The 69854-nt window shown below is 51.8% G+C and overlaps 5 protein-coding genes across 5 annotated transcripts; 2 read left to right on the forward strand and 3 right to left on the reverse strand.

Annotated features, from left to right (window-relative positions):
* Positions 1–19812: 19812 nt before the first annotated feature.
* On the forward strand, positions 19813–22151 carry LOC100901594 (cholinesterase 1). The gene is made up of 2 exons (XM_003744311.3): positions 19813–20216; positions 20403–22151. The coding sequence occupies exons 1-2, from the start codon at positions 19857–19859 to the stop codon at positions 21663–21665; spliced, it is 1623 nt and encodes a 540-aa protein (XP_003744359.1). The 5' UTR covers positions 19813–19856; the 3' UTR covers positions 21666–22151.
* On the reverse strand, positions 21739–23816 carry LOC100898423 (cAMP-dependent protein kinase type II regulatory subunit). The gene is made up of 2 exons (XM_018639943.1): positions 23580–23816; positions 21739–23418 (listed from the first exon to the last, which is right to left on the reverse strand). Exons 1-2 carry the CDS (start codon positions 23581–23583, stop codon positions 22427–22429), a joined length of 996 nt encoding a protein of 331 aa, XP_018495459.1. The 5' UTR covers positions 23584–23816; the 3' UTR covers positions 21739–22426.
* Positions 23817–24623: 807 nt separating this feature from the next.
* LOC100901734 (uncharacterized) lies at positions 24624–26215 on the reverse strand. The gene is made up of 5 exons (XM_003744312.1): positions 26137–26215; positions 25489–25533; positions 25068–25252; positions 24857–24919; positions 24624–24765 (listed from the first exon to the last, which is right to left on the reverse strand). Exons 1-5 carry the CDS (start codon positions 26192–26194, stop codon positions 24742–24744), a joined length of 375 nt encoding a protein of 124 aa, XP_003744360.1. The 5' UTR covers positions 26195–26215; the 3' UTR covers positions 24624–24741.
* Positions 26216–33883: 7668 nt separating this feature from the next.
* On the forward strand, positions 33884–49862 carry LOC108864390 (N-acetylated-alpha-linked acidic dipeptidase 2-like). The gene is made up of 6 exons (XM_029111744.1): positions 33884–34060; positions 46728–46921; positions 47804–48027; positions 48590–48787; positions 48988–49221; positions 49753–49862. Exons 1-6 carry the CDS (start codon positions 33884–33886, stop codon positions 49860–49862), a joined length of 1137 nt encoding a protein of 378 aa, XP_028967577.1.
* A 4431-nt stretch (positions 49863–54293) lies between these two features.
* Positions 54294–62812, reverse strand: LOC100898704 (anoctamin-7-like). The gene is made up of 20 exons (XM_029111745.1): positions 62627–62812; positions 61151–61266; positions 60916–61069; positions 59682–59787; positions 59481–59581; positions 58525–58603; positions 58314–58446; positions 58070–58180; positions 57825–57941; positions 57406–57483; positions 57237–57328; positions 56905–57116; positions 56435–56654; positions 56171–56301; positions 55939–56084; positions 55529–55697; positions 55221–55350; positions 54952–55091; positions 54780–54860; positions 54294–54703 (listed from the first exon to the last, which is right to left on the reverse strand). Exons 1-20 carry the CDS (start codon positions 62810–62812, stop codon positions 54431–54433), a joined length of 2775 nt encoding a protein of 924 aa, XP_028967578.1. The 3' UTR covers positions 54294–54430.
* Between the last annotated feature and the right edge of the window lie 7042 nt (positions 62813–69854).

A 69854-nucleotide genomic window follows, 5' to 3' on the forward strand; every position in this document is an offset into this window, starting at 1 on the left:
GAAATTCCCTCCCGATTCGATGCCACCGCATCCATGTACTATTACAGGAGCAGCCGACGAGCTAATGAGAGCTATTCAATTCTGGTTCCAGTTTCCCGCAGTACTGGCTTGACTGATTGTAATAATGAACAATATGAAGATATCAGATGAGGTTCGCTAGAGCGTGTCGACGAAATGCGACTTCTTGATGCGAAGTCCTGTTGTGAGGAATGGCAGCGTCGGTTTTGGGGGTCCACCTACCTGTGAGAGAGAATTCTCGTCGGGGTCCAAACGATAGACTGGGACGACTATTCAAATGAATCGGATTCTAAATATCTCGTGCTTCCAGACCGGTTCCGATAGATTCCTCCGGCGGGTCGAGACATTGAACGGAACGAAAGCGCAGTCCTCGGATAATAATCAGCCCACGAGACGGATCTTATGCGAAATAGAATTGACGGAAAGCGATCGGTCGGGTATTGCGCGACGAGTGTTGGGGTCGCCCTCTTCCATTCTGTTCTCCCTGCTGGTGTTTTCTTTCTACGGGACCCGAGATTAAGCCTGGAGTTTATCTCTATTTCGAGCTGGCACCGAACCAATCCTGGTTGTATCCTTAGTCAGCATCTATGATTATCGATTCGGAGTGGGTACTTGCAGAATCATGCTTCAAGCTCGCTTCTCTGTACCTCATCGAAGAGCGATAGACATCATAGATAGAGAAGGAAGTAGACGGAGTCAACGACGATGGTGATGCGCCTAACGACCTCTCGCCTCTGAGGTGCCGATCGACCGCTTGGCGGGTTGGATGGCCGCCCGGTCCGCCGACGACAGCTTCACAAATACCAACAGCAACAACAGGCACTTTGTCGACAAGTGACTGACTGACTGACTGGCGAGCTCACTAAACGCCTCCTTGTTCTTCTGTACGCTTTCTTCTACCTCTTGCTCTTATACGTCATCGCATTCTGCTCACAAGAAGGAAACACACTTCAACCTCATAATGTAACGATCACTTCTCAAGTGAACTGATCTTCACGATTCACGACGGTCATTGCTGCTCGTTTTCATGTCGTCGTTCATGCGGTCGTCGTTCTAGCTGCCGTCCGCGTTGTTGTTATTGCTGAATTATTATTGTTGCTGTATGGTTTCTCGTTGAGCGTGAAGAGGTTTTATCTGACGAAAACGATCGCCGATCCTGAAGAGGCGACGAATCCGTCTGCAACAAATCAGTTTTGCTTGCCTCTCAGCCATTCTCCGCGTAAGTTGGGGAGGTCCACAGAAAGGGAAGAACATCAACGGAAAGTCAAAACCAAGCGACGGATGGGCGGTCGTTGTCGTTTTCGGTGTGAGCAAGTGGACGATTCACTGTTTGACCGACGGAGTGACTGATTGCCAGAATCATGCGGGACCTACAGCGACAAGCGTATAGATTCAACCTTCGCCTCCCTTCTCGGTCGAGCTCTTTGAATTCCAGTCGTCGCAATAGAACATCGTTTCATTATTGGCCAACTGCAAGAGCATTGCTGAGAACCTCGTGTAACGGTGTCGAACGCGAGACACCTCACGAGGCGGTTTCTCATGAGAGATTTTATTTGAGTAAATCATTCGGTATATCGCTGGCTCTCGGGTTTGCCCTGCATCACCTACCCATACTCATTCGGGGGTCGTGTCGATTCTTCTTCCCTGGGGGATAGCAACCTTCATGCCCGGCTTGTGGCTCTCTTGTAGGAAGTCCACGTGGAAAATGATTTCGGATTTTTCCCTCTGCTCACTGCCAACGGTTCTGATGAGCTCGTTGCACCGCATATTCTCTGAATCGTGAATATACTGCAAACGTTTTCCTTGGAATTGCTTAAGCTGTGAAGTTTTACGACGAGCCGCAGCCGACAGGAGCCGAAAAGAATACCAACGACTGCAACGAAGCAGGAAAATGAAACAAGATTCAAAAAGGAGAGCGAGGAAAGAACGAGAAGGAGCTCTTAAACTGCAGATGTCTCGACTGAAACCGTCCAACTGGCCCTCAACGTTCACGGATCCAAAACGCAAACTGAAACGCCAACCCTCGATCAAGTCTGATGTAGGCACAGACCCCACCTCGTGGTGCGTGTCCTGCGTTTATTGCTCTTTCCACGCGCAACGATACCCCAGGCGCATGGGCTTGTATGTGGTGGCCTGTGTCGATTTCTATATATCCATTCTCGAGCCAACGTAGCCCGGTGAACTGAGGAGTCCTCCCGGTCAAGGATGACTCGGGAATCCGATATTGGGGTCAGAATCTCCCTCTTGCCGTGAGCCTTCCCCGTGCGCCATTAGACGTACTGACCTCTACTCCGCATCTGGGTGTGTATCTCGAGTCGAAAGCCTCCACGCTAGAACCACACACTCACTCACTGAATCGTTCTGATTCAGGAGCACCAGACTCACAGAACGCCTGACGTGTGAAATGTGCATTGCATCCCGTGGAACAAGTCGGAGACCAGTTTGACAAGCTGAGGGACGCGCTCTCCGAGCTGGGATGGTATACGCGCGAGGATCTTCGTGAGGGTCATCGTGGGACTCTTCGTGAGGGTTATCGAAAGGATCTCCGTGAGCCTTATCGTGAGGATCTCCGTGGGGACGAAGTATAATGCCTGTTGCCGGGAGAATATCGAGGTCCCAGCCCTGATCTACGCGAGCACCCTCCTCATCGGTGGTGCCCCGGCAACTGAGCTCCGGCTCTCGACGGGTATGAATAGTCTGAACCAGGCGGATGGAAAAATTATTATTGGGAAACTCATCCGGGGCAGGCAGCCCAATTCACAAACCTTGGCTATGTGACCATCGAGTCCGAGGAGCTGGGGGACAGTCGAATTGCCCGGGGACTGAGACTCGGAAACCCGTGGATTATTTCAGTTAATTTTTCTCGTGTTCTGATCTGTCATCGAGGGACGCAATTCGGATACCGCGAAACATTCGTCTGGTGCCTTCACTCGAACAATCACAGGCTCACGGCGCGAGCGGTGCCCGAGGGAACGAGCATCGTTGATTGCTTGATTGAGTGACAGCGAATGTTTCTGCTAGGAAAAAGGGTTTGAGTAGTCGTTGATTGAAATCTTCCGCGCGCCATCTGGGCGGTTCCGATCCGCGGTCAACCTGTGCTGCAGGCGATGATGATTTTGTGATTGTCGAAACCACGATTTCTCTCGAGACGTTTTCGACTCGCACAACCTACATTGCGAGCCGAATTTCGAAAACACTCCGAGAGGAAAAAACAATCATGTAGACGAGCCACAAGACCCAGTTTCCCTGATCGTGCGGTCGGAAACCTCAGTCGGGCACCCTGACCGAACATCATTAGCGTAACGAGGGCAAATACCGTTTCCGGACATCGACAATACACCGTTTTCCGAGAGCGCTGCGCAAGCGGTTCGAACTCGGTGCGCGACAGAAAGCGGGTCGATTTTGCTTCTTGTTTCCGAAGTCCACGAGCCGGCTCAAGTTTAAGAAACTCTCGTCTTCGAGGCAACGTCATTAGGTTTTGGCACGTGTTGTGCCTCCGAGAGTATCGTTCGAGCCCAAGGAGGGGACACTCGAGGAAGTGCGATGTCGTGATCTACTCGACTGTGTTGTCCGCCATCTGCGCAGTCAAGGAGAGTGTCGTTCGTTGCTCGTCTGCTGTTCAGTTTGTGCATGACCCGTCGTCATTATCACATGTAGTTATGGTCATATGGTAATAATAACTGGCCGGGACGAGCAGCTAGGCATATCGACACTCGGAACGACCACTCGTCGCTGCTCACTCACGCATCGGCCATTATCACCCTGTTGTGGCATCTTATAATTTCGCGCGCCATAAGACAAGAACGCGAGGGGAGCGTAGTTTGGGATATTCTACCGGATCCTACCAAATCACAACACAACGAGCAGATTGACACCTCATATGATAATTCGATAGCAGATGTCATCCTGGGAGTTTTCGAGCCCATTCTGTTCTTGCTCCTACTAACCGGTGATTACGAAAGTCGCAACCCAGGCTGCTAGACTACTGGACTCTTCCCGCTGTTCCTTGCGAAAGCCGCTCCGCCTGCCGACGATGATTTCACACCACGGCCGTGCTGATAATAGTAATGATAATAATAGTGATCACATCCCCGGATTGACTACTTCGGCGATTTATCGGATTCCCATTCCTCTTACTCCGAGAATTTCGATCTATCTTCGACTCCTAGAGCCGCCAGCGGATGCTACGCGTAAAACCGGCCGCTCGGCGTTGAATTATTAAACCGAGAGGATCGGCGTTCGTATAACTCGTTCATCGAGCGTTGCTGTGTTTCGATTATGTATTCCGGGAGAGGAACAGAACGTCCCTGATTCGATCGCTGGGATGAATCTTGATGGGCCTTGGGCTAGTTAAGGATTCATTTTCATAGGGTCCGCGAGATAGCGTATCGAGGATTGAGAAGACGCTCCGAAAATCCCTCGGACGGAACGCGAGTGGCCATTCTGGTCTTACGACCATACAGGCTAAGTTCGGGCTGCAATCAAGTTCATGTCGCTCAGATGCTCCGAATTTAGTCTCGAGGAACGTTCATCGGTGGTGACAGCCGGACTTTCCTTAAGAGAGTGAATTTCGATACCTAAGTCCGTGGCCCAATCCCATAGGTCTCAGTCAGTCAGTCAGTCGAGTGAGAATGTTACATGTTCTCTATATATACACACGGGCGTTCTCGATATTCTCGAAGTTGTGCGTAGGTTGTTTCTCTATTCACGCTTGACTTCATCCCGGCCGAGATATAAGGCGGTCGCGGCAGGCAGGCAAGGGAGGCAGGGGTTGTTAGGCGTTGTGTCGATCGTTCCATTCTTGAGAGGCTTCCGCTTTTGTACTAGAACCGCGAAGCTCCATCATTCACCTTTAGTAGGATCAGTGTCTCATCTACTTAGCACTCGTTGCTCCGTCTCGGCGGTCGCAGAGCCGCTGACTTTCTGGCTCGTTGCTTACGCGCTCGCTCGGCTGTAGATGACTGTAGTTAGGTCACACACCGGTTTCTTCCTTTGAATCTATCTCCGCTCCCCTCCGCAGCCTCCTCTTCCGAACCTGTGAAACTGGCGTCGCATTGTGTCACTTACACCATGCGTCCATACAGGAAATCGCTCTTTTTTCTCAAAAGACGCCATGCCGCGCTTACCTTCCAGCCACAGACGGCTCTCTTCGTTCGAAACTGGCGAAGGCAGTTCGCTTTAAAGTGACAAGTCTAATATATGTGACCTGCCTGGACAAGCTCGCGGGAAAGCATTTCGTGGGGAGGTAGTCCTTCATGCTGAACTTACATCAAACGACGCTTGTCGGCGCAGACCGGAGCGCGGCGTGCGGAAACGATTTTTTCGCGAACATCGCCAGCTTCGCATCGTTTGAATTAAGTTAGAACTGCCTCAATACCCATCCCTGGCGACTACGGTGCGTCGACTTGAAGGGGATCGTTTCCCGTCATCATTCGACCTCGGTGAACGGTGATTAGGATGGCTAAAGCCGTTCGCTAACGCCGGCCACCTGATGTACACTTACCCATAATCGGCAAGAATCGATTGCGGGCAACAACCTTTCGCGTCATGTGCACACTCGCACGCTGCGTGCACCCATGGGCTAGCCCCGAGTTGCGAATGCACCGAGCTAGCGATACAATATTCGATAACAATGCCAATTGATGTCGGTAGCCACATCATGATCCGACTTCCGATTAGATCGATCAGTGCATGTATTCAGATGTGATTCCGTACGCGGAAAACGATTCCGTTCGACTCCGGCCTGGTCGCCGCAGGGATTCACCTGGGACGGAACGCTTCCTGCTCTGCCGGCGGGCCGAGTCTTCGAGGATAGTCGCGAGCTCGATATTCGAACCTCCGCTCGAACTTCCGAAACCCTCCGCTCGAACTTCCGAAACCCTCCGCTCTGAAGGGAGTCGTCAGATTCTCCATTCAGAACCTTTCCTTCGAGGACACAATAATGATTCAGGGCGGAGAGCGACAGCTCTGCAAGTGAATCGTTTGCGAGCCAAGCTGGCTAGGACTTATGTCTGCAGAGAGCCAGAAAGTCACAAATGACAACGGCGGCCGGCGCGCGGCGGCGGTACCAGCTCGGTCTCCAACAGCAACGATTCCCAAGTGATGGGTGACATTCGACGAATTGGAGCTAATCGGATTTAAACGCCACCACGACAGCGACAAAGATCACCACTCTTGGCTGATCCGCAATCTGCGCAACTAAAACTGTTCATGAGCATCTGAAACGATTGTGCCGCCGTCGCTAGCGAGTCGGCGATCCCGCCTCTCGTAATGGCGGCAAGTCGTACAGATGCCGCCTGCGAGTGAGCGAGTGAGCTAGCTGGCTGCCAAGTCAGAAAATTCATCCGATCAGATCAGATCACTGTCATCAAATCAACAACAGCTCCAAGAGCGTTTCGAAAAGGGATTTGTCGCTCATTGTTAATATTAGAGATTGCGCGTCCCTGCTCCGAATTGGTTTGTTCCTTTTTGCAGTTCGTCTGAACGACGACGACGACGAGAGCGAAGAAGGAACTCTGTCGACCACAGGAAGGAGGTGTCATTGGAGACGCCCCTTGTCTCATCTCATGGAGCGGCGGCGGCTAAGATGACGACAAAGCTCGAGGGAGAGGAAGAACCGGAGTAAGGCGAGAGAAAAATAACGAACAACCTTCCGAACAAACGAACTACTCGTACCGCCACCCGTGGTTGTGCCGGTGCTACTTAGATTGGCAAAAAAAGAGACCATGCCAACGAGTCAAGCGGTTAGTGAAATGATACTCTAGCTCGGCGGCGGAGACCCTTGTTCTCACTTAGAGAGACGGAGAGGGACACAGCAGATGGATAAGCGGCATCCGATGGAGGGTTGACATTCATTAAGTATCCGCCCACCGCAATTTGTCACTGCGACCGAGCCCGAGCACAAAGCAAACGACCGGAGGGATTTGTCCTCCGAAACCACAGTGAGAGAGGCTCTTCACAGTAACTATGAAACCGAAATCAATCATTCTCTTGGATACTGTCGGGATTCCTCCACGATGTAAGGGATATCCACTAATCCATCCGCTCTGCCGATATCAAGAGAGATCGAAGCGGCATCGATCCAGTCCGTTGTTCGTTTGCTGCAATCGTGTCGAGGTCCAGACAGGAGAAGAACCCCAGCCGTGTATTAAACATAGTACGGAGGCTCATTGAGGTCCATGACAGTGCGGGATCTCGGACCCCGGTCGCTGCCTCGTTGCCCTCATGTGTTCTGGGGTTTCGAGGGTCCGGATCCTTCGAGACGCGGACCACTCAATGCGCTTCATGAAATGCAATCGTGCGATAGCGAAGTGCTGGTTCTCATGAGTGTTCCGAGCTAGAATAGATCCCATCGATTGTGTCGTAAACTCGCCGAAGAGCACGTCGGTCGTTGAGTCGGAGGAGGAAACTCCCGTCGTCTTCGTCGCCGCCGCTGCTCTTATTGTTGAAATGAGATTGAAGACCTCGTAACGCCCACGTAAGGGCCCGCCTCCATCGGTACCAGCTGATGCTCGTCTTCTCTGATTCGACATTGAAACCATTCGCGGATGATCTTGCGAGTTTCATTCAGTTTTAGTGTCCAAACGAGAACTCCCGGAGACATGATGATCGTCGAGGGAAGTCTGTGTTGACGGGAATGCTAATGTCGCCGCTGATCGCTCGATATCCGGAATTTATTTTCAAATCTCAACGAACAAACAGCCCCTTCAGGCGGAAAAAGAGATTCGTGATGTTCAGTACGTTAATGAACGCGGAATTTCTCTTGCGACGATTGACGAGCAAAATGCCACGCGAGTCGGGTTCCCGACGACGAATCCCATCGGCGTCGGTGGAATATGAGCGAGCCGGATTCTTCGATTCCTTTTCGGATGATGATGGGAAAATACACGAGCCGGGTCTGATCCATGAGCCAATGGCAGTCTCCTATGTGAATTCGACGGACAGAGCTCGCTCAGCCGGGATTCTTACAGCCAGGTATGCGAGTTCTCGGTAATTCGTCGTTGCACCGTTCAGGTCGAAGGTCCGCGGCGTCGGAGTCATCCCGAATAGGCTAGAGACAGAAACCTGGCGTGCCTCACATGGATGTTCGCACTCGTTCCTGGTCCGCTCTCCAGCGGTGATCCCGTCAGTTCCGATATCAGAGCACAAAGGACTCTGAGCACTAAGTCGTTGAAGAAGGAGCTTATTCCCCGCGTTTTCGATTGCAGGATTCCTCCGATGAGCGCGACTAAAGCCACTATCCTGACATCAGAGACTACGGCATTTACGCCTATTGTTACCAAGGAATGAATCAGAGGTGAGTAGCTTACATCTTCTTCGTCGAATTGAACTCGCTGTGAAGAGCCGGGGTCAGCGATATCTTCTCAACCCGGAAGGATCTCGGGTTGGTGTTATTGTTGATAGGGTGATGCGTTAGCTGATGGATAAGGTCCTGAGCTCATGTACCACGCTATTCTACTCCAGGGAATGGAATTTCATCCGTTGGCACTGTCTGCTGACGTATGCGACAGCTCCGACTGCAGCAAAACTAGTCAAGACGAAATATATGGAATGGGGCAGGGAAACGGCAACTTCCTCATGGAGCTTCGGAAAAATCTCCAGAAAGAAATCAGCTCAGAAGGTCTCATGCATCAAGGCGACTCATCGTTCCACCATCATCCACAAGGGCATCGCTGTTCGAGTTGGAACGAAGCGTCAACTCCAGCTCCGTTCCAGGTTGCATTTAAGATTGAGAGTGTGTATGTGGCGGTGCTAATCGGTTGTTGCCGAGGAACCTGATACGATTCGAAGTCGGGATGATTGATTCGATTTTAGTCAGTCAGAGATCGCCCGCCCTCGAACCTGGACATGGAATGTCTCATGTCATATGCGGATTGTCGATATCTACGCCACCCTCGACGTACCTCAAGTGGCCCGAAGCTTTTTCGATGCCAATTCGTCTGGTTTTCACATTCTCGGTTTTAAATTCTCCAACGACGCCTATCGATCTATCGGTGTTCTCGTGGTCCTAGAATAATAATAATTGCTCATTGACTTATTCTCTTGAGTTGACTGACGGTGAGCAGGCGTCGGGAACAACTGGCTTAGTTTTTCGAAAAACGCTTATTGACAGAACACTATTCATTTAATAATGTAATCATCGGGAGGAACAAGGAGTTCTCGTTTTCAAAGTCCCAAACTCGAGTCAATGCATTAAGAACGAGTACAACTAGTAGGGTGTATGTAGAATGAAGTTTCGGAATAAATGTAAGAATTACATTTGAGAAAAATTCACGCAACTTCACTATGATCTCGTTCTGCATGCAAGTGTCCGAATTCCCGCTTTTATTTCGCGGAACTCCTCGCCCAGGGGTTGTCGATCTGGAGCCGCCCACGGATGACTGTATATTTCGGCTGTTTTTTTTCCCGCCGAACACTCCATACGAGCACGATCGATGCCGAATGCGAATCGGCAGAGTTTCTGCCTACCCTTTCAGCTCGATTCAACGATTTTCGCGATGATTATTAGCGCGGTGTTGATCCTGTTGCCGGCGATTCTGGGTATGCTGGTGTTTGTGCTGGTGGTGTTCTATTTGAAAAACGTGAGAGAAAATGAGCGACGATGGAGGAGGCGATCAAGAGCGGAGAAAATAGTCGAAACGTAAGTAGGATCGAACACGCCTCTGTGATTCGCGCGCGAGAATTTTCGCCCGTCCGAAGTTTCGTCGGTTTGCTAGCATCCGCGAGGTGATGACCGCACCCCACAGTCCGAAGTCATTATCGGCGTAGCCGTCGTTGCTGCTGCTTCTGCCCATGCTCGATGTAAGGGAGTGAAAAAACTCCCGCTCCGTAAGGGTTTCACGCCTTTTCTATCATCGAACGCTTACCTAACGAATGCGTGCACGGTTCAGGTCCAAGTCAGAGCTGGTGAGATCATGGTGTAGTCAACGTCGTCGTCGACGCCACCGCCGCCGCTGCCATTGATGATGATTACTGCTATGAGCGAGAATCTCCACCCATCAACTCATGGGGGCTGTTGAAGCCGCGGCCTCTACAGCACCTCATCGAAGTGTGAATCTATGCTAACGATGATGCCTTGAGCAGCAGCGGCAGCCAACAAGAAGCGGTGTAATTTGATGTAGGCCCCTAAACGCCAGTTCGAGTCGAGAAAAACGAAGAAGAGGAAAAGTGCACAGCGAAAGGAAGAGAAAAGGAATCTTAATGGGCGTTTAATAACAATTTGGCCTCCTCTTATCGACACTTCACGGAGCCATCGAACGGAACAAGCGAGCGAACGGTCGATCGGCCGCCTAAAAAATCAACCAGTCCGCCGACCGGCTGAAGCGTGCAGGAGAGGCATGAAACCAAGTGCGGAACAACATCGTCATCTATAAGGGAGGAGGATAGCTTCGAAGATCTACTCGGTCAAGTAATCCGTCGAGTAGCGCGTCTTATTTCTTATCTAAGATTCCAAAGGAAGAAGTCATTCCCATCCGCTGTCGATGAACTACAAGATCTACTGGGATTATTATTTTCCGTGAAGGATCGGGGGACATCCCGGAAACCCGCTCCCGAATCGTAACAAGAGCGTCGGAGAAATGAAAAGTAATCGAATATTCGTTCCGTTCCCCGTAGATGCTCCGTCCATGCATCCTGTGAGCCCAACTTATACATTGTTTCAATCACGAGGTCGGTGTTGGCGATGGAGTTGAGAGGAATCCCTGCGTGGACTTAGACGTAGTCGACGGGGTTGCCCGCCGGAAACGGAGGCTTCACAACTTCCGTTTAGCTCATCGGGAATACGGCGACGCAGAAGGAGACAGGGCTCTACCCTATTCAGACCCTCCTTGAAAATTGCATTATTCGAATCACGACGATGACCAGGGTACAGGGTCGAGAATTTGGGAGCTTTGAGCGTCAGAGGACAACTCTTCCCATCGCTCATCCCGGGATGACGCGACGTACCCACGGTCTCGCTGCCCGAGCCAGAATCTCTCCCTTCAGGATCGACGGTGACTTTTCTTCCCAGGGGTACGAAGGCCCTTACTAATATGTCCCTAATGGACGTTCTCAAGGATGATTATTGAAAAAATCTATTGTACACATATATGTATATACAAGAATTACCTAATTTGCCAAGTATTCGGGACTTCGGGATTATTTGGATATATGTCTATGTATCTATATATTTATATATATATATATCTGTGTTCGTTCATAGCAGGAGAAAGTCTTCCTTCCTGTTTTCGTGCGGGATGAATCCCAGACTGCACGAATTGAAACTGATTTCGCGGGACGTGCTGGAAATCTCCATTAAGGCGAACCGATCTTGTCTGGTGGGCTATCTTAGGGTCCATGGGGTAGCTCTGTAGACATCCGTGAGCGGTGCTCTGAGCTCTCCATCATCTCTCGACAACACACTTGTCGACCCCAATACCCTGCGGGTGTTTTCAGTCCTAGTGTGGCCTTTCTCGAGGCACAGCAACCGAGACTCGAGCTGTTGGGACGGTCAGCACGTCGGGGGATTTGCCCCAATCCCTAGGACGCTACGAGGCCGACGTCTGGAAGACCGATGACATTCGACAGCCGCCTATTCACGTCGAAAATCGAAGTTGGTACAGTTCCGGCAAGCCCTTGGGCTGCATCCTCTCCGGGTGGGTCCCAGAGTAGATTCCCGGAGCCGAGGCCGACCCAGCTCCAGCACTTGAGTTCCGTATCTCCTGTCTCGGTTCTTCTTGCAGTGGAGCGCTCCTCGAGAGTCAGGTCTTGGATCGTGAAGGATAGAAGAGAGATACTAGAAATCGAGTCTTTATTCGTTTCTCATAACGGGACCTGAATGCAGAACTCACAATCCGGCGTCAGACTCCCGCGTCGAACAGGAAGTCGTGCATTGGGTATGGCGGAGGGAGAAGAACTCGGTTTGAGAAATCGATAGGAATTCAGATGAAGCGTACGACCTACGGGGGGTTATGACGGGTAAGCTCACTGATGATTCCACATTCCAGAGAAGTGTTGGCTGAGACCGTGGGCGGGGGACAACTCATCTCGGAGTCTGAGCTCTGTATATCGACAGTCCATCTGATACTGGGGAGGTTATCCCACGTCCAGATGTGCAGTCCTAGAAATGATGGTAGAACGGAGCATATCTTTCTGAGGCAAACCATCTGTGTATAATTGCCGAATATTCGCCTGAATCGGACGGTGACTGTGACTGCGCTGGTTTTCGAGGGAATGTCATAAACGCCCCCCGAATGGTTGAACGCTCTTTTCTCTGCAATGATGTCTCGATATCGAGCGGACGCTTCCATTCTGAAGGTATCCGGATGGGGCTGAGGATATTCAAAACCTTCTGTCCGGCTCGAGACGAAGACTTTTGATTTCTCGGGGACTCTTCCGATCTTCGTAACAATCTGCGCGAATGTGGCTCTCTTCGCATGAATTAGAAAAAAAGCCGTGACTTCCTCTGCCGCTTCCGGCAAGTCGACTGGGATCTCTACGTCATCGTAAGGCAATACTCCGCCTTTGGTGAATCTCCATCTTGCAAGGAAGTCCAACTCGTATACTGAACATTTCGGCGAAGGAATTGACCGTGCGTACATTCTACAGAAACTTTCCCTCAGGTCTTCGCATCGGAAGTTGCCGACCTGAGCTTGGATCATGACGAAGAGCCAGAGGGAGGCCACTAATACAATTATCAAGGATGCGTGGACGGGATCGAGGGTAGATATCGAGTTTCTGCGTGACCGGACGGTACGCTCCAATACGGAAATATTCGCATGTTCATAAGTTGCTCCGAGCCGACTTTGAACTTCGTCGTTTGACGATCTCATGACGAGTGGTGTCCGCTGATGTATCTCAGTCAGGCTCCGTTCAAGGGAGCGTTCGATTGATTCGAAGGCGAAACACGCCGTATAAACAAAACGATGCTACGCTCCTGAGGAACTTCCCTGGTTCTCCCGCGGACCCGCCGATCTCAAGAGCCCTTGGCTCGCGCTAGAATGCGGCGGGAGAGGCGGAGAAAACCCAATGACAAGCCATGAAATGGCGCTCCGTGGGTCCGCAATTATCTTTCGGACAGGTGGGGAATTTCGAAAGCCAAGCGAATTGTGTGCATCTTCCCTTCAACGCTCGAGGGGTGTATCGGGCTCGATGGAGGAGTATCGAGGCAGAGAGCGGGAGAGGAATGTCTGGCATAGAGGAAACCCGTACATGCATTCGTCTACCTTTGATGATTTTGATTTCGGAACGAGGCATGGCTTAATCCCCGCACTTGGCCGCGTATGACTATACCCAGTAGCGTTTCCAGGATTCTTTCGGGCGGAGGGGGGCGGGCAATTTTCTTCTTCTGGAGACCATCTACAGCTCCTCACCCTTGCGGCGAACTGACGTGAAACGAAGGTTTATGCGATGATTTCATAATCTACGTCTGACTTTACTTGACGGATTTTCACAATGCCTGAAACAATAAACCACTTTCTTCACAGCTATATGCTACGAGTATCGGAAGAGTCACGGTCAGTCAAAGAATCGGTGCATGACTCATAAGACTCAGTCTATCCTCCTCGGATCCGAGGCGACGACGTCAAGTCACTCCTTCTGGAGTGAGAACTCCACCCTCCATGCTCATCGGAGCAAGACCATCCAATCGATCGCTACCAATTGTTGATCTAAAAGACGAGGAGTTGCGCAGCACTGACTAAAGGTGTCAATCGCTTTTTCCGGGCATTTGTCTTGTGGGACTTCGGACCATTCTGCTCCCCAACGCTCGAATTCCCCACTTGTGATGTTCGAGCTACAGTCTAGATTCTAGATCTCCTCCCGACTTGGATTGTATGGAGCAGCAAATCTTGTGGGGTAGGGGGAGGGGCATCGCGTGATGTGAAAATGCATTATTCCGGGGGCATTCTCGATCGAACACTCAACATTTGATCTAGGACATCTGATGAGCGGGAGCACGGAGTTGAGGTGCTCCATGATAGACAAGCGTGAAGTTGAGGAGAACTGCAAGTTCTCTCACTGAGCTCTTGCTCGTGTGCGGCTCTGCGTAACGATTTGCCGTGTCGTGTCGTCCAAGCCGCATGTGAGCTGACGCCTCGCAGAACCTCTCCCGTTCTCCCTGCGCTGAACTCCTGCTTCGAGCTGGTCGGCTCACCGAAGAAATCCGCGATTTTCCGCTGAAGGCTTGTATCATGCGGGAAATCCCCGGAGCGTCGCTCGAAGCTGTCACTTCTCCTGTTCAGAACTCCCCGAGAATCGGACTTCGGATACATTACTTCGACCCTAGCCAGAAGGTTGTTCGTAGTGCTCGTGAGATGAGCCTCATCCGGAGGGGTGTCCGATTGAGTCTGCTCTGAGGGAGCGCGCTTTCACAGCATCGGCAAATAGTTCTGGCAATGATAATTACTACCGCTTACCTCCCTGATCAACATCGAGCATAGAGAACAATTTATTTCTCAAGTGAGACGACAACCAGAAATTCCCCAAATCCATTCCTACGTCAAGCCCTGAGCGCACACGACGGGGAACTTGACGGAGCGTCGTTGATGCCGAAGTCGATGCAGGAGATCGCTTTCTCTTTTCTACCTGTCAAACCGAAGTGGTTAATCCAATGTAATGCTCTCGTCACGACACATCTCACTCAGTCGTCGATCCGTAGTGCTCTACGCAAGGACTCACTGACCTTGAATGCCGGAACCCTTCTCTCTCAGTCGGTTTATCTCGACGTGAAGCGGCAAATCGAAACATCGGTTCCGTGGAGGTCTTCCATTCGAGACGATCTTCGCAATCGGATCAAATGGCGCTTTTTGTGTGGTGTCTCGCAGCACTTCTTGCCACTTGCAGCGGCCTCGTAGATGCCGAAGCGCTGGTCGAGAGTTCCCTCGGGACGATCATCGGCAAGACCGAGGCATACGAGGGTGTCGGTGTCGAGAGCTTCCTGGGTATACCCTACGCGAAACCCCCGGTCGACGAGCTCCGTTTCGCGCATCCCCAAGCTGCCGTTCCCTTCGGGGAGCTGAATGCCACCGAATACTCGCCGACATGCATCCAAACAAAAATCTTTCCCATTCGTCTTCAACCCTCGTCGGAAGATTGTTTGTACTTGAACGTCTTCCGGAAGGCGGGAACTCGACCGCAATCGAAGAGACCGGTGAGTATTAGCTTCGTGCTCCCTGCTGAGACTGGAAAGCTGGGGCCCGGGTTCTCCGAAGATTTTCTGTGTTCATGTCCTCGAATTTTCTTCATCTATGAATCCTTCTCAGGTAATATTCGTGATCCATGGGGGAGCGTTCTGCGTGGGATCCGCCTCGCAGGCTTTCTACAGCGGACTTCCAGTCACGGCGACTGGCGACGTGATCGTGGTAACCATCAACTACCGACTTGGAATCCTCGGTTTCGCTGACATGAAGGATCTGGCGCCCGGAAATCTCGGTTTATTCGATCAGCTGCTTGCGCTCGAGTGGGTTCATGACAACATCGCTTCTTTCGGGGGCGATCCAGAGAGAGTCACGCTGCTGGGCGTCAGCGCCGGTGCGATGTCGGTGAGTGCCCTCGTGAACACGCCTCTGATCCGGGGTAAGAATCTCTTCAAGCAAGCCATTATGGATGCTGGTGTGATGTCGCGGACCACGGTCATGACTCAAGATATATCCTTCCGGAAAGTGAAAGACATCGCAGCGAAAATCGGTTGCGGAACTGCTGAGGGCGAGAGGATGCTCAGCTGTCTGCGTGAGATGAACGCCACACTACTGACAGATGCATCGTCTGATCCGGAGTCAAGTCCGATTCTCACATTTACGCCGACAGTCGACGGGAAATTCATCGCGTTAGAGCCTAGCAAGGATACCCAGGAGAAGTCCGACAAGTTCGCGGACGTCAGAATGATTGTCGGAGTTGCGAAGAATGAGGGTAGTCTGTTCACCGGTTTCTATCCAGCGGTGAAAACGCTGAAGAATGAAACGGATTTCATCGAATTGGCTAAGGAGATTTCCCGAGGGTTTCTGTATCCGCTCACCTTGGAGACCGAGGATGCGAAAGATTCCCTGATTCGAACTTATTTTGGAAAGTCAGCAGATCATTACGAAGACGTTGCTGAGCTCATTGCGGACGGCACCTTCATATGTCCCTCGAATGCATTCGTCAAGAATTATGCGAAGACTCACAAGAACGTTTTTGTGTATAACTTCGAAAAAGTCATGAAGCGGAAATACTTGAAATTCGGCCCGGATAACGTGGGTGCCTACCACGGTTCACCATTCGCGAATTTCTTCGGTTCGTACTTGGTCACCCCAAAAGAAGACATCGATGGACCTCTGGAGCCGGAAGACGTGCAATTTGCCAAGGACTCGGTCGAATTGCTGGTGAACTTTTTGAACTTCGAGAACGCTCCCAAGTTCCGCGGAGTTACCTGGCCGAATTATTCCAAGGGAGAAGGCATTCTCATCATCGACGACAAGCCTACGATAAAGAGAGATCTTGTCCATGAGGACCGATGCGAGAAGATATTCCCGTTCCTCGAAAACGCTTAGCGCTTCCGAGGTCACGAGCTCGAAGATTTCATGGAGGGGCACTCATGGGAAGCCTGGTACATCGGTGTAGGTTCGATCCCTGCTGCCGGAAAATTATGCAGGCCCTGATCCTCCTGGGTACATTTACTCTATGGATCCGTCCTCGGAAGCAATGTGAATAACAGCCCCCGGGACGTTAAACCTTGGCTGTGTGGTACAGCCCGAAAAAGTTTTTTTGGTACATCAGTGTGAAAGCAGGCACCAGATCTGAGTTCGAGAAGGGAGTCCAATAAAAATTGAGTCGTGAATTCCTCCCGTAATGCTCACACGATAGACGGAGTTCTCCCGCTGTCTAAATCTGGAGAGTGAACGAACCTATTCACCGGGAGATTTTTCTTCCAGTGTTTTCACCACTCATTCTCATCTCACGCGCACTTCCGGGTCTAACAGATTCCGGGCTCCTCTGAGGGCAGGCGACATTATCGAGAACTCGATGTTCCAGACGCGCTTGCACTTACATGTGTCGAAGAATGAGTATTCACCATCAATGAAGATTCTCCAGATTGATGCGGACTCCTCTCGCCAGAAGATTGGGAAGAATGCTCGGTGCCCGGATACATCAGTCGTACACAGAAAATATCGGCATTCAGCTCTCAGTTACGTCTTTTACTGAGCGATTCCGCTCCGCCTTGAGCACACCGTCGAATTCACTGCATGAGCATCCGAATCAGGAGGCAGGTGAACGAAGAATAACATTATAGATTCCTCAGGGCTGGGCTTTGCATCCCATGTAGTCCACACGGAAGGGCATCAGATGGTCCCTCAAGCTCTCCAGACATTCGTTCTGGTGCAATCGGGGTTCGATTTCGCATTGGCTTATAACTTACGTTGGGAGTCATTCACGGTATTATTCTGAAAATTCTCGGCATTCCCCGCCCCCAAAGACATTCTTCGGAGGATCGCCCGGAGATATCGTGGAAATTCACGGCTTTTGGTGCGACCGCGCCGAATCCTCTGCCCAACTTATAATGTTACAGTTATTGGTATGGCGAGTAGTAGAATAGCCGAAGTGGAATGGCAGAAAATCAGCAGGATTCCTTCCGCTGTCGTCCTATGCGGAGACGTCATACCGAATGAGCAGCGCGTTGGATCTTTACAACTCGAGGAATGTTCTGCGGCTCTGACCAGCATCCCACGGAGAATGTCGGCGCCCTGACGAAGAAAGGCAATCCATTTTGCATCGCCGAAGATGGTCCCGTGAGCGCGGGGAGAATCCTCCCTGAATCGAGGAGGAGAGGCAATCTGCGAATGAAGCTGATGGACGAAACAGCCTGCCCTCTGAAGAGTGTCTTGCATGAGAACTAGAGGGCAGACGATGAAATCTCGACAGTTTTCTTGCTTACTATCCTCCTCTGATGCGCTCCGAGAGCCCGTCACGATGGTCTTACCAGATGCGGTGGCTCCATACAGGAACCCATCGGGACAAAAACCCCTAGCTCTTGCCGCGATTAGGGAATAGCAAGCTTCCCCTCCGCCAGGTTCCAGACTCCAGGGAGGAGAGTTTTCACGGACTTTGCTCCTCGTGGCGGGCTTCTCAATTATGTAAGAAATTATTATCACAGCTCTTTCCCTCGAGATACGCTGCCCTTCCTCATGACACAGGATCCAGACACTGTATCATCCGACGGGCATTTTAACGGAGGTGTCGACGGGCTTTTGCCATCTTCTCGATGCCTCCGAAAGGAATTCTGTGAACCAGATCTGAGTACCAAGCTCCTTGGTCCGCCGAAGAGCAGCGATGAAGGGAAGGTATCAGCGAACCTCCCAAACTCCGGATCAAGAGTTTTCACGATTGCAGTCTGGGGCTGATGGAAAGAGAGCATCCCTTGCCCTCTTCCTGATGGAGTGATCTTGCGCGAGAACAGTCGCCAGCTGTCTCGTGGATGTCACGCGGAGCCTGACACGAGAAAAGATTACCGCGCCCATCATTAGATCCCGTGAGCAGTTCTACACGCGAAATATTGTAGGTATTCAGCAGCAGCACCGGCGGTCTGATCATCTGTGAAAAAGAGGGAGGATATTAAGAAAGGTGCTGCTCGCTGTAACTCCCGCTCCTCGGCAGCGACATTTCTCCCGGGGCACAATATCGACCGCAAAGGGAACTGTTTACCGTTTGAAGAGACCATTTGAGTCATCGGACCATACTGGTCAGGAAGCTAGTCGATTCCTTCCCAACTTAGCCAACCTCTTCGATTGGAACACCTGAGTTATCGGACCGCTTTTCGGTACACCGCGGCTGGTCCTGTAGGACAGGATCTATCGTAATCGAGCCCGCTCCAATCGGGGGAGGGGGGACCTTCCCCCTGGACCCGGCCATCACGGGCTCTACAGCGGGGCTGCGAATCGGTGAAAGCTCCAGCTCTCTGCCGATTGCCTGAGCGAGAGGGAGATTGCTCCGGAGTTATTCATATATGGGCGTGGACTCCTCCGAGCTCCGAGCTGCTGGTGTGTCTCGGGATCAAATAATACGATGGGAGAGCAACAATGTGACATATCACTTATCCCGAACCGTATAACCCACCGAACTCAGCGTACCGTAGGGCTCGCATCTCTGGTATCGGACTTGTACCCTCAGCCCTTTCCAGACACACGCTCTCAAACTCCACCACCGATAGCGAGAACGAAAATGATATGAAGAGGCAACGTACGCCTCTTCTCTCTGGCCCGATTCATCGTCTGCGCAACGCATGCTCCCATCAATCTCAATCGGTGCAGCCTTTGATGAAGAGATCACTGGAAAACAGCTCGAGAGTCCAATGATGTCTCCTTCCCTTATCGACATTCACGGGGCCACTCGCATACCCCGACAATATTATTACTATAGGCAGTCGCTTCCGGAGAGATGCGGCACATCACTGAGCATCGAGACTCCATATTCCGGCCCGTGGAGATTCAGTCGAATACTTCGAAGTGGGAAGGGAATGTCAAGTCTTCTGGCCCACTTCTGAGGACTTGTCGGGTGAACCACGCCGACGAAATATCGCGATCTGTCAAATGAGTTCGTCACTGCAGAGTGGCGCTTGCAGTACAATCCCAGTGACATCTCTAGCTCGTCTCCACGTCTACAACTCGTTGCAGGCAACATCTGGTCTCTCATCATAGTCTGGCACTTCCTTTTGTCAATCCTATTCAATGAATCTTTCGAGTCGCGACATCATCGCGCAGTGAATAGCTCACCTTGATCGTCGGAGACCTTCTCTCCTAACTACTTCCAATAACAACCAGCGAGTCTGGGAGTTTATTTCACAGTGTTATGCTCATTTGCCTCTGGATCAGCAGCTGAGCCCGGAGCGAATGGCCCCCGTGGTGTGCTTACTGGCGGTAGCTGCCGCCTTTGTCGGATCCGTCGACTGCGAGCCCTTTGTGAATAGCTCCTTTGGAACCATCTCTGGTAGAAGCGATTCTTTCGAAGATGTGGAAGTCGAGTCGTTCCTTGGTATACCCTACGCGAAACCTCCTCTCGGAGATCTTCGTTTCGCTTACCCGCAAGTTTTCGGTCCAGTTGGCGAGTTGAACGCAAGTCAATTCTCGTCGAAATGTCACCAACGTGAAAGTAAGTCCACGTCGCGACCCGCAAGCGCTGTGGAATCTGAAGATTGTCTCTACCTGAACGTTTTCCGCAAAGCGGGAACTCAGGCGGACGCGAAAAAAGCCGTAAGTTCTGTCCGAGCCCGCTAATGTTGACAAACGATGAATTCCTCTGATTTCGTTCGTACGAGAAAATCCTCCTGAAATCACTCCGTTTCTAGCTTCGGAATCTGAAATTCCGCAAGCATCGACCTCACAAAGCGATGAGCGAAACTGGTTGGCATATGTCTAAGCTGTCGACAATCCCATCAGGTCTTGTTCGTGATCCATGGGGGAGCTTTTACTGAGGGGAGCTCTTCCGACGAGAGTTACAACGCGAAACCGATGGTCGCATTAGGTGATGTTATCGTGGTCAGCATCAACTATCGTCTCGGAATCTTCGGTTTCGCCGACATGAAAGATCTCGCTCCTGGGAACCTCGGCTTCTTCGACCAGCTCCTTGCTCTGGAGTGGGTTCACGAGAACATCGCCGCGTTTGGGGGCTGCCCGCATCGGGTCACTCTCGTAGGGGTCAGTGCTGGCTCCATCTCGGTTGCCGCTCTGCTAGCGTCACCTCTCGTCCGTGGCAAGAATCTCTTCAGAGGTGTTTTTATGGACGCTGGAGTCATGTCACGCACAAGCATCATGACCCAGGATTACACTCTGAACCGAATGAAGGAGATCGCTGGCAAAGTTGGATGCGGCACCGAAGGTGGGAAAATGCTTAGCTGTCTGCGCAACGTCAACGCCACTCGATTGATAGATTTATCTTCCGATCTCGAGACTAGCTCGATCTTCACTTTCATTCCCACCGTCGATGGCAAATTCGTCCCGGTCGACCCGACCAAATACGTCCAGGAGAATCCAGACAAGTTCCCAGACGTTCGTATGATCATCGGTGTTACCAAAGATGAGGGAACGATGTTTGCCGCGATGGTACCGGAGGCTCAGAAGGTCGAAACCGAAACTGAGTTTGTCGCTTTGAGCGAGAAAATGTCCAAGAATCTCGTGTATCCGCTCGATTTCGATAAAAAAGAGGTCAAGGCCGCCGTGACTCAGACGTACTTCGGGAAGTCTGTCAACCACTTCCACGACATCTCTGATTTCATAACCGACGGCACCTTCGCGTGTCCCACGGATCATTTTGTGAAGGAATACTCCAGCGTTCACAAGAACGTATTCGTGTACAGATTCGAGAGGACCATGAAAACGAAAGGAATTCTTCCTGGTATGAACGATCCCGAGCTCCTCGGTGCGTTCCACGGTTCGCCATTCATCCACATGTTCGGTTCGTGTTTGGCGTTCTCCGGCGAGACGCCACTGGATGCCGACGACAAGCAATTCAGCATGGATTCAGTGAAAATGCTTGCCGACTTCGCGAAGTCCGATGCCGTCCCTCAGCTTCGCGGAGTGACTTGGCCGAATTATTCGAGTGGGGAAGGAATCCTTGTCATCAATGATAACACCACAGTTTCGAATAGTCTCGGATGTAGAGAAAGATGTCAGAAAGTTTTCCCTTTCCTAGATGCCGTCTGAGAGCCGCACCGAAGCACGAGTCGACCGAATGTAGCACGATGACTCGCGTCTTCAATCAAATCAGGATAGAGAGTTAAGAATCGTTCTTCAAATTTATTTGCTTCTTCACTCTGTTCTCACCACTTTCCATAAGATTCTAGACTCGGTTGTCCCTCGAACACGTTCAATCAATAGATGCTCTCATGCCACAACGCACGTAGCGCTTCCAAAACACTTAAAGGTCAAATCATATCTTCATCGTTCAATCTGCCACGCAGTCATCATGGCTCACGGATTTCCACATGGAAATCTTGAGCGCTCCTCACTATAAATGAATATACAATTACTTCAGCAATGAGCCCAGTAGGACCAATTCATCTCTTGTCTGATGGATGATTACAATGATCCACCGGCTCCTCGGAGAAGACTGTCAGGGTCAGAAATGTCCGCTGTATGGGCTGGGGCATACGAGAAAATCTTGTCAAGTGAAATAAATACAAACTAGAGCGATTGAGCTTTGCACATCGTTCATCATTAAAGGAAAACACGACAAAGATTCCCGGTGTAAGGGTCGGTCGACATGAGAGACTACTAAGGATCTAAGGGATCATGTTGGGGATAAAATATCCGTTTCATCGCCGAATGCGTTGTGACGTCGTCGAATTCTACGAACATGGATGGCACAAAAATTCGTATTCCTAATGATTATGAACCCTGATTTCTGCAAGGAGAGACTATGCGAGGACGTAGTAGAATCGGATAGTCCCGGGGCCATTGGCAATTTATCTGAGTTTATCGGCCGGGATGGTGTCGGATTTGAAAAGCTGCTGGGCTACTCTCTTGCAGATGGCTTTATCTCTCTTCAGCAGGTCGTTCAGCTTTCCGAGCAGGCGATCGAGGGCCTCCGCTTCGAGGAAAGCGCATATGACCTCGTCGGATTTCGCAACGGCGGTTTCTTCTCTCGGAGTCTTCACGAGCAGCGCATGCTCTCCGAAGTAAGTGCCCTTATCAAGAACTTGGGTTTTGTCCTTCCTCTTGAGCTCCACTTCGCCTTCCTCGACGAAATACATTCCGTCGGCGGGGCCGCCCTCTTTCATGATGGTTTCTCCCTTCTTGAAGACTCTGGGTTCGAAGGCGTCGCAAAGACGGACTTTCTCGTAGGGCTCGACCGTGCTCAACATGAAGACACTGTCGAGGTACTTCATGTAGCGTTGCCTTCTCAAATAGGCCATTTTAACAACCACTCGAGTGTAGAGTCTACGAGCGATCTGCCAGATGACACCGGCAGTGACGGCTTTCACGGTAAACTCTCGGGTCTCCATGTAGAGCAGGGCGAGTTCGCCGAAGCAGCCGTCGTCCTTGTAAGTCTTATCGGGGTCCCCGAAACAGATGGGGTCGTCATCCTCGGCCCTGACGTAAGTCTGGAACTCGCCCTTCTCGACCACGTAGAAATGATCGCCTAAATCTCCCTGTCTCATGATGATCTCTCCTGGTTTCACCTCTCTCCTGGTCATGTGTGAAAGGGCTGCCTTCAGACGCGGCTCATCGATTTCCTTCAGGAAGGCGGTTGTCCTAATTCTATTCATCAGCATATCCATTTGCTCTTGAGTCTTAGCCGGAGGCTTGGGGAGCTCTTCGCGATCCTCTGCCGGATCATAGATCTCGCCGTAGACGGTTTCACGACGCGGTCTTTGTCTCGGCAGGGCTCTTGCCATGTTAAAATCTCGACCTCGTTTTATGTGTCGACCGAATCCCTTCCAAAAGGCAGCGCAATCTGCAATGTTCGTTATCGTTTCTGCGATGATTTATATAAGGATGCTCGGAGGTGGAGGTATTTTCGAAATCTCAAGCACCCTGACCCTCTGAGCACTCCTGAATCCGGTCTCGATCCTCGACGGGAGACGTCACGAACGCTGAATACATGCGGATACTCACTCATGTTCCCCGTTTTGAGTTTCTATCGTTCCAACACTTCGATTAAAGAAATGACAATAACGAGGCTTCTCAACTTCGGGAATCGCCGTGCTTTCAAGGTCTCGAACTTTCACCGCGCGAGCACTTCGAGGAGGGCTTTGGGAGAAAAGTACGCGATCTCTTGTTGACCCTATCACCGTGTTTGCGTCGCGACGCAGACGTGCAACCAGAGCGACTGAAGACCTTTCAATCCGACGTGCACGCTCCACGCATAGCGTGCTCAACAACGCATGGGGAAACTACGCGCTTCCCTTGTCTTCAGTTGATCTTCTTGATTCCCCGTTGATCCGAGAACGACAACTGTCCCGGGTGGTCTCTGAGCTGAGACTCTCCTTCGTGATGGGAGACACGCGTTTCAGAGATCAAGGGGATCAGAATGAACATTCTAGCTCCCTGCGCGTTTCCGCTGGGGTTTCTGGCAGTTTTTCCAACCTTCATCAATGCGTCGTGTTCTCTCGCGGATGCCGATCCGGCGGCTCCGGGGAGGTTCCGATACTTCCCATTCATTTCCCGTGTTTATCAATGCGAAACTCGGGATGGAAAAGAGGTTGTCGAGCAAGAAGAACAGAGATCCGTCCGGGAAAGATATTATTGGAACATCGCTTATTTTAGCTCAGCTCAAAATCTCGTTGAGCTTTCATTTTATGGTCAGAGCTCTTTAAATTTCCCTGAAAACGAATATATCTCGATCTTGCAAACACCACGAGAATCTCCTGGACTCCTACTCAACTGGGCATTGATGGGTTGCCGATTGAGAGAGTAGGGATGCAGTCCAAATTCGAGAGATCGGGCAGCGTCGGGAAGATGAAACCCTAGATCGAACGACCGTCGAGAAAGATGGAGAATGTGTCAGCGGCGAAAGGGGCAGTGCGCAGATCCGCGGGACGTTTAGCGAGGGATTAATCCGATCCGACAGACATGAGACATGAGTATCCGTACAAAAAAGAGAACATCGAAAAATGATATCGCTTCCCACCCCTACAGGCAGTGAAGGCGCATGAAATGAGTTGGTTCGCCTCCAAGTACAGTTTATTCTGACCCGCAAAACAAACTCCACTCTGAGGATCATTCTTCAACTTCAAGGAAATAATTCACCAATCCAGAATCCATCAAGTCGCCAGGATCAAGCGGAGCCGTAGATGCAGTTCTGTAGGAACGAGCATTGTTGTTTGAATGGAGCGGCAATCGCGAGCAATCTCTCCTCAATTAGAAGGAAGTCAAACTCATTCGATACAAACTTTGAGGTGTTTGATGAAGGCCTTAATCTGCACTTTATCTTCCGGGGAGAAGGACTTGTTTTCCTGTCAAGGACGAAAATGAGTTACTTGAGATGACTCATCCCCATCATCTTTCCGTCGTATCACTATATTCCCAAGATCGACTTAAGCTCCTCGGCTTCACGGAGTCTTTGAGTCGATTCTGATTTCGACAGCCAACGAGCATTCTCACCATGGCGACGTATTCAGTTCTTTTGAGAACCAAGCTGAAGTGTTTCAAAACCGCTCCCTTCTCCTTCGGGTTGACTCGCTTCTCTTCGGCATCAGAAATATCTCCCATGATCAATCCGAGTTCGCGTTGGGCACCATCCGTGATTCTGCGGCTGAAGTCGAAGTGCACTTTCTCGAAGCAATCTCCTAGGGATCACAGAATGGATGAGAAGAAGTCGTTCGCCCGAATCCGTCACAGGGTCGTTCCGTCGTCGGCCACCAAGCGATGAGATATTCGGAAATATATAATTCATATTCCATTTCTTCGTTCATGCGGTCCATGCTTGAGCAACGACTAATCGGCATCAGTGATCTGACATCTGTCGATCGAATTTCACAAAGTTGCAAACGTCGTAGGACAGGGAAAGCGATTTAGAACGTACTTGACTGCTCGAGCGGATCATCGCGGAAGTCGTCGCTTTGGCCACCTGAAATGTTTGAAACGCTTCGTTGCTATGTAATGTTATGTAACACAAGCTGCAACCGAGCAAAAATACGCACACGCACACAAATACAAGTTCTTGGGGGAAGTGAAAATCCGTCGCCGTCACCCATGGAACTGGACGGCTTTCATGATTCGAGCAGTCCGAGTTCTTCTCTCCGTGATCGGCATCAGAGCTTGCGATTCCGGATTCCGGACTCTACGTCATGGATCTTGTTACAATGGCGCGAATGGGGTAATGGGGGCCACCCGGAAAAGGAGGTAAATGGGGGAATCGGATTTCCTGGCATGCATGCTCGCGGCGAAGAGCATCCGAGTGATCTGCACTCGCCCCCGAAAGGAATTTCCACTTTCACGTCTCAGATCGCTGACTGAAGGATTCATCCGAGGCGAGCATTCTCTTCAGCCGCGGATTCTCCCTTTTCCTCAAATGTGGAACAATTCAAATAATCCTCAGCGATTAGGGCACGAGCGTCTGACAGTCGAGACACACATGATTGCGATCCGCGCAATCCGATAATCAGACAAACAGCACGGAGCCGCCACGTACAACAAGCACGAGCACAGCAGGAGAATCTGGTTCACTTACGCGCGGCGGACACAACAAACAGGACACAGAGGAAGCTCGAAACGACTTTGAACGTCATCTTTTGAACAGGTTCCGTTGCTGCTATGTCTTCAAGCAGGCTCGGCTTTCTTATATTGGGGTAAACGAGCAATGCGGTCCCTGCGGAAAGGGCTCGTTTGTTCGCTCACTCGCAGACTGTCTTCTTCGATTCGATTTCTTGAGACCCGTGGCTCGGTTTTCGGAAGCGCGCAGCTGGTCGAAGGTGGTTTTGGTGAAGGCGGTGGCGGCGGCGGCGGTGGCCGTGGTGACGGCGACGGTGGTTCCGAAAACGGCGACATCGGCAACAACGGCTTCGGTCCGAGTCGTCGCGGTCATCGGCAGCTACATCATTATCACAAGCGACAACAACAAAAACACCAATGATATCAAAAACAACAATGACGGCACCGTAACATGAGAAAGTAGCGCAGTGATGTCAAGCTTACGTAGGGTGCTCTCATTCAGATTTGTTTTCGACTCCTGCGATTTGGAATCATACGGAAAATTCATTCTGGGCCCAGGTTCACGGGTTGCCATTCTCTCTGCTATTCGGAGCTTCAATGCAGACGGCGAACCGCTTCCTATCCCATGGCTACGGTCGAGGAGGAGTCGGACTATCGGAAAATAATTCAGACCCATCGCTGCTAAGGGGCAAAAGAGCCGACCGACGTATAAGTCGATGTTAGCAATAATACATACATCACGGTCGTGGTAATATCAGCTAGACATAGTCTAGTAGCGAACAACGTCATCCGGTAAATTTATTTTAACGACGCTATTCGGTCATCGTTGCGCAACGGAGCACTGTGCGTTGTCACCAGTCAGTGAAATCTGCCGCTTCGGTTTTGTCGTCGGCCAACAACCAAAACTTGCCGAAAATCAGCCACCCGGCTAGTCGGTCCACCAGCCAGACAAACAGCGAAGACTTCCTGAGACGAGAAGTGCAAGCGGAGACAAAGTTAAAAGGAAGATCGGCAACAAGAGCCATTACGCGCGGATCACGGAGCGAAAAAGAGAATCACCGTTGAGTGAGCTTGAAGGCAAGAAGAATTTCGGAAACAAGTGCCAAAGCCGCTCCGACGCGCGTACATCGTCCTGGACGGATGGATGTTGGCTATTCTCGGACCATAGGACCTGCCGGCATGCTTTCTGGATCATGTTCTTGGAGACGACCATGGTCGACATGACGGTAGAGGTGCTCACCGAAGGGTCGACGCTAGACGGTTTTTCAAAGCATGTTCTGACCATCTTTAGGGACTGCGCACGGATTCCTGCTGTCGAAGATGGGCGCGAGGAATCTGGCATTTTCCTGGAGAGGTGCAATCCGCGGAAAGTACCGACGGAAAGACCCGCCCCTATAGTGTCATATGCTTATCATCAGGTAAAGAACTTTGACATTCCCTAACGGTTCCGAGAGGAACGGAATCCCCTCCCGGAATGAGGCCGCTTGGGACAAAAGATCCCTCATGAACGGGACTTCAGCCCTCCCTGTTTCCGTAGGAACCGATCGGAAGCCGGATCTCCCGCTTGGGATAGAGTAACTGTAAGAGCTCGAAGAAGGCGGACCTGAAACTGTTGTCTGGACTGCTCTACGAACTCGATTATTACACGTTCTTTGCATCCAGCTATCCGTCGGCTCCCTCAATGTTCCCATCATTTGTTTCCCCGCTTAGCTCGCGGTGAGAGTAAAACTTTCGAATTCTGCGTTTATGAATCAAGATCCCTCAATGACCTCAGCAAATTGTGACTTGTGAAATGTACACTCTCCCACTGTGCACAACCGTCGAGTTAGGTTACCAGCCTCTGACATCGCATCCCAACACCTAGACTACCATCTTCCATCGCTGTGATGGTTGTGAATCTCTGAACTTCTTCGCTCCGGTCTCGGGAAAATGCGTGAGCCTGTAATTCAAGAATGAGCACCTCGGGTTCCATGGTGAAGATGCGCATCATGAGGTCATCGTTCGAAATATGGATGCAGATCAGAAACTAAACATTCTCGATTTTTTCGGAGCAGAGCACAGTGGAGACAGGCGTTGCAATTCGATTCTCCATCGCAAGGCTCCGATTTCTCGAACATTTTGCGCCAGTTTTCTTGCGGACTCTAGGAAAGAGTTCAAGAGTAGATCTCGAGGTGCTGGAAAGTCGTAGACTCACAGCTTTTGTCTGAAGCTATCCGAATCGGCGACGTCACAGCAAGGTTTGTCGAAAAACCCTGCTGTGAGCCTATCTGATGGCATTCGGAAACGAGAGGTGCCTGTGGAGTTCTCGGAATTTGAGGCTTTCCGGCGCTATCGCTCGTCGCGATGATAATTTGTGCGTCACTTGGCAGGAATCGCTATCTGTTCCGTTGTGTGACTTCGACCGAAACGCTACAAATCTTCAGGACCGGCGATTCATCTTCTGCTCTGTTTTCCGAGAGGTCCAAACACCGGCGCTCATCGAGAGGTTGCGCGCTGGAATTCGCGAGGGAATCAGCCCTCGGCCCTATGAGAGCAAAATGTCTTCCATGGAGCCCATGGGATCTAAGAATAATGAATTCTCGCGAACTTCAACGGAGACAAAATCAGATACTTTATTCCACATAAAGGTCGTCGATGAGAATTGTTTGGTCGTCAACCACGCAAATAGTGTGGTCTTCGAAAGGTTCACAGAGGCCTTGATATCCAGCTATCTGTATTGAGAAAAAATTATATTCAGTTCCCAATCTATGAGGCCTGATGGAGCCCTATTGGATCGAGAGGCTTCTCCCAAGCGACGATCCGATTGTTGAGGTGGGAATAGAAGAAGTAGAATATTTTGCTTTCGATCTCCGAACATACGCTTGTGCACGAGGAGTTGACTGGCAGCGAAACCGTTTTAGGGGGGAATCCATGACACAAGATGAAGCATTCCGCTTGAAAGGCAACCAGACGTTCCCCGCATTCCAACTTGGCGTAGACTTCTTCGAGGCGAAAAGGTACTGAGTAGATTGGCTCAACAATCGGCGCATGCATATCGTTCCGATCCGGAAAATTCACATTGCTGTTCGATCATACATTTTTTAGCTTGGAAGAGCTTTCTGGAAGATCATCTGCGCCATACTGACCGTTTTCGTCTGTTATCGGCGAAGGATCCAGGTGGTCTTCGAGGGTATACGCGAACGATATCAGACATTCGAGGAAGATGAAAGGCCCCAGGGTCGACTTCGATAATGCCGGATTTTCTGGAATATTACCGATCTCATCTCTGAACTTGGGCTCAGATGAGGCGGTCACATGCCCTGCTCTACTGGAGACATCCGATCGGCCGCGGATATTTTCGTCAATTTTACGGGAAGTACCAACTTTGGGCGTTGACACCGAGCAGAATACAAGTCATAATAGTAAGGCGAAGCCAACGATGACCGAGCTGATGGTTGTTTTTGAAGAACCTCATTCCAGACGCGAAAGGAACGATTCACGGACGGGTTCACTCGCTCAGTATTAATGAACTTGTACACTTAGACATCACGACACACAAACAGGAAGGCTTCCTCGTTGCTCGGTCAGACGCATCAATGGGAATCGATTCAGCAGTTGGCGCGAGGAGAGCGGTGTCACGCGCTTCTCGACTCGGTCGCGGCTCACCTGATACAGGAATTTCGTACGGCAGCAACGAGGTTCTCCCATCTCGCCCAGCTCCCCGCTTATCGCAGAGTGAAATCTTCTTATACTAACGATAATCTTTGGACCATATTTAATTTCTGTCGATTCTGGTCCCCCATGGCTGCCACCGCCCTCGAATCTTAGAGCTGATTCCACACAGCATCCCCTGGACGACGCAGGTTCCAGTGATAGCTGAGGTAACGATCTCCTCATGCGGATTCATCAAGATACCGTCTCATCTGTCTCATAGTCGGTCCACAGTCCGCTTATGCGGGCGGACTACAATTCTACATCCTATTCAGCTTATAGGATCATCTATACTCGGGATCAACTTTTCCAAAACTGAATCATAGATCTCTTCACGATTCCGCACAGCGCGATCCGCTCGCGCCTAGTGATCTCTCGCCGTGTCCTCGTGACCGCCTCTCACTCATAAATCGCTCTCAACGTCGAGCGGAGACACCCCTTTGAATGTAAGTAGCACCACATCACAGCCCTTTGACCCATCAATATCTCGAAGCGTCAGCGAACGGGCTCTAGTTATCCCTTCTTCAACGGAATTCTTCAGAGGCTCCTATGTCTGGGAGATTTTCTGCTCCTCGATGGGACAAATCAGGGGAAACGAGCTCGCTCTGACAAATGCCTTATACCAGTGTCCGCCAAACTGGGTTCCGCGGAACCCCAAAGTCTACCTACGGAACCCCGTCGGAACCCCTTGGAATTCCGACGGTAAGAAAAAGTTTGGGAACCACTGCCTCGTACACTTCAATGATAGGTCTTCTCTGGTGATAGTCACGCAATACGTATCGTCTCATGAAGGTCCGAGCACTCGGCATGCACATTCGGACGACTTGTATTCAGAGAGCTCATTCTCTAGCCACGTCATCCTGCATTCGTTGAACGGGCAGCTCATTCTGGAAATCTTCCGAGAGATTCGATAGACTTCGGAAAGGGGCTGGAGACCGGATGGAGAAAGCATATTCGATTGTCGACAAGGAGAACTTAGATCGCTCGGATGCACGAGCGATCCGGGAGGGTATTTCAATCAGAGGGGTACCTGTGCCTGAATATCGAGCAGAATGCCTCTATTTTCAGGAGGAGTCTGACCGGTGATCACTCATGACGAAGGAGCTCGATCTCAGGACTGATTCCCGATTCCTATCTTAATCCAAATTTGAGCGCAGTATTCATAGGGTTGAATAATTCGAGCGCCTTCGTGCATACAGAAAGCGATGACCCAACTGTCCGATGAGACAAGAGGGCGGGCATACACTCCGCTGCACATCTTCGCCATGCAAGAGTTACACTCATCAAAAGACCTGATAGCGTCACGGAAGCCCTCAAGTTACCGGACCGAATCAGAGACCGAACCTCTCACTTCCCGGTATCTCCCCGGTACTCACAGTATTTTACCGCAAAGCAACATTCGCTCAATGGGCTTGCGGATCTCTCCCGATTAGCAGCGAATATCCACGGGTTCCCTATCAGATTCTCTCAGTGAAGCCCAACGTCGCAATCGGATCACTTTGCAGCGAACAGCGGGCCGCCGCGCCGTGTGGACCCGAGATTGGTATTGCGAAAGCCTGCGCGGTCGGAGAAGTTCGAAACACATGGGGATCGCCTTTTCCGAGTGGGCAACCTTCTGCCGAAAACGCTGGATCGACGAGCGAGCCGAGTCGATATTCGATTCCTGCTTGCTTGCTCGCTTGCTGTCTTCCCCCCGCTCTGCTCGCTCGGATACATGCAGATAGATGATAAACGGCATCGCTCGAGTGATAGCCGCTGACGTCTATTGAGAGGCTCCCTGCTTCTGAATGTGCTGTTTGGGTGAGTATGCATGTACGCTCGCTCGCTTGCCTACTCACTCACTCACAGATTGCTTGCTTGCTTGCTAGCAAGTGTATATGACCGACCGACCAAGCGGACAAGCGACCGGCTGCCAAGCAGCTACAGAAAGAGGAAATGGAACCGAGACTGCTTGCTTGCCCGCCCGGAGCCGTAGAGTGAGCTATTGAGCGAGCCTGCTCCCAGCCAGTCAGTCAGTCAGTCAGACAGCCCACGAAGCGAGCCGCAACCAAACGAGATTCCCTGAGGAGGATGGGGCCTCTAGGAGGACTAAGGGAGGGGGTCTAGTGGAGAGGACGACAGAGCATCTCTCCACTCTGACGCCGTGCACCCGAAGTGGAATCTCCGAACGAAAACTCGCTGGATAGCGCCCCGCGGCTGCCACGGTGGCAGTTGACAACGCTCGGTTTCGCGCTTTGGTTTTTGTTGAGGTTCGCGTGAGCGGCACCGCACTTCAGTGCTCGGGTAGATTCTGATGGGAGTCGAACAGAACTCTCGAGTTCAGCAGCTTGCCTACGCAGCATAAAAGAAAATTGTGAATAATTGTTTCCGATCAGCTGTCATAACCAGCTCGATAGGTTTCGCACGGGAATGTGAATTCGTGCTCCAGTGAAAAGTAGAGAAACTCGTCAGGGTGAAATAACGTCGAGGCTGTCCGAAGCACGTTGTGCTTGTCATGCAGCGAATCATATTGTCGTCTCGGAGGGCATACTTCTGACCCGTGGAACCATGTGAAACTTCACGAGTCCGGTGCACGGGAAAAAAGTTCTCCCGCTTCCATCGAGGGCAAAACCAGGAGAGCGCTCAACATCCCCCGCCCAGCAGTTCGAAGCAACTTTTGGAGCGATCTCCGTGGTGAGTGATGTAATAATTTTTGATACTTTTCACTTTCATGCAGGTCAGTCGGTGACTTGTCAGTCAGCGAAGGGCGACGCTTACTCAGAAGCGACGGGATACCCTACCGATGAAACGAGAGCCTGTGAGCTGTGAGTGACTGAGAGATTGCGTCGGAGAGGAGACGAGAATCTTTTGACATGTTGTTCCACTGATAAGCTGATGCACACGCCAGAAGCGACGAAAACGACAGTCAGGGTTTGGGGGCTGGAGTGACACGGGGACGAATGACACAGTCTGAGCGACGAATGCACATGGCCGCGTTATCTGCCCAGTTGTGCTTCGCATTAAGCTGAGGCTCGTCTTTTCCTCATTTTCTCGTTGTTCTCGGGACTTTCGGCTGTATCGATTTTCGCTTCGACGTACGGCTCTCCGCTCCCGGTCGCTCCGAGTACCGCTCGTGGCGGTGGTGGTTTTGCGTGTCGCAAAGAGCGTTCCCGCCCCTATCTCTCGGGCTCAAGTCGTCATACTGTATATTGATATGTTGACGCGACTCGAGAGGAGAGCGACTTCGAAAAAAGGTCAAAGAAGTCCAAAACAATTGTCTCGACGAGCGGCCACGCTCGGAGCTCATCGGGGTTTATTCCGTCGGGAGCCATTCGATGTAGGTGTGAAAACAACGCAGACACCGGGCGCTATACATATTCATGAGGTCCGACATCGGGACACAGAGTTCACCATCATCAACGCAAGCGCCGCCGGCGCGATCTTCGATCCAGCTACGTCAGGGAGCAGTCCGAACCGAAAGAGTGTTGGATTTTCCGTGGCTCGCTTTGCTCGTTCGTTTCTTTTTAGTGTCCTCCGATCGTTGTTCTACCTCGGCCTCTCATAGTTCAGTTTCTGAGTCGCGTGATTCGATCCGCGGACGAGGGAATCTGATGACGTGCGAGAGGAATTCAAATCGGACTCGATAACTGTTGCATCCACCATGATCTCAATGCGACGGTCTCCGATATCGAGAACTCCGACTCCGAAGTCGAATTGGCAATGTGCTCTCAGCCAATGGAGAGTATCGTTGACGGCCAAGACTTCCGGCGAAATGAATTTGCGAAACTATTCTCCTCCCGTAGAGCGAACAAATCTGCTCACGGGACAGTCGGGCGGGTTCTCGTATATTTTCCAGCCTTCCATTATCCTGCGGAGCGAAGGGTCCCGCAGGAAAACTTTCGAATGAGACGGGCTGTCTACGAGTGTCGGGAAACCGGAGCCCTTTGGCCGCAGACTCGGGAACTTCTTACTTTCCGCTGACATCGTAAATTAACTCATTTTCAATACATTCCAGACATCCGAAGACAGCTGTCTGGGAAGAGAAGGACTTGAACGCAGTGGAGAACGACCGCGACAATCGTTCGACCGCGAACAAAATGGGCTCCATAGACTACGTGAAGCACGCTGCTTGCTACACAAAATGGCACACGAGCGATGCGGAGAACATCGATATGGAGCTGACATCGCCACCGAGCATGGCTCACGTCAGCCATCATCCCAGGATGTATCCTCGAGAGCACTGGCTCGCCGGCACCAAAGGCCGATTAATCAAGGTGGGTTCGGTCGGAGGCTTATTTCTCGGGAGGGTCAGACGGGTTCCTCCCACCAGGAGGCGACTTAATTGTTGGGCGATCCATAGACCGTACTCCTCCAAACTCCTCGCGAGCTTGAGCAAGTTCCCGACAGCCAGTTTCGCGATAGTGTGGCCCCGATCTTCAACGATGCGCTTCTGAAAGAAAAAAAGAAAATACCCAATTTTGATCAGTGCAGCACCGGTCGAGGCAGTCTGACACAGTCTGCATGCATCAGAAATTAACGAGAAGACGGCTTGGCGCCAGTCGCCACAGTCCGACGGGATACGGTGAAATAGCGGCTCGTCATCCAAACTTTCCATGGATGCCGCTAGCCAAGAATTGCCGTCTTACGTCGTAGAGGAAGCTTCACGCTCGAGAGCGAGCGGAGGATCGGCTGGCTTGCAGGCAGGCAGGTCGACGGCGCGGTGGTTTTTGCCAAGCCCGAGGTCCTTCTCTTCCTCTTCGTCGTCCTTCTCCGGAACGCAATAAATCTATTACGATTCGATGTCATTTCTATCCGTACGCCACCGACAGGATTCCGCAGCTCAACAAGCGAAGACGACCGGATGGATGGATAGCTGGTCGGATGAATAAAAAAGACGACGAGCGCGCGAGCCAACAAACGCGTATCGGAAACAAGTCCGTTAGCTTTTCAGAGCGACAAGGGATAAATTCGCGAGAGTCTCCCGCCGAAAACCACCTCTCACACAGCGTCGCTTCCTCTCGGGAGTACTCTCCGACGTTGTTGCTCCTTCTCGCAAGCGGAGCTCTGAGATCCGGATCCCTGAAAGTGTTCGATCCGCGATACCGCAGCTCCGGAAGACGACCCGAAAACTCGGGAAGTGGAAGTTGTCGTTCCTTTTATTTGGATTTCGAGATGATAAACAAACCCAAGTGGAATCGAATAGCCGGCTCAGTAGCCTGCTAGTCTTCGATGCTACCAGAGTTCATACACTTCAAGAGCGAGTTTCCCCGACTGCGCGTAGGAGCCCTTCCCTCGCTTTTAGCAGGAAAAAGGAATCCCGCGACGCCTTCGCGAGATCGCTACTCCTCGAAACGATCTCGAACCCGGCCGGCGCGCAGCTGCCATCGGACGACTGAAGGCTAAACGATCACGCGTCCAGCATTTAATTCGCCGCCGTGGGCGAAGACGATTCAATTTGAGGGAAAGCTCCTCTGGAGCGCAGCGAATAATCGCTCCTAAGGAACAGAGGGATCTGCCTCCTACATCAATCCTCCCAGGCTTGACCCTGAGTCCAAGCGAGCGACCGAGCGATAAACGCCATCGAGCGTTTCGGTTCAGTCGATCGGACGAGAGCGGAAGAGGGCCGCTACACGCGGCTAGCGAAACAGGACGCTGGCTTTTATTGAAAAACTCGGCTGAGCCGTCCGGAGGTTATACTCTCCGCAATGAAAGTAGAAAGAAGCACATTTCAATCTTCTCCGAGCGAGCTCGCCGCAGAGGATAAGACCGGCCTTCCAGAGATAGCTCAACGACGGCGGAAACTTGTTATCGCGCGATCGAATCAACGATTGAACAAGCGTCTCTGCTATCGGAGCTCATAAACAAATAAGGCGGAAAACTTCCCTAATTGAAACTAATCGAAAAGGACAGCATAGGATGACTCTGAGTAGGGGCTCTCTTCCCGTCCCGGCCGGCGTGGACAAACTGCATCGCGGGCTCGGTGCGCAGCCTTTTGTTGAGACCTCCCGAGGTCCCGAGATCGGTGGACGGCGACCGCCCGATCGACGTTGTTTCCCCACGCTCAGAGCCACCGCCTCCGTTAGCGGGCTTGACAAGCAAAGCGAATTGAACGAGTTATTGATCCCAATCAATTAAGCCCGCTAATAAATTCATCGTTTTGTGCACACGGCCCTAACGACTGAGGCATCTCGGCGGCGATATTATCGCAGACGAGCAGAATCCCAGTTGTATTCCCCGCTGGCTTGCTCAAGTGCTCACTCGCTCGTCCGTCCGCAGAGTCAACCGAGAGGCGCCGTCAATAATCACGTTTTAGCAACGCACAATGTAGCAGCCACGCTCCTCCCGGTAGATGGATTGATTCGGAGTGATGATTCGACAGCGGAAACGACCCGAAACGATGATCCTCTGCCCAGAAGCTGTGCCCGAGAGTAAGAGAAGAGTTCCTCTGGGGCTTCCTTGTTCCTCAGTCTCGGGCATTTCCGCTCCTGGTGGGATGACTGAAGCGAAGCCACTGTGAGCCACTTGCAGCGTTTCCTTGGCGGATGATTCCGTTTCCTCAAGTATTCCCCTCCCCATTCATTAATGTGTCAAGTGATCCGAAACGCAAACTGTTCTAATCTGCGGGACGTGTGGCAATCGAGCACAACACCCATAGGTCGGTCGCTTGCTTGCTTGCCATGCACTAGAGATGAGTGTTTGCCGAAGTCGTCAGGCGAAATTGTTGGAGTGTTGTTCCACTCGAATCTCTAACGCCTGGAGGGGAGGCGTTGAGTAGGTTTAGGGAGACAGCGGCCGGCGGACTCGTCTCCGGCCGGTAGGGGATTCGTAGACTTGGCTCGTCCTCGCAGATGGGAGCGACGAACAGGACCTTGAGAACGGCGTCGGCCGAAATGCTTCGACGCCTCAGTGATTTCCGAAACGTACGATGCAACTTTTTCACTGCGTCTATTACACGAGCATGACGACCGTTGCGACCAAATTGTGTGCACCGCAAATGTTCTCGCCTCCCTCCAACCATCGCCCCGGGGGACCGGTTTTTCCAACGGAACGCTCTTCATTCGACCTTAATGACCATATCAAAAATTGCGACTCTGAAAGGGTCCTCTAATGAGCCTGCTTGGTTAGTGCAGACAGTAAATCAGCTAGGCAGCCATTCAGCCGCGAACGTTCAGTCAGCGTAGAGAGTGTCAAAAAGCGTCTTCGCGCGGAGTCTCATCAGTCTGCGAAACGCTGTGAAATTGTAGCGTTCGTCGCCGTCTGCCATCATTCGACCGACTCGGACTTGTCCTCCGAGCACTTATTCAGTTTTTTCGAGGCCGAGTTCTTTTACCCTGATGAACTCCGATGCGACAGCCATACATTTCACGGGCTCGGTGCTCGTGATGGAGCTAGCGCGTTTTCAGCTGCTCACTCGGAATGTAGAGCTCGTTACCTGTCCCAGCGATATTGAGAAGCACCCAATGCGTGATCTCAGACGCGGGGCTACCAGAGAGCAACGGATGAGCCGCTGAGAATCTATGGAGGAAAACGATCACAATCCTTATTCGTATTTAATTTCGTGTGAAGATTTTGTGACCTCGCTTCTCTCCTCGAATTCTGAATTCTCGGAATCTGACGGTTGCCACGGCCATCGAGAGAGTCGATTCGAGATGCCTCCGAAAGATTCACGACACTCACTCAGAGAGCTAGATTCTGGTTCTCAACTCAGGTGACGACAGCGTGTCGCAGCATTCCGACGACTCGGGACTTAATTGTATCACAGAAAGCAGGAGATAGGTAGTGGCGATCAGGAGAGCTTGTCATGGTGCGAGCTGCATTTTCGCCCGAGGAGTGCAAGGCAACCGCCCGTCGATCTCGCCGCTCCTCGAAGGGAATCCGAAAGGACGACGGTACATGACTCATCGATCGAGCAGGCGATCGAGCGAGCAAGCGAAGACTCAGTCAGTGGCTCCGCAGCGATACATACGTTGTATGGAGCGTAGAGAAGCAGGGGGAATCGACTGCCCGGACGATGTTTTACCCAACCTATGCCGTGCATCGTACCGCGGCGATGCACCTCTTAGTCGCTCATCCAGCCCGCCAGTCAATCGATCAATCACCCAGCGCATCCATAGGTCAGTTCAAGACGGTTTTCCTTGCGGGTCAGCGGAACTGACCGTGGGTCGGGAATTTTATTATTCACGAGGCTCCCATTGAGATTCGGTAGGGAGTACGACTGGTTGTCACAATCCTTGAATCTGCCCGGTTGCACGTTCGCGGTGGAGCGCCCCCGCATTCCGCCGAGCTCCATGCACTGGCGTGCAGACGAAAAATCGAGACACCCGGATCAAATCTGCAATTGTCTCGTTCGTACAATCGAATGCGGCTGGACTTCACCGATCAGAATTTCCCAGTTTTTCGGCTCTCACCACCGTGACGACCCGTGTTCGGAGATAAGCGCGATTTTCCATATTTCCACGAGGAATTCCGGCCGAATCCGATTCGAGTCCCTACAACTCCCGGGGTCCGGAATACACGAGAGTTTTTACCCTGTGTTAATAGAGGCCGGAGGTGCTCCCGAATATCGAGTTTGTTCGAGTGAAGCGAGAGCAGTCTACGGGGACTCCAGTGGCGGGAGAGCAAAGAAGTGTTGCATTAATATTAATACCGAGAGGGGAGCGTGGAGATAAGGAAAACTCCGAGAAAGGTCAGATGGAGTCGGTCGAAGGGAATTCAGATCCATGAGAGAAGAAGCGAAACAGCCATAATAGCTTCTCTGGGCTCTCGCAAAATGAATCTTTCCTCCTTTCATCGCGAATCCTGCATTCGCAATGAACCTCCGGATCCTCCGGAATTCGCCCTCTCCGTGTGAGAGATCGTCGATGCGGATCGCGCTCCGAGACGTGAGGGAATTGTCGGGAGCGGAAAGAGTATTCTGATGCGGATAGAGTTCATAGTTTCTCTGTTTTGATTCGCCCTCACGCAATAGCGGGACGAACAACGACACGTTTCAGGGATTTCCAACGAACACTCCGGCCGAAGGAGCAAGGTATCAAGCTCTCAGAGCATCGAAGCGGTAGAGCCTATTTGTGATCCTACGGTGTTCCGTCTTCTGTCGGCTCGTAATTCGTAATATGTTCCGCGGTGGGGGGGGGGCGGGCGCCGCCGACGGCGGCAGCATCTTTCCCCCGCCCTACCTTTCTTCCTCGTTCGCCCGTCTTTAAACGGTCGCCGTCGCAACCGCTGCTAGCGACGCGCGGGCAAGTTTCGTGTGATCGCTGGTAGAGCGCCTGCGCGGGAGTCAAGATCTCAATCAAACGCTTGGGAACGATATTGCGCAGCTCCCAAGCTCCTGGTTCCCGGCGGGAGCGAGCGCTTCGAGGAGCTACTTATTTTCTCGTCGGACCTGCACGTGATGTACAGCATTAGTCTTATCCGTACCAGTCTTCGAAGCAGCCAGAAATCTGCAATTGAAGTAGTGAAACTGAGGGAGAGGGAACTCCGTTCCCGAACTCACCGCTTGCATTCCCCGATCGGTCAGAGAGTCGGTGACAAAAGTCTATGTTTGGCAACGGGCACCATGCTGGCTGGACCTTCCAAAAGAATCTGTTCTGAGGTCTCGGACAGCGCTTAAGCCCATCGGAGCATGCTCGAACAATGAGAGGTGTTCCCACCTGAGTGTCCACAGTCATCACAAAGCACTCAGATAATGAGCTTCGGCACTTTCTTCCCGAACGTGGCTCCCGCCAAAATGTGACCTCTGCCAAGATCACCGCTTCTCGTCGGTGAAACTGAAATACTGGCGAAACTCCCTGGGTTCGCTATTCCTGCATGATACTGATCATCTGTGTATGTTCGTTCATGTCGGGAGAGGGTTTAGCTTCCGGACAAAATCTGAGCGAAGAAGGATGAAGGCCTCGTCCGTCCCCGGTCCATCGGCAGCGTTGCTGGCTCGCCTTTTGGTGACAGGACCTCTAACAGCCCCCGAGCATGGACAGAGCCGAGGCAAGCCGAGCGAGCGGACGGGCGGGCGGGCGGTCGAGCGCTCCGGCTGGCGGGACTACAGGGCACGGCAAGGCACCGATAGATGCACGAAGCAAAATGCCTAATGACTAGCAAGGCAGGCCCGGCCAACGTCCTCTGTATCCGATGACCCGGACGTCTCTGGCAGACAAATCCGGCTGAGGGAACCCACTTCGGAATCAAATCAGCGCCAGCCGCCGACCGATGGCTTTCAAGCCTCAAATAGGGCTTACGCGACGTGATGGGTTTACTGAGGACGACGATATCCGCGGACCCGGCGAGTCACCAACTTTTCGCAGCGACGACGCTGGCGGCATTGTGCGTTAACTGACTTGGATCTTCACCGCCGCTATTCTATCCGTTCGTTGAGCTCGTCGCGGTGAGGAGTTGAGCCCACCACAGATATCGCGATGCGCCCGATAGAAAAATATTCCTGCGGGGCAAAATAGCGACTGACTGAGCGAGCTCAAAAAAGTCAGCCATATCTTTTTTTAGCTCTGCCCCTCACCTACTGCGACCCCATGAGTAACATCAGCTGGCTGACAGCGCCGGGCGTTTTTAGGATCTTCCATGCTGGACGACGACGTAGCGAAGGATGAGCAAAGTGACGAGAACGAGTGGTTTAAGGGGGAATCCGCGCAAAGTAAAAGGTGCAACGAGGGTGACAGTGCGTATGGGGACGGTTTCGCACATTCCTCGTCCTGCCTAGTTGGAGCGTCGCCGCCGCCGCCACCAGGGCCGTCGTGACAGAAGAGAAAGGAGAATGCCGTCCCGCTGGCCCACCGGTCGCTCCGCTCGGCTGGCTGCGTTCTCCTTTCGTTCAGGAAGAGAAAGTGTGACAGTTATGATCGCTGAGAGAGGAACTAACGCGTTAAGCTGTTTTTTTTTTACTCGAAAAGCCGGTCTTTTCGACTAAGCGGAGGAACAAGCGGCGGCTTCCCTTCACGCTGGGGAAGATGTCGCGTTCCTCTTTTTAAGCCTCTCTTCTTCCCCTAAGCCTCACTGAACCCAGCGGTCGCTCGCAAAGGCGGTCGGCTGGCGCGCCGCTCCCACAAGAATGAAGCCATCAAAACAAAACCCTCTTTTCCTCGGCCGGTGTCGTTGATTCCTAACCAGAGCTTTCCAGTGAACTCACGAGCCCTTGAAGATCCTCGGAACGATCCTCGAGAACCATGCCCACTGAGACGGCGATGCTATGGCTCCCTAGATTCGGGGGAACATGAGGAAAAATGGTGAGACCTCTCCTCGCGAGGGATTGGGCTAGATTACGGCTTCGGTCGCTCCTGAGACGCGAATTCTTTCTCGCTTGAACTCTGCCGACCACCCCACCTCACCTCGCATCACAGTAAATTGAGCGTGTCGTCAGCGCGTGCCACCGTAACGTTCCCGCGCTCTCTTACCCCAAAGTTTCAAAATACACATCAATCCCGTCACGAAACCACATCGACGACACGGTCGGCGTAGCGAAGCCTCGGTGTGGATAGAAAGAGGATGCAAGTGGGATAGAGGAGACAGGAGAAGCGAACTTGCGAGCGGTGGAGTCGGCGCGCACTATAGACACTCATAGAGGAGACCCCTCGGGAACAACTCTCGCAGACGTCGGAAGGCAAGGGATGAATTTGTCTTCATTTTTGAGTCGCGGTCGGAGCAAAGCGAAACCGCTATTTTCTCTGGGAACATCACTTTCCTCGATAGCAGCTCCCGGAATCAGGAACAGACAGGATAGAGGAACGAGTATGATGCGATACATCCCGGCACCGATTCTCTCGTTTTCGCGAGTCGTGGGCTGAGCGAAGTAGGAACAGATTGTCTCTGAAATGTAGCTCGTGATCGGCTTCCGTTCGATCGCGGCAATGGTGGGGTGGGAGGAGACACCGCCGTCTTCACAACCCACAATCAGGATCACCTATCCCCTGTGAGCAGAGTCGAGGGAAACGAAATGGTGTCCTTTCCGATACCGTGAGCACCGAGAGGTCTGTTCTCGCATGGTGCTGTCGACTGTGGGGAGGCAAGACAGTCTCAAAATCATGGGCACGTGACGGAACACCGTGATCTCGGTTTTTTTTCGGTCGGACGAGGTCTCAATCTAATTCAAGCCCAGTTCGACCAGAAGTGAGAATGTTCTATATTTTATGGTAGTTCATTTCTTCCGGGGGAAATCCGGGAAATGACGATGTCGTGGTGGGATCTCAGACGACTGACTGAGTGCTCCTCGAGCGAGGCTCCCTGCTTCTCCACGGAGCTGTTGTGGACTTTGTGTTTGAGTTTCGATTCCATTCTATTTGCTCACTGAGCTCGCTTCGGCGACAACGGAGCGCACCCTCCAACAGGGCGCGAGGATTTCGTCCCGCCGGCAACCACACGAGCGTCAACTGAGCGGAAAGTTTTTTCCCTCATTTTTTTTATCTGTTGTCCGATGAACAAGTATTCTGAAGTTTGCATGAGTGCCGCGGAAGTCTGTCCGCTCTCTCTCTCCGACTAAGCGACGTTCCTTGTGCCCTTGCGACATCACCAGCTAAACTGACGGGGAGCTCATTCTCGGGCTATACTAAGTCGCATTCACGAGTAGTATCATCCGTATATCCTCCCCGACCCCGAAGTCCATTCGTTCGAACGGAATATACGTGATTCGGCGAGACCCGCTCAGCCGCGTGAAATTCGTGTACGCCCGATGACCTCTCCTGGGGTATGAATCCGTGAGATTACCTCCCGTCCGACGTCATGAACAAGCCGAGGAATAATCTCGGGGTCGTTACCGACAAAAATCTCAGAATTGCCCCGGGGCATCTAGAATCTTGAACTCGCTCCGTCCCAAAAATAATCTCTGCAACGGTCCACAAATCTCTTCATCAGATATTCAAAACCAAAATCTCTTCACCCGTCACTCAACCTCCCGTATCGTGTGAGCATAACCGCCTTGAACTCGAGTGAGACATCGCTTTGCCTACGATTCCACGCAAGTAGGTATAAGCCCGCTTCGCGGCGGACTCCAAACCCCATCAGCATTCCCTTCTGCCGTCCCTGACAACGTCCAGTTGACTTACAAGGAGCTATCCATACGCCTCGGCGACAAGTTCCGCGGGCGATGAGATATCTGTCGACGAGCGATTCGTCGGTGCTAGCTGATCCCTAGACGGAAAGACCGGCCTGACGACCGTATGGTCGCCTTGCCACTTGTGTTGAAATGTCCGTGTCAGGAACAACAATGACCAGTCGTTATGTTTCGGACGGCAGAATGTAGAAATGATGGAGTGCATTAAGAGGTGCGCTGTTCGTTTACTCATCCGCCGCCACTGCTGCTGCTGCTGCTGCCGGCGCAAACGCCGCCACCGGCCGCCGCGCCGCTTTACTGACGACAGTATTCTCAGGGGTGCCGTAGATCGTAAAGAGCAAAAGCTAGTCCAGTGTGTTCCGAGGGTGTTTTCTGTCCGTCCCGGGTGTTTTGTTCGCTGGCGAGCTTCAAGCCACGCTGGTTTTCCCCGTGCGTCGGTGGTTTCCCTTCATCCTGAGTCGCGGGTCCGAGCCGCTGCCCGACGCCCGAGGAGTTCGATCCGTTGAGCTGCGGCGGCGCTTGCTGAATCGGCCAGTTTCCGACCAGGTTTTCTCGAACTGTCGTCGACGTCGTGTACTATGTTTTGCCTCGCGGATGAGAAATCGCTCCGAGCCGGCCCTCGCTATGGTATCCAGCCAGTCGGCTCTAGCTTCGGAGGTAGGTATCGGGAGAGGGGCAGCGCGGGCTCAGATCCGTTACGTACCTGCCGGAACACCGCCCGTCGTGCCAAGGCTCGCTTCTCCGGTCCGTTCGCCTGACGTTCGCAGCTACAGATCCTTGTTGCTGCCGTTGACGCTGTCGTTGCTGATACTGCGACGACGACTGTTGTGTGTTTAGTTTTCTGCAACAACTGCTGCGGAGAGCAACGTGCATCGAAGTTTATGGCACTGCCGAACTCCACTCAAGTATCCCGAAAGCCAGGATTGTCTCCCCCGCCGAAGCGCTCTGCGGACCTGCTTACTTGTCCAGAGGCACTGCGAAGACGACTCGACGTGGAAGAGTCCTACGTGAAATAAGAAGCGTACGCAGCTCAGAACTCGAGAATATAAAAAGCGGAATCGCTTCGAGGGAATTCCCCCTCCCGGGAAACGGAAGAGTGAAAGCTCTCTGTGGATCCGTGCATGACGTATATCTGTATGTATGTATGTATGTATGTATGTATGTATGTATGCTAACGGAAGCATCCGGGTGTGCTCGCTCTCCAATGGGATCCCGGCCGGATTTGTCCACTAAGGTCATGGGAGCTGATCCACTCGCCGGTGCCGAGCTCTTCCGAACAGAGATAGGCTCTCGAAATTCCACTGACAGTCGATAGCGAGCAGAGGGAGGGAAAACGTCAAGATATCCCCACAGAGGAGGATATACTGCCGGGAACCCAGTTCAGCGCTCAACAGAGTTGTAACTTGAGGGGGATTTCACCCGGCCTGCTTGTCAGAGTTCTCGCTTTATACGAGTCGAAGGAGCGATCCTCTCGGACCGGGCCTTTGTATTCCAGCATTCCAGCCGCATTCTCGATAGAGGAATCATGATTACTACGCAGCAGGCCGAATCTCCGCCAATTTTATTTCGACTCGCTGCTCGATAGGAGCCGCGTGTGGATGTCTTGGGAGAGGAAAATACGAGAGAAACTCTCCAGCCCGGCTCTATAATCGTACAATAAATGTGGAGATCTGCGAGCTCAGTCAGAGTTTCACGAGATGTTGAAAAATATTAAATGTGAGTCTAAGCGGCTCGAAGAAACAGAATAATGGGGTTGTTGCGCACAGCATCGCTACGGCCTCCGGTCGTAAGGCTCGTTTGGCCGGCCGGCCGCCCGCCGCTCCAAGCGCATGCGAGGATTCACTCCTGACCGCACTGTGAGTACGGGAGCATGAACGACTTCGATAACCTCGGCTTCATGTGTTCCCCTCTGACCTGTGAGGGACAGAGAAAGGGGAAAAGATATGTTTGTAGTGAATTTGACGGAGTACTCTCCGAATTCGAGGTCATCCGCTATTATTTTTCCTTGTGTGCTTAGCCTCCATACCAGAACGAAATTATCTTCCGTTGCCAGAGAAGCCCGTCCATAAAATGGCGCAGTCTGCCGAGAGAGGAGACTGCTCGTGGATGGCCGTGAGCCGACCAGAGCTGAGCCCCGGCTCAGAGGACGTACTTTCAATGTGGATAATGATGCAAGACAAAAGTTATCCGAAGCGTTCGTGCGTGCTCACGTCATTGCCGTCTCGCAATGACGAAGCCTTCGTCCGAGTTGGTCGCAGTCGCCGTCAATGAAGGACTGTCCACAAAAACCCCAAAATATGTATGAGGTTAGCTGGCCTGATTTTGCTCATGGCTCGATTTTATTCTTTTATTCGGCGGCCTCAACTCGAGCCCAGATCTAATGATCGTACGGCCGACCAGGCATCCAACCGCTCGCCGTCCACGCGCGGGACGAGCTATTCCCCCGTTGTTCCTCCGCTATACATTCACCTCGATCGGGCCTCTCGACGCGAGTGCGTACATTTTATGATCTGCTGCTCTACCGCAGCGCTGAACTATGGCCGATCAGATTGCTCTGCGGTGGTGGTGGCGGCTCCGATACGGACTAGGCTACGGAAAAGCGCTGCCCGTGTGACAGAGGCGCAAGGAAAAGAGTCGCTTAGACATTTTCGAACGCCCACACAAGCGCAAACACACACAAACGAACGAAAGGCGTAGAGCTGGAGTAGACGTGCTCCCTCCCGTGTTGCCAGGATCGACTCCCAGGGCGAATTTAGCAACTACTTGTCGAGTTATTTAATGTTGGGCCGTTACCCGTGTAAGCCGCCGTAAAGCCGTTCCGTGTCGCGAGAGCGCTGCCTCCTGTCGTCCCTGGGCGGTTTGTGCGATGTGTGTGTGTGTAGTCGTCGCCCCCGTAGCCGCTACCGCCGGCTCCCGTGCAACGCTCGCTTACCAATTAGCATTTTTGGAAAATGGATTGGCGGCACCGCCGACTAGTTGGATGCTCACACCTCGTCCCTGGCAACACTCTTCACTTTAGCCGAGTCGATGCAGTGTTTTTTCTCCCCGAAGGGAGCCTTTCGACATCGACGAGACCTAACGAGACCGCGAGAGAGTGAAACAAAGATTCACTTATAGCGCATTTCGAGTCTGGCGCGTAGTCATTCGAAAACACTCTCATGAAAGCAGGATTTCCGTTCTTTCCGCCACGTTTCCGAGCGGTCCGTCCTTGCCCCTAATACTAGCTCGACTCGTGGCTCGTGGGAGATGAGCAGAAATCCAATCGGACTTTATTCCCCCTTAGTAGTAGTCATCATAAAAAAAATCAGCCACCATATTCGCAGACGTCTTAGCTCGCGTTTTAAGGGATCACGGATTCGAGAATGCTGAGAGCAGAGAGAAAGGTCAAGTGAGCCTCTCGCGTGAGTCGCGACCCATGCGAGCAGCACGTCGCCCTCATTAGGAAGCGACGGACGATGCATCGTCAGCATCATGAGGGATGCGGACCTTCAATCATATCAGTCGAATCAATTAATCCGTCATCCACATTTCTTCCGGCGTCATCTTAATCAGGGATGGCTTGCTCGAGGAGCGATACTCCATCGATTCGGTATCAGCGTGCGCAGTTCAGCGGGACGTCCGCTGTTCCAGCCAGCCCTTCGAGCAGCGAAGGCAAGCAACTCCGGCGAAGAGTGTATTCTCCTTGTCTTGTCTTCCTCAAGAGGCTCCCCGCGATGAAGGGAAAGAAAATGTCCGGATGAATAGAAAAACTTAATTAAACTCGGATGAATCGGAGCTTAGACCTCCTGTCGGGTCGAGGAGCTGCTGCTGCCTTTGGAAGAGGAAAGAAACAAAATAAGACGCTTGGAAAAAAATACTCAGGACTCACGCGAGTGATTTCATTACAGGTGCTGTCATTGGCCTGCGTCTTCTGTATCGGCCTTGTGCTCGGCTCGTCGGCTCGACGACCAATCCAGAGGAACGTAACACTCCATCAGAGCCACTGTGACCTGCTGCCTCGCGAGCCCTATCAGATGAGTGATAAAATTTTGAAGAAACTCATCGATTCAGTGAGCCGAGAGAACATCGAAAGCTGGTTGTGGTGAGTGTATTGAGCGCCCGTTGTCTCTCAGCAGAGGACGTGATTAGAATTATACGAGGGCTCGGTAGCTCCAGCATCAAGAGGGTGAGCGGTCAGCGGCCAGATCTTCATTCTTGGGGTCTCTTGCGGCTTTCCCACGGGTCTCTCGGTCGGTGAAATCAATAATTCCAATAACTCATCCAAGACAAAACACATTGGCTGTGTTAGTTTGGTGGTCGACCGCCCGCCCGACCGCGCTCACTCGAATGCTTGCTCACTCGGTGGGCGGCTCCGCAAATAGCAGAAAATAATTCCGTTGTGTGCCTGCGGGTCGACTCCAAAACCCTTTAAGTATCTCCTGATCAGCGGACGGAGGATTGGGGTATTGGAAAAGTCATACCAGGCAGGGAGAAGGAAATGACTTGCTCGACCTGCCTGTTTCTTGTTGTCTCCTTCTTGGGTCGGCCGGCCGACGGACGAGGGCACGGCCAGAGGGGGGAAGGACGGGTGGAGGAGGGGGAGGCGGACAGACCGACGGGCCGGCGAACAGACTCTCTGCCTGACGGACGAATGGCGGAATCACAGGCAGACTTGACGGTTGATTGCTCGACTGAATAAAAAAAATCGGTGAAGGGAAAGCGACAAGGGACAGGGCAACAAGGGACGTCATGCTGACGCATGTGCTTCTTGATGATTCGCAGATAGCAATCACCTCTGCCGTATTCTCTCTCGGAGGAGTCGCCTTCTGATTCCCAAACGCGACTTCTCTAATCACTTATCGGTCGGTGCTGTGACGTTCGAGTCCGTCCTCACTTGTGGTCCCTGAGGATTCTTCGCCGCCGTCGTCGTCGTCGCCAAATCATCCAAGATCGTGATACTTAAATTTCGATACAATTTTTTCAGGCAGACAACTCGTGATTTCCACGTAGGCGGATCGGATAAAGGCGCAAAACTCGCTCAGAAAATAAAAGCCACTTGGACGAGTCACGAGATGAAAAATGTGCGGGTCGAAATCTTTAGACCTCTACTGTCGTATCCCGATATGGAGAGAGCCAACGATGTGAGATTGACGAAAGGATCACGCGTTATCTACCAACTGAAGGCCTCGCACCTCGAGAGCCAGCTCGGTAAGTCCATCTCGGCGGCAGAGGGAATCACGTCAGTCGAAAACGGTCAGAAAAGTCCTCGGAGCTATAGTCTGCCTTGGTTCACCGGCCTACGGGCGGGCAGGCGCGCGTGCGTGCCTGTCGTCCGCGATGCGATCGACGAGTACGGGTAGGAAAAACCTCGTGAAAAAAAATCCCTAAACCCCGAAAAGCCTCGCTCTGTGGGGTCTCCCCGCCTCTCGAGTAGCAGAGACTCGGAAGTAGAATTGAAGCAGTTTTTCGACAAAAACGCTCCACTTCCTCCTCGCTCGTTGTTGGGAAAACCTCTTCCTCCCGTGAACAACGAGAAGCTGAAGAAGCTAGAAGCGTGCCGTTTCAGAGCGAATGATGGCGGCAAAAAATTAAAGCTCCACAGTCTCCCGCTAGCCTGAAGCCGCACATTGCCGCAAACTGGATTTACTCTCGCTCAACGAGTTTCCGGCGGCATGAGCCATATTTGGAATTCAAATAGTTCGAGCGCAGGGACGCTTCACTGGCAGCATTATTCTCCTTCCATCATTCGCCCTCTCTCTTCCTTCCTCAGAGACGCATCCGTACATGGCCTATTCATCACCGGGAAAAGTTCGAGGCAAGCCAGTGTATGTAAATTTCGGACAGTCCGAAGACTTCGATGTACTGAAAAGCCGAGGAGTCACGCTCAACGGAACCATTGCTATCATGCGCTACGGCAAAGGGCAGACATTAGCGAAAATTAAGCGAGCGGAAGAAAACGGCATCCAGGGTTAGTATTGCCGGTCGTTCGGGCTCGTTCCAGTCGTAAAAGTCCTCGGGGCCGGGGTTATGACCCTTGCACCGTACAACACCTGTACTCGCTCTACTAGATAGCCCGAGCTCCGCTGTCAGGAGCGAATACTTGCTCAACGCTGCATTCGATGCCGATGCGACGAGGCGAGGCCAACTATCTAATACATCAAACTGCAGGTGTTTTGATCTACGCGGATCCGTTCGACACGGAATCCCTCGACACCGAGGTCCCGAGCGGTCCAGCTGTTCCAAGCGACGCCGTCGAACGCGGCAACATCAAGTCCTTCCCAGGAGACCCGGTGACACCTTTTCTTCCGGCGACCGACGACATCTACAGAATGCCAAGGAGTGATGTCCAGCTGCCTGGAATTCCAGTGCAGCCCATAAGCGCCGAGGATGCGCAACACCTGCTACAGAGAGTCATAAATAATATCCAGCTTTATTTTTTTTCCACATTTTCCTCTGAATGCTCATAGGCTCGACAGTAGCCCTCAGAGGCCGCTGTGCTCTTGACGTCTGTGCTCGCAGAGAGGTATGATAGGGGGAGAGGGGAGGGGGCTGAGCGACGGGGGCGAGGGATTGGGGTCGTTGGAGAAGGCAAAATGGGAGGGACCTGAGTGCGTCAAACAAAATGCCAGTCGTCTCTTTCAGCGAAACAACTCTCACCACAAAGTGGTAGCTACGCCGAAATGGGCTGCGGTGGCCTTTTGAAAGCTACGCGTCGTTGATTTTCTGTTGAGCGAGTTTGGCTGAGAGCACGGATCTCTTCTTCGGTGCGGTGGTCTGGAGCGTCGGACGTCTATCGTCGTTTTTCCGGCGTTTCCAGTAGAAGATCCGGATTTTATCCCGGCCGCTTCGCTACCCGGAAAGGTCCCGGAGAGGGGAGGAACTCCTTGCCTCAGGAAGATCGATCCAATCAGCTCTGTCATCAACCTCTTTCTTTCAGGGGTATCGGCGGACCTTCGGCCCCCATCAGATGGCAAGGCCGCCTCAACCTCTCCTACAACATCGGCCCCGGGTACAAGGACGCAGCCGAAATGCAAGTATTATGAGAAAATCGTCTGCGCCTTATGAAACACGTTTCTCGCTACGTTGATCTGGCTGCGATGTTCCGTTACGATTTGCTCGGGGAAAAGTCAGAACGAGCTACAAGGCCTTCGTGTTTTGATTCCATCAGTCGCGAGCCAAGCGAAACTTACTCTGAATGGCCTTTCGAATGCTATATTTGCTTCCTCGTCGGCGGGGAGGGAGCAACCTCGATTGTAGCGGGAGCTCGCGTGGATTTGACTACGTCCTATGCCCTCCATTCGGTCGTCTCGATTTCCAGCGTCTCGAGAAAAACGTCTCGAGCATCACGTTCGATCGTTCTATATTTTTCTTTGGATGAGTCGTCAGTCTTCGAAGTTCAAGGCGACCCGGATCGAGTTCCCCGCTGATTTCCTACCTGGAATATTTCCCAAGGAGTTTTTTTCCCCTGCCAGCAGTCATCGATTCTCCGCTTGAACGGAGTCGAATAACGATCAGTCGGTCCCTCCAGACTCACCGCGCAGTGAATTCTACGGCCTCGCTTCCGCGACTCTCCCACTTTTTTTTGTCTCCTCCGAGCTCTGAGTGCGGATCCCGAACGAGATGTCGTTCCGATACTCTCCCGCTGCGTAATTTGTCTATTCGTTGATGAGTGCGCAAAAAACCAACAGCCGTTCCGCTATCGGCCGCAAGCAAGATTCCGTTTGCAAGCGCTTATCGCGGCTCACTCGGCTGTCAGTGGGGAAGCATCGCGCAAACAATGTTCGCCGACCCTCTGTTCATGTGTTTTTACGTGCGTCTGTGGCTCTCCGCGCCACGATACGGGGTCGGTCGCAATTGTCGTCGTTGCCGCCGTCCACTGAAGAAAACGGGCGACACAGTCCTGAAAGGCATTTTGGCACCACAATAACAGCGACCGTATAGAGGTCCGTTCGTCCGTGTTATGGTCGGCAGGTGTTAGGCATCTAGCCCAGGAGGAGGAGGAGGAGGAGGAGAATGCCGCAGCGACGAGACGACGGCGACGAAATTGCTCAGCTGAGGTGGGTAACAGCTGCTCGCTTGAAAACGAAGACTTTCTTCGCGATAAACGAGGAGGACCTTGCCAACGTTGGCAAACACAGCCAGCTAGCTCCGGATAGCTTGCTGCCGCCGGGAGATTCACTCTAGCCATTCGGCTATTTGCAGTGCGATGCGTTCAAATCAAGCACGACGGTAATAGCCCCGATCCGAAAGCTGAATCGAGATTTGCTGGTGCTGTTGCACTTCATTATACCAGACGATCCGAGCCGCGCGTTGCTCGCTCGATCTTCTAGCCATTTGCTCCTGCTTTCGTTATTCCCGCATCGCCGCCGGCGTCGCTGCGACTGTTTCCGCGTACGTATCTTACGTTGATTAGAGGAACAAGGGATTCCGAGGAGCTGCTGCAATCGTCTCATATCCGTCGTCGACCGCCTCTTTACTCGGATGTCGTCGAGTACACGTTGAGCCGTTGAACCGGCCAAGTCGGCAGCACGGAGTTCCTCCAGAAGCACTTCGGCGAGCTCAGTCACAGAACTGTAGCCTAATTGTCCCTGGACCAAGCCGTAACCGGTGAGTGACTCGTGCCGTTATTTGATTCTTTGGCGTCGCCCAATGGATTCGCAAGATTTTCAAATTATTGTCGACATCGGGCTCGGTGTCCCGACGTCTATGGCTAAATAATTAGTCCCGCATGAGGGCCGGCTCTTGCAGCGCTGGGATACGGACAATGAGAGAAGCCGCGGAGGGGATTCTCGACGGGATCCAATGCGACGGCGAAGCTTTTATGTCCTCTGAATGGAACACGTCTGTCCGTTTTACTCGCGGCCATCGCCAACAAGCCCCTCGTTTCCTCCGTGGATGAATAATTCTGAGCATTCAGAGCATTGTCGATACCCCGCGCTGGCGTTGCTCGACCTCCGCCGAACGGTCAATATTTCGCCCCCCCGGATCGCTGACAGCAATTCAGGAATACAAATCTCGATACACGAATCCCACGCATGGCTGCCGTATCTTTTGGGCTGTTCTTCCATATGAGGCTTCGACTTGCTTTTGAGGCGGCTCACTCCATCAGGCGCAGCAATGGTAGCTCAGGCAAAAAAGCTCCGTGACTCGAGAATAGAGGTGCATCGGGCCCTAAGAAGGAACGAGTTCAGAGATATTCGAGTCCAACTTCCTCCAAGAACACGGTCTGACTCGGGCGAAGCAGGAGCATCTTGATGCGGGAAATCCCTCGGGCTAGGAGCTGAACATGCTCTCTTTCCGGCGCTTCCGGGAGAGTCAACGTCGAGAGTAGCTCGGAACGCGGTCGCCTCGTCTGTAGTATCCATCGAGCCCTCGGGTGTCTTGGGACGTGGCTAGGTGCTTGATAAAGGGGAGGCAGCGAGGTTCCGACCGATAAATGTTGATACCCTGATTCCGTCGCTCCACCAAAGGGGGGAGGGAGGCATGCTCGGCCGCTTCGAGCTCTGGAGAGGAGCTTCGAGATGAGCAAATCTTTGATCTCTGCATTGATGTCGAGTTCGGCTGCGTCATAAGTCGTAATAGAATTCAAATCCGTCCTCGACAAGCTCTCTTCTCCGTTAGGCAGCGATGTTTGTGGTGGCATTTCACGCTCGAATCAGCCAGGAGCTCCGTGGCTTTCGGCTCGCGGGTTGGGTACCGGATGCCCGTCTCCCGCATGCCCGTTCCCCATATGCCCGTTTTCCATGTGCCCGTTCCCCGTATGCCCGTCCAATTACTAGACGTCATCGAAAGTGTCACACTGCATCCACTATTATGGAACCACTACGACCGATAAATGTTGAATCCCTCGGCTAGACGAATCCCTGCGGCTTATCTCGTTCGTCTCGTACTCGGTGACAAACTTCTTGTACTTCTGGTTCAGCTTCTCGTAGGTCTTGTTCCTCCGTGAAAGATCCTGCCCCATTCGAAGCGCGGCGTGCTTGGTCGGCGCCGAGGTGGCGGAGCGAGGCTGAGGTGATAACACGACACATCATAGTATAATCGTTCCGCCGAGCAGACAGCGCTAAGACAGGGATGAAAATATCTCGCCCGCAAGGTCTTTTCTTGAGGCCCGCGAGGTTTCTTCTTGGGACCCTTGAGCATCTTCCCACAAACTCGGTGCCGGAGTGCCGCTCTTCACGCCCCCGAAATACAGTTCAAAAAGGGTCTGAGGCAATTTGGAGAATTTCTGTCCCGGGAACCGCTAAACATGTATTTTTCTTGCTCCTCCTGATTCTTCTCCTCGGAGAGCATATTTCGCTGATACGAGCGACCATTCCCGCGGAACTCACGCACTACAATTGTGTTCCACCCAACACTCAAGCCTGAAACCCCTGCACCAAAAGAGGTGACGACAGAATGGAATCGTAGGGCGCAGATTACGATCTGAAGCCTGAGATTGCTTTACCGGGGAATCACATAGTATCGTAGGGTGGTACACGTAGTGAGCGGGGCCCCGAGTACGCAACGTGCGTGCGGAAAGCGAATAGCTCCAGTACGACAGCGGGCGGCAGCAAGCTCGCCGCTCAGGTTTTCCTGTGTCTCCATCGAGATGTTTCGGAAGCGTCCGGCTGCCTTGACCACCTCTCCCTACTCCTGTTCCTCTGCAAGCTCGCTCTCAGCCCCCTCGAAATCCCCAAGCTGAAAGTATTATACTCCCACCGCGAAAACTCGGTTACTGCTCCGCGCACAGGGAATTCAAAAAGCAAAAACGGGGAACAAGGAATTTCAAGGAACATGTTCTCCGGACAATCGTGGTCTGTCTAGAATCCAAACAAAATCACGCACATCTCTATCGGGCCGATGAATCCTTATACATATATTTTAATGTCCCTGAGCTTCATTCACTCTCCATAATCTAGGACCAATTGAGATATTCACAGAGGCTTTATTGAGTGATGTGTAATTGGAAGGTCTCTCTTCCTCACTCGGGGAACCGCTGCAGATCCCGGTCGACTCCTCCGATCGTTCCTGAGGGACCAAACGAAACATTGAGCCTCAGTCAATGGATGTAGTAAACCAGGATTCGGTGCTGTCTCTCGTGAGTTGTTTAATTGGTTTTCGAAGACTCACGTCATACAAGAAGACACGCTTGACGAGCCAGGAACGGCTATGACGCATTCGACGCAATGCCTTCGGACGAATCGGAACGTCACTACCGTGAATGCAGAAAATACCAGCCCATCGATCGCTCTCGTTGCATACTCAAGCAGCTTCCCGAACTCACTCCTCGGTCCTACAGGAATGATCCATGGCGCCAGGCGAAGATGTCAGAGGTGCATCTCTACCCTTCCGTCAGCCCGAGCTGAATCGAATCACAGATTCTTTATAATAGTTTATAACCTTTAAATCTCCGAAGTGAAGAGCTGACTATGACTTAAATCTTCATGATGGAGAACTGACAGGGTGTTGGATCTTCAAGATGAAGAACTCACAGGGATGCGCTCGCGGGGCACGGATAACAATCGAATTGACTCACTCTCCAGGGACCTCGGAAGGATCGGGGAGTCGGGTCCGATCCTCTAGCTTCGTTCGACTGGCGTTTTTCGATGACGGCCTCCGTCTCGGAAAGTCAATTGTTTGGTATGGGAGTGAGTTTACGGAGATCTTTGCTCGATGGATTTTGAATGTTCTTCTGGGAACAGTTGTTGTTGTTGTTGTTGGCTGCGCCGAGCGCTCTTTTGTGGGCAGCAGCTTGAACTGCCTGAATGTCCATCTGCGTAACCGAATTCCGCGATGCTCCGCTAATCCGCTCCCGACTGTTTTGGGATGCGTTCGTAGGCGGTCTTCTCTCGGCAGTGAGGCTGGCTACTCTACTCATCATGTAGGTCAGTAGCTGGCGTTCCTTTTGGGAATCGAATAGTTCAGTATCTCGCGATCAAATCGTCCGAAGCCCTCCGAGTTGGGAGCTTCACACCTACCCTGGCCTTGGCTCCTTTGACAGCTTCGGGAACGTCGGGGATCAGCAAGGTCAACAAATATTTCACGACGAACACCAGATGCTGGAATTGAGGAAACAAAAACGATGTGTGATTGTGACGACGGAGGCGGATCGAACCGACTACGCGCAACGTTATCGTCCACTGTACTCACTTCGAAAGCAACGATGAACATGAATTTTGATATCCTCGATCGGAGGTACAAGGAACCGAACTTCGACGTGAAGGCGATCAAGAAAGCGTTCGTCACGACTCCGAAGTAATTAATGAAATTGAATAAATGCAGCCACATGCCTAGAACCATCATACGGATTAGTCCTTCGTTCAAGGGAGTTCCGGATCGAAGGTGTGAGGCCCACTTCATGTTGAGCTCGATGCTTGGTATGAATTTTTAAAAAGTCAGGATCGTCGGAGTAACTCTACCGATGTCATCATCTCTGAATGGGATCGGTCGGCGATTGATCCATAAGAGTCGATTCGAGTCTATTCTCAGATCGAAAACGTTGTACCCAAGAGAGAGTAACGGTGCTAGCGGGAAGGAGCAAGCGAAAAGCTGAAATATCGAAGAGCTTCAACATCGCGTTCACGATCGGATCGTGATTCGATGTGTCGACGCCGATGAGATCATGGTATACGGCGAGGAAGAATAGGAATAGAATTAGCCGGGAGAGACTTCGTCACTCAATGCCTCGACAGGCTCCGATAAATTTGAAGACTTCGATTATACTTACAACTAGGTAACCATACTGGATGATTTTCTCAGCAAATTCGTCTCGCCTGAATTCGGCATCTTCCTGCTTGTAGAGTTCCTTAACCAGATAATGTTGGTCTATTTCGCTATTCTCCACATCCATCACTTTTTTCATGAGTCCGTGTCCTCGGAAGATTTGTTTTAAAAAACTGAAATTCAACGATGAGCCGGAACTAGTATGAACTTTCGTAGATGAGCGTCTCACAGCTCTTTCCTTCCGACGACGGAATGAGCGCAGGAGGAATGCCGTCCAACACTAGAAGAGGGCCAATCGGACTGCGAGCGGGACTGGATCTTCCTCTCTTAGGTTCCCGTCGAGTCCATGAAGCGCGCCTCGATTCCCAGCTCTCCTACGGAAAAGCTCTCGCCTCTAGTATTTCATCCACTCACGGCCAGACCATATCGTAGAAAAACTTTGGCATTGGTTTCGCGATCATGAGCACTAAGAGTTGTAGCGAAAGCAGTGACATACAGGTGTCTTTGTCTGTTCCGCAAGAATCTTTGAAAGCATCCCCCAGACCGAATAAGGAACCATTCTGTAACGAATGAAAGCTGCGGTCACCGATCGCTCCATTCGCGGTAAGCAGTCGTCAGGTGGGCGTCTCATCGATCGGTAAAATACCCCTTTGATTTCTTGTTGTTCGTCGCGGAAAAATGCCGTATAGAACAGGGACGCGTAAGCATTCGTGAATTGGAAGGCGAATAGCTTTATGATCAATGCGTCGTTGTATTGACTCTGAGTTCGATGGTTCTCTGGAATTGATTTCAGATTTAAAAATAAACTCAATTGATCAATTCGGTCTCGGGGATTCATTCTTATCAGACGGAGGATTCTCCGATCGGAAATTGTTCGGAGGCCTCAGCTCCAACCGTGAAGCCTACTCACCCCAATCGGTGAGCCTTTCGGCCACGTAAGCGTAGATTTTACCGAGGACGACTATGGAAACTGTGTTCAGGCTTGGTCCGATGACGGACGAGTGAAGCGCCTCGCAATTGGCGTTGAAGGCTAGGGGATTTTCAGTTTTATTCGCTCCGCCACAGTATACGTTCGCCATGTAGACTTGATAGAGCGTGACGGCCAGTACGGATGCGATGACCACGCACGTCTGGAGGAAAATTGAGCCTCAATCACCGATGCCCTCCGGATATATGTATATGAGCTGATTAGTTCCATAACAATAACTGCTGCAGACTCCGCGACTTTTATCGAGTGTGTGATGGCAATCATGTATCCTGCTTGTGCCCGTCCATCATATCATGTCCGTCCTTGTATTTCGGATTAGAAACAAGTGAGGGCGCATCCCTTGTGAGTATCATACTACCGGATCCCTTCTGTGACCACCCGAAGTGACTCACCATGAGAGTGAAAAAAGCGAATGAGACCACATATTTGAAGGCTCGCTGTCGCAGCGGATAATGCCAATGGACCTCTCCAGTCAAGGGATCAGTTTCGGACATCGTCCCATAGAATTGAGGTCTGTCAGGTTCCTCGAAGGAGAAGTGATCCACATTCCAACGGAGCGCAAGAAGCGCCTGGCGTCTTTTCCAAATCTCCAGGAAGATTGTACCTTGATTCATTCGAAGCATTAGAATTTCGCACCTCAAGCCGTTAACCCGAGAACGGATACACTTCGACGATCTGAACTGACTATCTGGTGTGAGGAATGAGGCGGGAGCTCGGATCTTACTCCATAAACAAATGCTGAACGCCCAGAAAGGTGTGAGCTCAGTGTCGCCAGCGACCTTGATTGTGTCGACAAAATATACGAATGCCGAAGAGCTGCAATTAGACATAGGAGGGCGCTTGATTCGGGTCCGACCCGCATTGTCATGATCACTACCTGTGTATTGACAAACCTCATCGTGGCGTTGTATGCACGCGCCTGCCTCGTATCATTCGTTCGATTCGGATCGAAATTGTTGTCATCCTGGACCCTGCAGAATTATCAGAAAACACTCGGAGAGCTGGGAGAGGTTCAGATTTCAGAGGCGATTCGCCCCTGAGTGGATATCGGCAGCAATCCGCTCATCAGAGCATTCGTCCGAGCGATTCCGACCCTAAGCGCCCGGGTCTGTAATGGAGACTAGAGGCGGAGCGCATCGATCCGAGGTATTGCCTCACGACAGAAAATGTCACGGCTGCCCTCTGCCTTGAAAACAGCGCGGCCCTAGATTCTCTCGAAGTGTTCGATTGTGCGTGGGGTCGGAAAACCGCTACTCCGATTTCGTTCCATGCACATTTGTACCGCGCGAAGGCGGCAGCCCCAAATACTCACTTTTGCACGACTCCGTAGAAGAAAACGCATAGACCTATCACAGCGGGAATAACCAACGAAGCTATCAGGGTTCCAACAAATGCAAAATAGAAAGAAATTTTCTCTCCTAGATAGTCCCTGGAAAGTTCGAATCGATTCTGAAGACTCAGGACCTGACTTTCAACCGGCACTCGCCCACTCGATGGCTCCATGAATGAATATCATGAATCCGGACGGCATTCCCCCCATCGTGGGGAGAAGGTTACCTTATAGCATCCAATGGTTGGCCTCTCAGAAGTTGTCTCCATTCTCTATCGAGAATTACCCGCGTGTCAGGAGCGACTTTCGTGCTCTGTGAGAGCGACGATGCTGATATCCTGCAAGATGGCGATCGAGCGAATCGAGTCGATTCTGACCCCGGCGACAGTGCGATGGCCCTGCCTCATATAACGAGCCCACCTCATTAATTGTGAGACCTCATAAAATACATCCAACCGCCGGCACGCTCACTCTCTGTCATGTTCCTTGTTTTTGAAGGAGGCTGAAAGTCGGAAGGGCACAACCGGGGAGGGTTCGAAAACCGACGTGTCATGCAGGATAAACGCGTCCACGTACACTCTCCTCATGAGCAGATACGGCAAGCCTAGAGGGGGGGGAAGGATCCGGACTTATTCTCACCGCGGAGTCATCGGGACTTGAGCTCAGTTCTCCTGAAACTAACCTTTCTTCGTGTGGAATGCCTTCGATTGAGTCGCTTCTTCCAAGAGTGATATATCGATGCTGCTCAGGACATAATATGTCTGTAGTGAGAGAAGTATTCTTATTTGAAGACGAGCCGGTAGATCCCTCAAGTTCGAGAACCCCTTTCATACCGCAGCCTGATGTATTGGCTTCGATCGATCCTCCATAATCGCGTTTATGACCGATATAAGCGTCCCAGCCAGCTTCTGCCTCGTCATAATATGTAATACGAAGCCTTGATGAGCGAGGGCATTTGGATGCCGAATCATTCTCAAATCACCTGCTCCGGAGGGAACAACGACGGAAGCGAATTCACGGAGTTCGCGCCGTGCCGTGTGCTCGAACCGAACAATGCGATGTCTCCGGAGCAATAAACTGACGGCGACAGAGAAAGACTAAGGGCAGTGGGCAATTATGGAGACTACGAATCGATCGCTCGACAATTCCCAATCCCCAAGGTTGCACGCATTATCCTTGACCAGGCGTGTCAATGGCACGGACAATTCGGAGGAATTACCGAGCCAATGAGCTCAAATACTCTCGCATCGCACACAAGAAACCCGAGCAATGCACTTCCGTATCTCATATTCTAGATAGATAATCCTAGATTATGCACTGATCACGAGAGCCAACACCATCACCAGTAGCGTAGTAAGGCGGGGGGCGGACCGCCCCGGGCGGCACTTCCTACGGAGCTTTTAGGGGCGGCGTTTCGGGGTTTTGCATCCAAAAAAACGGAGTGTTTTAGAGAGAAAAATATCCGGCGGGGAGCGGCATTTTCGTCGAGCACGGTGAAAAACGGAAAATTTCGAATCACCGCCCCGGGCGGCACTCCGGCTCGCTACGCCACTGACCATCACCTAGGTTTGATCCCCCGGGGGAATCTGCAAGCTTGCGGCACTGCTTGCATTCTAGAATCAGCTTGCAATAACTCACCAGTAATCCTCGCATCGCGCTGTTGAAATACGAATCTTTGTCTCGGAGGCCGACGAACCAGTCCTTGCATTTCGTTTGAAACGGAGCGCTTATGTTCCGTGCTTCAGGTCACGGAGGGTGGAAGAATGATATGATTTCTCCTATGTACCTTCATGCCCTTGACGGACTACAATGAAATGAATATGTTTGATTTCGACATACTTTTCTGTCCTAAATCCAACAGCTTCGCCATCTTATCCTGGAACCACTGCTGTGGATCGATGCCCTGATCGGAGTCTTCGGCCTCGGGTTCTTCATCTAGAGACAGCTGCGATCGAATAAATCCTCAAAATCAGCTCGGCCGACGATGGCATACCGCCGTGAAGCCCCTGATTGATCTGAGCCAACCTCGATCGCGGAAAAGACGCGGGAACAAAGGATCACGGCATACACTTTGGTTGTATTTCCCATATCCATCCGATTTCTGAGGAGTTTCAGCGAGTGATGCCAGGCTACACGGAACCATACGGGACGTGGCAGGGGAGATCTAGTTCGGCAAAATCATGGAAAACTCCGTATAAGCGATTCTGGGCTCACTTGCGGCTGCCTCCTTCGACATCTGGGAGCGACATTCCAATAATAAGCGAAAATAAGCGATCATCCACTGAACACGTCGTGGCCAGGCTGACGTCGTCCGCCACATCGCGAGCTCGGAGGGCCTCGGCTTAGAGCCTGTGTAAGCAATCTCAACTCCGGTCGCACTTAAAACAGCTGGGTCGAGCGGAGCTTGGCGCCTTCATCAGAGCGCGTCGCTTTCTCACAGCCAGACTCGCGGAACGCATTCAAGTCGATTCTTTTTCTGCGAACTCGACCCGATGAATCGGTTTCCCACGTCGAAGAGATGTATTCGCCGCAATCTCCTGAGAGCGTTCCACAGCTTCGTTCGTTTTCGCACGCGATTTCCTTTTAAGTCCGGAGTCTTCGCGGGGATTCCTCCCCCGATGAGGACGCCGGTATCTTGCTTCCGGTGACCCGCATAGCTCGTGGATCGAAACGATTAAAATCTTCATTGAAGCCGAGGGGGAAAAGTAGATCTCTGGACGCAGTGCCTAGGGAGCGGAATGCTCCCGTAAGAGCCCATTGATGCAAGAGACGAGTGCCATGCCAACTCAGAATCGATCGATACGAACAGCCAGGACTCACGTAGCTACTACAACAGGTAAACAGCGATGCACCTACACTGCTCATCGTCGACGGGCGCGCTATTCTGCGAAAAACTCCAGATCTGGACGCTCTGTTTGACAGGGATCGAGGGTATAGCTCCACATCATGGGGAGAATCACCGATCCTCCAACTTTTGGTTTTTGCGTTTCTCGGTGTTCACACGATCGAGGCTGATCCATCCCGAGCTGGTAGTATTGATCTCTCAGTACCTCACAGCGAGCAATCTACTTACCCCGTCTAGCGGGAGGTCTAGTCGGATATTTTCAGCTTCTTGGCTCAGCCGTTCGAAAGGAGTGTGCACCTTGATGAAAACGTGATTCCCCACTACTTCTTCTTCCAACGAGAGTCCTTCTTGCCGCATCGCCGATTCGAAGAGATGTCGATACCTAGAAAACAACGTTTACGATACTATCAGGATCCCCGAGAGAATCCAAATATTCTGCCGGGGACATCAGACAAGAACAAACCTTCGCTGCCGCGTTAAGGGTGCTTCGAAAACAGATCTTCGGTGTGATCCCATCGAAACTTCATAATCCTCAGTCGAGTCCGCAGGTTCCGTGGAAACATTTCCACCGTTGACGAACTGAAAATCCTAGAAACTTGCCGTTCTGCTCTATTCTGTCCACATGGGTCTATGTGTGTGTATCTCTCGCAATATCTTGTTCCATGGAAGAAGCTGGCTCGCTTCTGTGTTTCGATCTACATATTGATTGGCGTCCCCCGTATCGACCGACACGATACTGGGCCCGGACGGAAGCCAGCTTGGCTCTAAGCCGGGTACTCCGTCCCAGATCCGGAGTCAAGAGATGATTTTCGGATCGTGATCCATATACTTGGCTGCCGAAGATGAGCGGATTCGGTGAAGTCATGCCCGAGCCCTGTGACTTGTCGACAGCAGGAATTCTGCGTCAGGAAGCTGATCTTCGCAGGAAGAGCTTCAACACGTGCCCGACCATGATAGGTAGTATCATGGACCTTTCATTCCTATCCATACCGTAGCTGAGAGAATCCCGCGACGGACGGCTGATAATTATCATTCATACATATGTAGTATTCCAAGCGCTCACGTGGCGGAGCAGGAAAGTCATGGATTGAAATAGAGGGAATTCACTGCGCAGTGAATTGCCGAGTGCTCTCGGGAGATACGTCAGCCGACGAGTAGAGGCAACGTCACGACCGTGCGATTCCTCTGCTGGATGATCCACATCAAGCAAGTGACTCGTCAATGCATGGGATCAGAGGCGTAGCGATAATTTTCTCGGTGCAGTTTATGCGAATCTCAATATAATCATGTCGGCGGGAGAAACCTCATCCTAGCTGCGAGGCGCGCGGAAGACGCTTAGGAAGAGTTCATGTAAGCTTGTGCATCGGACCTACCCGGTGAGCTCAGGCGAGCGCTAGCCGAGACGATCACGAATCGGAGGCGCTTTTAAGCTCGTCATGAGGTTTCAGAGATAGTTCCGACCCAGTTCAATACTTGCGGCGACTACGAGCAGTTCTAGACGGAATAGGCATACGAGCTAGTCGGCTCTCTCGTACCTCTTGGAAATTCTTTGCCTCAAGGGATAAGCGTCGGATGTCGGATTAAAGGCTACGAGCATTGGATAAAAAGTTACGATAGGCGGGTTTGTACGGGCTTGAGCCTCCGTCGTCGGTGGCTCACCTGGAGGTAGGCGGGGAGTATCATACAAGGGGGATCTCGGGAGGTGGTGATCTTCATGCGCCACGAGTGCGCATCGCCTCGACAGGCTGCTCTGAACTTCGATATACCTAGCGGAAGCGAAATGTGCGAAGCTACAACGCTCGAATCCAACACGAGAGCCGGTTAAAGTCATACTTTCCGAATCGACCAACCTCCTATGGGGAAGCCAACTTCTTCGGCTCAGGGAATGGAGGTGCGCCCGACCGAGGTTCCGCTCCATCGAACTCGGAAGAGATCTTACCTCAATCTCGAAGTCTTTCTCGTAGACGAGCACGTAGTCCATGTCTTTGAAGGGCACAAGAACCTCATCTGATCGTAGGGTGCGACTCTTTGAGAGTCGACGTGTTCGGAGCGCCCTAGACTCCCATGTCGAAAAGGCTTTCGAGTATGCATGGGAAAAATTGGTTCCATTCGAGAGCTTCTCCATCATAGAGTGAAACTCAGGATTCTTCCTCCACGGCATCGCAGAGCCAACGTTGGCAAGCCTCCCCGGTCGGGTTCATGGAGAATTTCACGAACTCCTATTCCTGACAACCGGCGGACTTCGAGTCCTTCACAGGCATGGAGGAGGAATTCAGTGCGGGAGGCTCGCGTGAGCGAGACCCGCGGTCCGAAGCGACTGATCGGAGCTTCGCACTGCACGATGATTCTCGTGAAGCTCTTTCGCTTCCATCTCGAGAGACGTGGCCTTTGACGAAGCGCTGCACCTCACAGTCGATAAGTAGAAGTCGCGCACACTCACTCGTCTATCCCGAGCAAGTAAAAGTGCGGAGCTGGACAGACCGCCTCCGCTTGTGGGATGGAAGACAAGGTTTCGCTCTCTGAATCCATCGGGAACAATCGATGAGCCTGGCTCATATATCATACCGATGTGGATGAAACGTCTCTTAAAGCGATGCGTATCGCTTCGCTCATGGTCTCCTTCTACTGACTGAGAGTCTCCCGGGAGTTAACGCAACCCGGTGCGATACTGCAACCATCGAGACCGGAAACTTCTGGCGCGATTTCGTCGAGTCTTCGTGTCGCTTCCGACCGAATAGATAAGACCTCTCGGCTCAGAGGATGCGAGCGCCGTACCAATTCAGCAATCTTCCTCGGCGCTGAGTACGTGACTTGAGAGGAATACCTTATTCACTTACCTTGAAACCTTACATGAGTTCATCCACGAGAGACGATTTCGAGTCTCTCGAGCCGAAGCGAGTACGGGCGGTCGGCCGTAGGCGGCCCCTCCCTGGAACCATCCATGGTCAAACGAGGAAAAAAATGTAGGGAAAGGCATCTTCGTCCACCGCGCTAGGCAAACGGCAAACTTCCGAATCATCGCCCTGGGTGGCATGCCGGTAGGCTGCGGCACTGTTCCCTGCGACTGGCCAAGTTGAGCCGCTACAGTCCGGTGACTCAAATTGTGAAGTCGTTACCACGATGCCGAGAGGAGTCCGCTTGGTCGATGTGTATACGAGAGGAAGCCATTTTCACTTCGCTTGGAAGGCGCGCCTCCGTGCTCGAAGAAAACGGATCCGGCGAATTTTCGTTTGGACCTGTTGGGGTGCTCGGAGAAATCGCGGAAGACACGTCGTGAGCTTGTAGCAAGCAGGAACGGAATGGACTCCCGACCGAGATGTCTGGCTTCATATTAGGCTAAGAGTGAGGAAGGATAACGCCGTTCGGAAGCGAGGAGAGAGGAGAGACGAGAACTCAACAATTTCAATACAAAATTAGAAGAAGAAGGAAAAAGACAAAAGCTTCAACTCGTCCTGAGGCGCGGTCTCGGGATCGACTTCTGAGTTCCGTTTCCGATTAGGAACAATGATGGACCCAATGAGGAGGCAGGTATTAGTCATTTGCGTAAATCTCATAGCTCTCGCGCTCATCGACCGAGCTTCACCCCGCCGCGACACATCTCTGCCCCACAGTCCGCAACTCCTGGGAAGAGTTTTTGTCGTTCAACACATGGTCCTTCGATGGAGAATCTTCGGAGCGAAAGTTCTCGTCAGGGGGACCTCCACAAGACCATGCGTGTTTCAATCAGATTAAACGGTTGTTCAAAGATCAGCTCGCCTATTCGAATCCTCACATTGAGAAAACCTCACGCCATTCGATTAGGTCGATCGTTGTCGATACAGGATACAGCGACCTGATGACCGATCGGGATTACCTCATCATGCGAGACGATTCACGTGATAAGCAATACGGTGACCAAGCGTGTTTCCAGATTTTTCTAAGGCCATTTTTCCTTCCTAGGGACCTTCTGAAGCTCTTCCAGTAGCAACAAGCTGACGGAAGACGAAGATTCATGCGATGACAGAGTGATCTTTGTCTTACTATACTGCACGGATTCTCTTAAGGCCTTGATATGCACAGTACCATTTTCTTCACAATCATACGAGTGGAAGAGTCACGGATGGATCAATCCGTGCATGACTTCCAAATCTAAGTCTATCCTACTCGGATCCGAGGCGATGACGACAAGTACTCCTTCCGGAGTGGGAAGGCCTTTCTCTTTTATTCAGAGAAGGCTAAAAAGTCGAGCCTGCGCAGCAGACTCGATCTACAACAGGCCCCCATGCGCATGAGGAAGACTTTCTCAGTGTATACCTAATTTTCCCCCGCAAATCTTGATGCCTCGCTTGGTTGACTCTTCGTGAGGATATCGGCCGTCATCTCGTTTGCTGAAAGCTGACAGATACTTGATACGGACAGACATCAATCACATCCGTTTTTTTCGAGATGAATCCTTCCGGGGGATTTCTCTGACTAGTGCACGGGACCAACCATCCCACGACGATCTGGTGGCGACCCTAGTAGTTCCTTCGAAGCAGGAGGCCAAATAGGTCAAGCCGACTTCTTTTCCACAGGGAAAGCGCCACGTCGGAAGGCCACATAATAAACAGATGCAAGGATTGGCGGACGTGAGTAATTGCATGAAGCATGTTCGAATTGTGGAAACATCCTGCACTGAAATCGTAGAGGAACTGCTCCCGAGTAATGGCAAAGGATTCATGGCTCAGCTTCATCATAGATTCAAATGGGTTGCACATGACGCTCAAGATATGACTGCCCAGACTCGTTGATGGATGAAGGCTTTAGTTTAAGGAATGCGTGTATGCGGGCATGCGCAGAAGACATCGAATTTCCTCCCTTTTTGTGACGCTCAGGATATAGATCAGAAGTCAAGGAGGCAACGACTGGAGATGAGGCCGCAAGGAGAAATCTCCTCCGTCAGTGTCGGCGGGTGTACATGGAGGAGTGCTCGGTGAAGACGCTCAGTCTAGTAGACGAAGGAGAATTTCCCATGATTCGACCATCATGATGAATGATGAGCTTTCGAAGAGGAGCGAAATTCTTCCTAATCCTCGAAGTAATCTTCTCTTCCTCTGCAGGGGCTGCCCCGTGTGAGGCAAAATCCGGGCAAATGGTGAGACACTCCGGATGAATGGCCGCCTGCATACTCATCTGCCGGACTCTGGGGGCCGCGGTTCCGCGGTGCTCTCGGCGAGAGCGAATTGGCCGGAGAATCTCACGGAGAGTTCGCAGATTGTATATTCAAATTTTCTCCGCGAGAGTCCTTCGCTGAGGTCGATCTTCCAGCTCCAGCCGCTCATTGATTACATCCGTAATCAAAGGCTTTCTCTTTATCGTGCGCCAGTTCACACGAACAACGCTGTGGAGAGCAGCGACGCGTTGCTGAAAAGAGAAGCGAGAGCGAACCCCCCCATTTGGGACCTGATGTGAGCGTATCATTTGCGTCAAGTCCATGCCATCTTCCTGTAGATACTCTCCATCTTTTGTTAAACGTGATATAAAAATCAAGAGAAAACGGAGCAAAAGTCGCCTACGGGACCAGCGTCGCTCATTGGCCTCGGTGAACGCTTTCACATTCTCATGGAATTGGTGATTGGTCAGTCTGGTCGAATCACGAAGTGAGAAGACTTGACTGTGATTCCACGAGAAGGTGGAAGCGTTCACTGAGGAAGATCAGTTAGCGACTGTGATCCTATGGGCGAGCAGGCGGTCATTAAAGAAAGAAAACGGTGGACGGCCGTCGCGGTTAGAATCACTGGTCGGATGACGCGTGGCGAGAGTTTGTACCTAAGTCGCTTCCCGTGGAGAATTTTTACCTTATCTGTTGCATTGTTGAAAGAGAAATGTGAGGCTTAGCGTAGAGTGCCTATGTTTATTGTTCATATCGGCAGTTGTGCCGGCTTAAAAGTTGTGAGGTCCGCACCTGATCATCACATTACATATCTATATGTTTGGTAGATATCACGGTTTCTGGATTAGAAAAGTGAACAGGTATCAAAAACGAGATCGGTAGCATCCATGTGGTGGTCGGCCAGATCGGTAGTTGTGCGAGCGAACACGGCATGGTTTCAGGGGTACTATTTCCTTGCCAAGTACGACTTCGCCGTCTCTCAGGTGGTATCGGTGTAAGGGGTTTCTGTGTCGTCTTCGGGTTCGATGGCTCTCGCGGTGGTTAGCCGGTCGCTTCCCGGTGCCGTGGTCGAATCGGGGTTTCAGTTCCGGGGATTTCCTGAGGCAAATCGGGACATTTTATGAGTTGTATCGGGAAGGGTTCTGGGGGGGGAGTCCTCGGCGAACGCTTCCACCCTTTCGAATCACAGTCGAGGCTTCCCTATTTCGTGAGTCGACTAGACTGACCAATTCCACTTCGAAGGCTCCTTCTAAATCATTGCATGCGACAGACGGGCACCTTATAATAAACGAGCACTTCCCGGGGGAAAAATGAAAGGGCATGCCCATCTGTTAGAAGAAATACGGTATGATTGCATACCTTTCCATTAATCGGACCCCGACGTCGAGGCCGATTCCACGATCGGCTCGACGATGAGGAACGCCATGACCCGAAAGTCATGGCGTTCCTCACCGTTAGCGTCCCAAGCGGCCTGGATACTCATCATCTTAGCCTCTGGAGAAGAAACGATCGAGCTTACTGTCTCACCATGAGGATTTCCGGATAGTTCCTGGTTGTGCTGTTCAACGTTTCTGTTCTCGCAAGCGATTTCCGCCAAAAGCTTCTCAAGCAATCCCACACACAATATTGAAAAAGGCGATCGAGAAGAGGAAAGACATACTCCACAATGCGTCGGACTTCGCTTACCGATTCTTTTTGAAACCCCTCGCATGACCTCGGGCACTTCATGTGGGGACGAAAAAACGTGCGACACGTGGGTCTTCGACAAAACGGCGCGGCCAAAACGGACTCGATGCCCGGAATCCTGCACCGTTTTGGGCCGCACCGTTATGCCCGCGCCGTTATGGGCTGCGCCGTTCTGGTCGCGCCGTGTTGGCCATGCCGTTCTGGTCGCGCCGTTTTGTCGCACTCCGCCTCTCAAGACTGCAGGGGCAGGTCGATACCTCCGAATGAATGCATCTGAGGAGTTCGAAGGAAAACTAGGGAGGGGATCCGGGGAGCCGATTCTTTCTCTGTAGTCTCGGGTATCTCGAATATTCAATACCAATGCGTACCGTATATAAGGTCGACCCGTGCCTGAAGATTTTCGAAGTCTCCGTCCGAGACGACGGGGAAAAAGTTTACTTCCCCAAAAGGAATCGATAAGTCGTTCGCCTCATAAGAGGCCTGGGTGATGATTCTGACTGTCACCAGAGGTACGCTTTGCGGCGTGTTTATGCGACACTCTCGCTACCCCCGCCGAAGTTCTTGAATGGCATCTATATATACGAAAGCATCAGGTAACAATTGACTATAACGAAAAACTTGGACTAGCATCTTCTTGGAAAGCCAACGCTGGTTGCGCTTGGGAAGTAATTGTTTTCACTTGGATATTTTGCTCCACGGTGCACATTCGTATCATGCGCAATCAAGGATGGGGGGAGATTATGAAATCATGAATGATGACCAGAAAATAGTTTCCGTCGTCCGATATATGTGTCACGAGCCGGCGGTTCGGTGCAGTCTAAATATTATATAGGTATGGAAAACCAGGGATAGGCGAAAGATACTCGGAGGAGCTTCCGCGGGCTTCCAGGGAAAGAAGAGAGCGGCGAGGGAAACCGTATCAACACGGCAGACGCGCTCTCCAGCAGACAATCAGTGTGACAGTGACAGCTTGAGAATCGATTCACGGTCGATTCCGTCAAACTCTGTTTTTCTATTAATAAAAGTTATCCCCTAGTGTTCACCCCAGTGAAACGTAATAGAGGTCGTTTTCCATCTGAAAGTGGCGGGGCGGTAACATTTGGTGTCAGAAGTGTTTTTCGATCGAACGAATCTACGCGAGGCCATCGAGACTCGCATCTTTACACCCGCTCTCAAATTTCCGGCCTGAAGGGGTTTCCGACGATTTTCGCTCAACAAGTTCCAAGGCTTGGAACTCGAGGATCAAATCTAGGAATCAGATTCGATATTCGCATCAGAGATTAGATCGATACGGTCAGGCGCAAGTTTTCGGCTTGTCAGGTCCTATCGGTTACGAGTTCAGATCTCCTCGGAACCAGAGTGTTTCCATCTGAGTGAATCAACTCACACACTACTATCCGACTCCGGGTTGAATTCCCTCAACTTAGCAGCTTGAAGGATACACAACATGGCGGATAGCGATGAAACGACGGTACCCGCAGCAAGCGGCAGTAGCAAACGTTCCGATGACGGTCAGAAGCCTAAATCACAGGGCAAGACCGAACCGGGCGGCTCACTCGAAGCGACTTAGGAGTTCCACAGGAAGTGCGAGGCTCGCAGCGCGGTACAGAGGTCGAATACTAAGGCGCTGATCGCCCTGGGATGCACGTACGTAGAGTTATAGACCACGACGGCACCACGCATTTTGAAATGTATTCCTCAGGAGCTTGAGGCTCAATTCATCACGGAAATGGGGTTCCGGATATTTGGAGCCTGAATTGCCGGAGAAAGAAGGATCTCATGCAGCGGGACTTCTCTTCGATCCAGGCTTTTTCTTAGCGGGAAGAAATGTTCCGCTGTAGCGCATGAGCTCTTTATTGGAGGCTCCGAGTCTGAATGAAGATTCAAGACTTCGGCGATGTCAGCTCATTCCGCTCGCTTCCTCCTCATCCCCCATGGTGTTACAGCTCTCGGAAAAATTTCCCGCGATTTAGTCCCGCTCGTGTCCGATATCCAGCAGAGAACTCGCGAGGTTCGTTTTGGGCGACAGAATTCACACGAGCAGGCGGGGCTTCTCGATTGACGATGCCTCGGGTTTACTTTCAAGACAAATTGATATTTACAACGCTGCAGTTCGCGCTCAGATCGAGACGACCTCCACTCCTGCGGCCGAAGTCAGCTGTGCGGAGGAAACAATCCCGAGAATCCAAATGGAATTCTTATTTCCGTTTCCACAGACAGCCGGCAACCGAGTGGAAAAATATTCCCGCCACTGACACCGCTCCAGGCCATTCCAGTTTTTCAGGACTTTGTTTCGTTATAAATGATTTCCGGAAAGAGAGCAGGAAAGGAGCAGAAGGGGTAAAAATGA

This window comes from Galendromus occidentalis, unplaced genomic scaffold, assembly GCF_000255335.2.
Source record: "Galendromus occidentalis unplaced genomic scaffold, Mocc_1.1 scf7180000077464, whole genome shotgun sequence".
Taxonomy (NCBI): domain Eukaryota; kingdom Metazoa; phylum Arthropoda; class Arachnida; order Mesostigmata; family Phytoseiidae; genus Galendromus; species Galendromus occidentalis.

Bases quoted from the DNA above. Each gene is read 5' to 3' on its own strand.
- LOC100898704 (XM_029111745.1), bottom strand. From the start codon at position 62,812: ATGGAGAAGCTCTCGAATGGAACCAATTTTTCCCATGCATACTCGAAA. The intron at 55,092-55,220 runs GTAGAGTTACTC...TGATGGTTCTAG, and splicing joins ATTCAGAGATGATGACATCG to GCATGTGGCTGCATTTATTC. The intron at 54,704-54,779 runs GTAGGTGTGAAG...GATTCCCAAAAG, and splicing joins TCAAAGGAGCCAAGGCCAGG to GAACGCCAGCTACTGACCTA.
- LOC100901594 (XM_003744311.3), top strand. From the start codon at position 19,857: ATGGCCCCCGTGGTGTGCTTACTGGCGGTAGCTGCCGCCTTTGTCGGA. The intron at 20,217-20,402 runs GTAAGTTCTGTC...CAATCCCATCAG, and splicing joins AGGCGGACGCGAAAAAAGCC to GTCTTGTTCGTGATCCATGG.
- LOC100901734 (XM_003744312.1), bottom strand. From the start codon at position 26,194: ATGACGTTCAAAGTCGTTTCGAGCTTCCTCTGTGTCCTGTTTGTTGTG. The intron at 25,534-26,136 runs GTAAGTGAACCA...CAAACATTTCAG, and splicing joins GTTTGTTGTGTCCGCCGCGC to GTGGCCAAAGCGACGACTTC. The intron at 25,253-25,488 runs GTACGTTCTAAA...TGTGATCCCTAG, and splicing joins TGATCCGCTCGAGCAGTCAA to GAGATTGCTTCGAGAAAGTG.
- LOC108864390 (XM_029111744.1), top strand. From the start codon at position 33,884: ATGGGCTCCATAGACTACGTGAAGCACGCTGCTTGCTACACAAAATGG. The intron at 48,788-48,987 runs GTTAGTATTGCC...ATCAAACTGCAG, and splicing joins GGAAGAAAACGGCATCCAGG to GTGTTTTGATCTACGCGGAT. The intron at 49,222-49,752 runs TACAGAGAGTCA...AACCTCTTTCTT, and splicing joins CGAGGATGCGCAACACCTGC to TCAGGGGTATCGGCGGACCT.